The 70,052-nt window shown below is 55.0% G+C and overlaps 2 protein-coding genes across 2 annotated transcripts; both read right to left on the reverse strand.

Moving 5' to 3' along the window:
• Positions 1 to 11,618: 11,618 nt before the first annotated feature.
• On the reverse strand, positions 11,619 to 27,004 carry LOC121404594 (cytochrome c1-like). The gene is made up of 3 exons (XM_041594322.1): positions 26,862 to 27,004; positions 25,869 to 26,385; positions 11,619 to 11,774 (listed from the first exon to the last, which is right to left on the reverse strand). Exons 1-3 carry the CDS (start codon positions 27,002 to 27,004, stop codon positions 11,619 to 11,621), a joined length of 816 nt encoding a protein of 271 aa, XP_041450256.1.
• Positions 27,005 to 29,737: 2,733 nt separating this feature from the next.
• Positions 29,738 to 30,595, reverse strand: LOC121404595 (hepatoma-derived growth factor-related protein 2-like). The gene is made up of 3 exons (XM_041594323.1): positions 30,523 to 30,595; positions 30,012 to 30,428; positions 29,738 to 29,769 (listed from the first exon to the last, which is right to left on the reverse strand). The coding sequence occupies exons 1-3, from the start codon at positions 30,593 to 30,595 to the stop codon at positions 29,738 to 29,740; spliced, it is 522 nt and encodes a 173-aa protein (XP_041450257.1).
• Between the last annotated feature and the right edge of the window lie 39,457 nt (positions 30,596 to 70,052).

The raw sequence follows: 70,052 nt of genomic DNA on the forward strand, positions 1-70,052 counted from the left end.
TACCTTCCGGTCTTGCTGCGCCTCCGCCTGTTCCTGTGGCGGCTCCTTCGGTGACTCCTGCCGTCGTGGCGACGACTGTTGTGGCGGTGAATTCGGTGGTGGCGATTTTGGTGGCGGCGACTGTGGGGGCATTGGCTGTTGCGTGCTCTGTGGCTGCGACGGTGGCTCAGGATGCCGGCGTTCCCATAAGGGTGCCCTCTTCACCCTGTTGTGGCTGCTGCTGCCCCGCCGGTCTGTCAACCAGCTCCTTCGGTGACTCCTGCCGTCGTGGCGACGACTGTTGTGGCGGTGAATTCGGTGGTGGCGATTTTGGTGGCGGCGACTGTGGGGGCATTGGCTGTTGCGTGCTCTGTGGCTGCGACGGTGGCTCAGGATGCCGGCGTTCCCATAAGGGTGCCCTCTTCACCCTGTTGTGGCTGCTGCTGCCCCGCCGGTCTGTCAACCAGCTCCTTCGGTGACTCCTGCCGTCGTGGCGACGACTGTTGTGGCGGTGAATTCGGTGGTGGCGATTTTGGTGGCGGCGACTGTGGGGGCATTGGCTGTTGCGTGCTCTGTGGCTGCGACGGTGGCTCAGGATGCCGGCGTTCCCATAAGGGTGCCTCTTCACCCTGTTGTGGCTGCTGCTGCCCCGCCGGTCTGTCAACCAGGCCCTTCTTGACCTGCAACATGTGGCACAACTGTTGCCGGTGAATGCTGGTGGCATTTGTTGCAGCGACTGTGGGGCATGTGTTGCCGTGCGACGTTGCGGCTCAATGTTGCTTCGCAAAGGTTGCCTCTTCACCCTTGTGGTTTGCAGCCTGTGCGTCTGTCAATGTGCCAGCTCCTTCGGTGACTCCTGCCGTCGTGGCGACGACTGTTGTGGCGGTGAATTCGGTGGTGGCGATTTTGGTGGCGGCGACTGTGGGGGCATTGGCTGTTGCGTGCTCTGTGGCTGCGACGGTGGCTCAGGATGCCGGCGTTCCCATAAGGGTGCCCTCTTCACCCTGTTGTGGCTGCTGCTGCCCCGCCGGTCTGTCAACCAGCTCCTTCGGTGACTCCTGCCGTCGTGGCGACGACTGTTGTGGCGGTGAATTCGGTGGTGGCGATTTTGGTGGCGGCGACTGTGGGGGCATTGGCTGTTGCGTGCTCTGTGGCTGCGACGGTGGCTCAGGATGCCGGCGTTCCCATAAGGGTGCCTCTTCACCCTGTTGTGGCTGCTGCTGCCCCGCCGTTCTGTCAACCAGGACCGTCTTCACCTTCACCTGCTCCCGTGCCTCCGACGCCGTCTCCTCTGCCAGCCTTCGGTGCTGCCGTGGATCGCGCGTTGCTTCGCGGCTCCTTCTCCCATACCTTCCGGTCTTGCTGCGCCTCCGCCTGTTCCTGTGGCGGCTCCTTCGGTGACTCCTGCCGTCGTGGCGACGACTGTTGTGGCGGTGAATTCGGTGGTGGCGATTTTGGTGGCGGCGACTGTGGGGGCATTGGCTGTTGCGTGCTCTGTGGCTGCGACGGTGGCTCAGGATGCCGGCGTTCCCATAAGGGTGCCTCTTCACCCTGTTGTGGCTGCTGCTGCCCCGCCGGTCTGTCAACCAGCTCCTTCGGTGACTCCTGCCGTCGTGGCGACGACTGTTGTGGCGGTGAATTCGGTGGTGGCGATTTTGGTGGCGGCGACTGTGGGGGCATTGGCTGTTGCGTGCTCTGTGGCTGCGACGGTGGCTCAGGATGCCGGCGTTCCCATAAGGGTGCCTCTTCACCCTGTTGTGGCTGCTGCTGCCCCGCCGGTCTGTCAACCAGCTCCTTCGGTGACTCCTGCCGTCGTGGCGACGACTGTTGTGGCGGTGAATTCGGTGGTGGCGATGTTGGTGGCGGCGACTGTGGGGGCATTGGCTGTTGCGTGCTCTGTGGCTGCGACGGTGGCTCAGGATGCCGGCGTTCCCATAAGGGTGCCTCTTCACCCTGTTGTGGCTGCTGCTGCCCCGCCGTTCTGTCAACCAGGACCGTCTTCACCTTCACCTGCTCCCGTGCCTCCGACGCCGTCTCCTCTGCCAGCCTTCGGTGCTGCCGTGGATCGCGCGCGTTGCTTCGCGGCTCCTCCTCCCATACCTTCCGGTCTTGCTGCGCCTCCGCCTGTTCCTGTGGCGGCTCCTTCGGTGACTCCTGCCGTCGTGGCGACGACTGTTGTGGCGGTGAATTCGGTGGTGGCGATTTTGGTGGCGGCGACTGTGGGGGCATTGGCTGTTGCGTGCTCTGTGGCTGCGACGGTGGCTCAGGATGCCGGCGTTCCCATAAGGGTGCCTCTTCACCCTGTTGTGGCTGCTGCTGCCCCGCCGGTCTGTCAACCAGCTCCTTCGGTGACTCCTGCCGTCGTGGCGACGACTGTTGTGGCGGTGAATTCGGTGGTGGCGATTTTGGTGGCGGCGACTGTGGGGGCATTGGCTGTTGCGTGCTCTGTGGCTGCGACGGTGGCTCAGGATGCCGGCGTTCCCATAAGGGTGCCTCTTCACCCTGTTGTGGCTGCTGCTGCCCCGCCGGTCTGTCAACCGGCTCCTTCGGTGACTCCTGCCGTCGTGGCGACGACTGTTGTGGCGGTGAATTCGGTGGTGGCGATTTTGGTGGCGGCGACTGTGGGGGCATTGGCTGTTGCGTGCTCTGTGGCTGCGACGGTGGCTCAGGATGCCGGCGTTCCCATAAGGGTGCCTCTTCACCCTGTTGTGGCTGCTGCTGCCCCGCCGGTCTGTCAACCAGCTCCTTCGGTGACTCCTGCCGTCGTGGCGACGACTGTTGTGGCGGTGAATTCGGTGGTGGCGATTTTGGTGGCGGCGACTGTGGGGGCATTGGCTGTTGCGTGCTCTGTGGCTGCGACGGTGGCTCAGGATGCCGGCGTTCCCATAAGGGTGCCCTCTTCACCCTGTTGTGGCTGCTGCTGCCCCGCCGGTCTGTCAACCAGCTCCTTCGGTGACTCCTGCCGTCGTGGCGACGACTGTTGTGGCGGTGAATTCGGTGGTGGCGATTTTGGTGGCGGCGACTGTGGGGGCATTGGCTGTTGCGTGCTCTGTGGCTGCGACGGTGGCTCAGGATGCCGGCGTTCCCATAAGGGTGCCTCTTCACCCTGTTGTGGCTGCTGCTGCCCTGCCGGTCTGTCAACCAGCTCCTTCGGTGACTCCTGCCGTCGTGGCGACGACTGTTGTGGCGGTGAATTCGGTGGTGGCGATTTTGGTGGCGGCGACTGTGGGGGCATTGGCTGTTGCGTGCTCTGTGGCTGCGACGGTGGCTCAGGATGCCGGCGTTCCCATAAGGGTGCCCTCTTCACCCTGTTGTGGCTGCTGCTGCCCGCCGTGTCTGTCAACCAGCTCCTTCGGTGACTCCTGCCGTCGTGGCGACGACTGTTGTGGCGGTGAATTCGGTGGTGGCGATTTTGGTGGCGGCGACTGTGGGGGCATTGGCTGTTGCGTGCTCTGTGGCTGCGACGGTGGCTCAGGATGCCGGCGTTCCCATAAGGGTGCCTCTTCACCCTGTTGTGGCTGCTGCTGCCCCGCCGGTCTGTCAACCAGCTCCTTCGGTGACTCCTGCCGTCGTGGCGACGACTGTTGTGGCGGTGAATTCGGTGGTGGCGATTTTGGTGGCGGCGACTGTGGGGGCATTGGCTGTTGCGTGCTCTGTGGCTGCGACGGTGGCTCAGGATGCCGGCGTTCCCATAAGGGTGCCCTCTTCACCCTGTTGTGGCTGCTGCTCCCGCCGGTCTGTCAACCAGCTCCTTCGGTGACTCCTGCCGTCGTGGCGACGACTGTTGTGGCGGTGAATTCGGTGGTGGCGATGTTGGTGGCGGCGACTGTGGGGGCGTTGGCTGTTGCGTGCTCTGTGGCTGCGACGGTGGCTCAGGATGCCGGCGTTCCCATAAGGGTGCCTCTTCACCCTGTTGTGGCTGCTGCTGCCCCGCCGTTCTGTCAACCAGGACCGTCTTCACCTTCACCTGCTCCGTGCCTCCGACGCCGTCTCCTCTGCCAGCCTTCGGTGCTGCCGTGGATCGCGCGCGTTGCTTCGCGGCTCCTCCTCCCATACCTTCCGGTCTTGCTGCGCCTCCGCCTGTTCCTGTGGCGGCTCCTTCGGTGACTCCTGCCGTCGTGGCGACGACTGTTGTGGCGGTGAATTCGGTGGTGGCGATTTTGGTGGCGGCGACTGTGGGGGCATTGGCTGTTGCGTGCTCTGTGGCTGCGACGGTGGCTCAGGATGCCGGCGTTCCCATAAGGGTGCCTCTTCACCCTGTTGTGGCTGCTGCTGCCCCGCCGGTCTGTCAACCAGCTCCTTCGGTGACTCCTGCCGTCGTGGCGACGACTGTTGTGGCGGTGAATTCGGTGGTGGCGATTTTGGTGGCGGCGACTGTGGGGGCATTGGCTGTTGCGTGCTCTGTGGCTGCGACGGTGGCTCAGGATGCCGGCGTTCCCATAAGGGTGCCCTCTTCACCCTGTTGTGGCTGCTGCTGCCCCGCCGGTCTGTCAACCAGCTCCTTCGGTGACTCCTGCCGTCGTGGCGACGACTGTTGTGGCGGTGAATTCGGTGGTGGCGATGTTGGTGGCGGCGACTGTGGGGGCGTTGGCTGTTGCGTGCTCTGTGGCTGCGACGGTGGCTCAGGATGCCGGCGTTCCCATAAGGGTGCCTCTTCACCCTGTTGTGGCTGCTGCTGCCCCGCCGTTCTGTCAACCAGGACCGTCTTCACCTTCACCTGCTCCCGTGCCTCCGACGCCGTCTCCTCTGCCAGCCTTCGGTGCTGCCGTGGATCGCGCGCGTTGCTTCGCGGCTCCTCCTCCCATACCTTCCGGTCTTGCTGCGCCTCCGCCTGTTCCTGTGGCGGCTCCTTCGGTGACTCCTGCCGTCGTGGCGACGACTGTTGTGGCGGTGAATTCGGTGGTGGCGATTTTGGTGGCGGCGACTGTGGGGGCATTGGCTGTTGCGTGCTCTGTGGCTGCGACGGTGGCTCAGGATGCCGGCGTTCCCATAAGGGTGCCCTCTTCACCCTGTTGTGGCTGCTGCTGCCCCGCCGGTCTGTCAACCAGCTCCTTCGGTGACTCCTGCCGTCGTGGCGACGACTGTTGTGGCGGTGAATTCGGTGGTGGCGATTTTGGTGGCGGCGACTGTGGGGGCATTGGCTGTTGCGTGCTCTGTGGCTGCGACGGTGGCTCAGGATGCCGGCGTTCCCATAAGGGTGCCCTCTTCACCCTGTTGTGGCTGCTGCTGCCCCGCCGGTCTGTCAACCAGCTCCTTCGGTGACTCCTGCCGTCGTGGCGACGACTGTTGTGGCGGTGAATTCGGTGGTGGCGATTTTGGTGGCGGCGACTGTGGGGGCATTGGCTGTTGCGTGCTCTGTGGCTGCGACGGTGGCTCAGGATGCCGGCGTTCCCATAAGGGTGCCCTCTTCACCCTGTTGTGGCTGCTGCTGCCCCGCCGGTCTGTCAACCAGCTCCTTCGGTGACTCCTGCCGTCGTGGCGACGACTGTTGTGGCGGTGAATTCGGTGGTGGCGATGTTGGTGGCGGCGACTGTGGGGGCGTTGGCTGTTGCGTGCTCTGTGGCTGCGACGGTGGCTCAGGATGCCGGCGTTCCCATAAGGGTGCCTCTTCACCCTGTTGTGGCTGCTGCTGCCCCGCCGTTCTGTCAACCAGGACCGTCTTCACCTTCACCTGCTCCCGTGCCTCCGACGCCGTCTCCTCTGCCAGCCTTCGGTGCTGCCGTGGATCGCGCGCGTTGCTTCGCGGCTCCTCCTCCCATACCTTCCGGTCTTGCTGCGCCTCCGCCTGTTCCTGTGGCGGCTCCTTCGGTGACTCCTGCCGTCGTGGCGACGACTGTTGTGGCGGTGAATTCGGTGGTGGCGATTTTGGTGGCGGCGACTGTGGGGGCATTGGCTGTTGCGTGCTCTGTGGCTGCGACGGTGGCTCAGGATGCCGGCGTTCCCATAAGGGTGCCTCTTCACCCTGTTGTGGCTGCTGCTGCCCCGCCGGTCTGTCAACCAGCTCCTTCGGTGACTCCTGCCGTCGTGGCGACGACTGTTGTGGCGGTGAATTCGGTGGTGGCGATTTTGGTGGCGGCGACTGTGGGGGCATTGGCTGTTGCGTGCTCTGTGGCTGCGACGGTGGCTCAGGATGCCGGCGTTCCCATAAGGGTGCCCTCTTCACCCTGTTGTGGCTGCTGCTGCCCCGCCGGTCTGTCAACCAGCTCCTTCGGTGACTCCTGCCGTCGTGGCGACGACTGTTGTGGCGGTGAATTCGGTGGTGGCGATGTTGGTGGCGGCGACTGCGGGGGCGTTGGCTGTTGCGTGCTCTGTGGCTGCGACGGTGGCTCAGGATGCCGGCGTTCCCATAAGGGTGCCTCTTCACCCTGTTGTGGCTGCTGCTGCCCCGCCGTTCTGTCAACCAGGACCGTCTTCACCTTCACCTGCTCCCGTGCCTCCGACGCCGTCTCCTCTGCCAGCCTTCGGTGCTGCCGTGGATCGCGCGCGTTGCTTCGCGGCTCCTCCTCCCATACCTTCCGGTCTTGCTGCGCCTCCGCCTGTTCCTGTGGCGGCTCCTTCGGTGACTCCTGCCGTCGTGGCGACGACTGTTGTGGCGGTGAATTCGGTGGTGGCGATTTTGGTGGCGGCGACTGTGGGGGCATTGGCTGTTGCGTGCTCTGTGGCTGCGACGGTGGCTCAGGATGCCGGCGTTCCCATAAGGGTGCCTCTTCACCCTGTTGTGGCTGCTGCTGCCCGCCGGTCTGTCAACCAGCTCCTTCGGTGACTCCTGCCGTCGTGGCGACGACTGTTGTGGCGGTGAATTCGGTGGTGGCGATTTTGGTGGCGGCGACTGTGGGGGCATTGGCTGTTGCGTGCTCTGTGGCTGCGACGGTGGCTCAGGATGCCGGCATTCCCATAAGGGTGCCCTCTTCACCCTGTTGTGGCTGCTGCTGCCCCGCCGGTCTGTCAACCAGCTCCTTCGGTGACTCCTGCCGTCGTGGCGACGACTGTTGTGGCGGTGAATTCGGTGGTGGCGATGTTGGTGGCGGCGACTGCGGGGGCGTTGGCTGTTGCGTGCTCTGTGGCTGCGACGGTGGCTCAGGATGCCGGCGTTCCCATAAGGGTGCCTCTTCACCCTGTTGTGGCTGCTGCTGCCCCGCCGTTCTGTCAACCAGGACCGTCTTCACCTTCACCTGCTCCCGTGCCTCCGACGCCGTCTCCTCTGCCAGCCTTCGGTGCTGCCGTGGATCGCGCGAGTTACCACCCCAGCACTTACCCTCACCCTCGCCCCGCCGAAACCACTTAGGCTAGCATAGCAGGCCCTAACATCAACAACGTTGACGATGCAACAAAGTTGCACCGACTCAACTTACACAAACAAATATAAGACCTCAGCAACCAAACATCCGTTCCAAATGAGGAATGGGGAGTAATCAGATTCTCGGCCAGCAAAAAGAGCAAGGCCAGCATTTTGTATTTAAGTTCGAAACCAAGAAACGAAATATAGATTCAGAATAATTTTGTAACTCAAACAAACCGGGTGTCTTTAATTCCGTAAAAACCAATATCGGCAAACCAATCTCTCAAGGAAAACCTCTACAGATACACTAGTATCATAACTGGCGCAGTCGGACACTCTCGTTTAAGGACGGAAATCTGGAGGAACTAGGACCCTAGAGGACCGAGACAGCGAGAGAGAATCACGCAAGAGATGTATTGGAAAATAGCGACGCTCATAACCCTGTAAGGAAAGATATCAAGAAATATGTACGTGTGAGTAGAGTGACGTGAAATGGAGAAGAAATAAAATGTAATAAACCTTCAAAGGGAAAAAGAAAAGTGAAAATACAATGGTGAGCAGTGAAATGGGCAATCAGTAAAAGAGAGATAGTATGGCACATTGGCCAGGGCAGTGGATTCGAGCTAGTCGAACCAAAACGAACATAATAATTCAAATAAATTGTCAAAGAGGAGTGAAGAGAAAAGAGTGCAAGTTTGTCGTGGAAAAATGTTGAGCGGTGGACAGCGGCTCGAGAGGGAGCGGTTCGATCGTGCGAGGTTCGAGCGGCGGCGGATCGGGCGTTGCGGTTCGACCGGTTGCGGGTCGACCAAGTGCGGTACGATTGGCGGCGGTTCGACCGACTGCGGTTCGATCGGCGGCGGTTCGACCAAGTGCGGTTCGATCACCGGCGGTTCGACCGAGTGCGGTTCGATCGGCGGCGGTTCGACCGAGGGCGGTTCGATCGGCTGCGGGTCGACTGAGTGCGGTTCGATCGACGGCGGTTCGACAGAGTGTGGTTCGAGCAGAGGCGGTTCGACAGTGGGTCGAGTCAAACATCGAACGGTCGAAGATGATACACACACAACATAGAGTCGAGGCTGGCACGAAAAGATAAACTGTACAAAATACAAAGAATAAAACACCGAAAATGGTGAGGGGCAAGACTCCGAGAGGGAGGCGGTATAATTAAAAGAGATGAAATCTGAGTCACTCACATGCGTAGGGCAAAGTACTGTAACGCACAGTGCGGATGCCTAGTGTAGGGGTGACAAGGAGAAAAGTGAAGAGTCGATTACAAGTCCAAGTCACTCACATGCGTAGGGCAAAGTACTGTAACGCACAGTGCGGACGCCTAGTGTAGGGGTGACAAGGAGAAAAGTGAAGAGTCGATTACAAGTTCCAAGTCACTCACATGCGTAGGGCAAAGTACTGTAATGCGCAGTGCGGACGCCCAGCATAGGGGTGACGGGGGGATGGAACAAGGAAACGCTACCAGGGAGACACGACTGTCCGCATTTGGTCACAGATACTGTAACGCACAGTACTGCGACTAGCTTCAGCGTGTAGGGAAAGCCACTAAGTAGATAAAAAGACGCACATGAGGCGATCGAATAAATATAAATGAAGAATAAACCATTTCACGGCACACCATACTAGTAGAATATAATATTGGAAAAAATACTCACTTTAATCAATTACAGACTCCATTTCACGGGCACAAGGACACACAAGGACACACTAAATTTAATTTAAACGCTTAAGCACACACGCACACACATACACATATACCTACTAAGATATAAGTACACTATATATAATTACACACGCAACATCATACACACAAACACTAAGAAGACGTAGAATAAGAAAAGAGGATTCGAAATAGAATTTATGTCAAAAGAAAGCAGTAACCAAAGGGTTATTCCGGTAGACACGGAAGCTTCAGTAGCTACAGACGAGAACCAGGGACAGAGAAATGAGCCAGCCCAGACACGAACCTGCTCGAAGCGGTTCGGGTCTAGAGCTGGTGGAGATCATACCAAAGTATGAAGGAAGTGTAGAGAAGTTAGATGGGTTTATATCAGCAGTAGAACAGATATTAGGCCTTATAAAAGGAGAAGAAAGGTCATCGGTAGGAGTGATAGCACTTAGGGCTATAAGAGCAAGGTATAGGAGCGGCAGATAGGGCATTGGAGTTGAATGAGGTCGATTTGAATTGGGACAACATTAAGAAGGCATTGGTGGCCCATTTTAGGGATAAAAGATCAGAGCAGGATCTAATCATGGAACTTACACACATAAAAGAGAAAAAACTGGATCTAGAGCCATTGTATCAAAAGGTGCTAGAGTTAAGAAAGGCCCTCGTCAGCTTGGGTAAGGCGAAAGAGCCGAACTCTTTGTTAAGGAAAGAAAAGACCAAGTGGTACGAGGACATAGCACTAAACGCTTTTCTCTCGGCTATAAAAGGGCCGATAGGGCTAACAATTAGGAATATCCACGTAGACGACATTTCAAAGGCATACGAAGTAGCCTGTAGGGAGAAAAACGTCTATACTCTAGACGAGCCGGAACAAGAGGTAAAAAAGTACCCGACAACAGAGAACCAGGCTAAGGAAACTAAAGAACCTTTAGCGCAAGAGCACGACAGAAAAGAAGTTCAGACACCAGGAGTGCACCGAGAAATGCCAAGTTGGCAGCAGCACCAATGGGGAGCCAACGGTCAATCATCGTTCGGCATGCCGTTCCCAATGGGTAATGGGAGCGGATGGCCTGGTTTTGGGTTCGTCTACCCAATGGGAGGAAATCCCTTCAGGGGAGCTCCCTTTATGCAGAACGATCAAGCAGGGTACACTAGGGGTCCATATCGGAATCAGCAGAATAGGAACCCTAGATGGGGTTATGACCAACAGAACAATGGAAGGCGCTGGGGCCAGAACAATCGTCAAGAGCAATTAGCGATCCAGGCACCACAAGACGCAGGGAGAAGCGGACAATCTAGGATGTCGGGATCGACAAATAACACAGGGCAGTCATATAACTCCAATAACTCCAGACAGTCGTATGCAGCACAGCAGACACCTAGCACCTCGACTAGAGTTAGCGGACAACCTGCAGTTGGTCAGCTGCACAATATTCAGGAAGAGGAAGGAAATTTTCGCCAGGCAGCCTCGAACAAAGCACAGGATACCTAGGACGAAAGAAGAATCAGTCGACCCTGCCCTATATAATGGTTAGACTGACAGCAGATAAAAATATTAAAATGCTTATAGACACAGGATCCACATTTTCTTTCATAAGACCAGAATTAGTACCCGCAGAACACACTAGAAGATTAAAGGACCCAATAAAAATAAAAACAATCGTACAATCCCACGAAGTACAGAAGGAGACAGTCTTAGCCATGTTCAGAGAACTAGGAGGAGTAGGGGAGATGAGATTGCTACTCTTTAAATTTCATCAGTTCTTCGATGGGTTAGTAGGAATAGACATACTACAACAAATAGGAGCAGTAATTGACGTAGACAAGCGGCAGTTGCGTACAGCGACGACAGAAACACAGATATGGCAGACGCAATACAGAGCAACGGAGGTATATACAATAGAAGCGGGCACAAAAAGGGTCGTAAAGGTGCCGGTACAGCTACAGGAGGGGGAGTTCATAATTAATAAAACGAAAGTAAAACCTTATATGGAAATATCAGAAGGCCTGTATAGGGCAACAGCAGGATCAAGTCTGGTAGAGATAACCAACTATTCGGAAGAGGACCAGGAGCTGTTTCTGGAGGAACCACTAGTGGTTTCAGAACTCAAGGCCGGAGACCATGTAGAAATAAACAACATAGAAAACGTAAAGAATATAGGGAGGAAAGGAATTCCGTTTGATAAAATAAGAACAGATCATTTAAACGAAGAGGAAATTACTGAACTAAAAAGGCTATGTAAAAAATACCCATTGGCATTTTATATGGAGGGAGAGGATTTATCGTTCACAAACGTCGTCAAACATCAAGTGAGGACAACGGACGATATCCCAGTGTACTCAAGGCCATATAGATACGCATTCACAGAAAGACAAGAGGTGAAAAGACAAATAGAAAATTTATTGGATCAAAAAATCATTAGGCACAGTCACTCCCCATGGAGCGCTCCAGTGTGGCTGGTGGCCAAAAAGAAGGATGCGTCGGGACAAAGAAAATGGAGGATGGTAGTTGACTATAGGAAACTCAACGAAAAATTGATTAAGGACAGGTACCCCATGCCAATAATAAACGACGTATTGGATGGGTTAGGAAGGGCAAAATACTTTTCGACGCTAGATTTGGCGAGCGGGTATCACCAGATCGAAGTGGAAAAAAGGGATATACCAAAGACAGCATTTTCAGCGGAAGGGGGTCACTTCGAATACGTGAGGATGCCGTTTGGGCTCAGTAATGCCCCAGCGACGTTCCAGAGAGTGATGAATAACCTTTTCGGGGAGCTGTTGGGGAAATGTTGCCTCGTATACATGGACGACATCATGGTGTATTCCGCATCCCTACAAGAGCACATGAACGATTTAGACAGAGTGTTCGCAAAATTAGACAACGCTAACTTCAAGCTACAATTGGACAAGACAGAATTTTTGAGAAAAGAGGTAGAATACCTAGGTCACGTAGTAACCCTAGAAGGAGTTAAACCGAATCCCAAGAAGATAGAAACAATAAAAAGGTTTCCAATCCCAAAGACTAGGAAACAAATAAAATCATTTTTGGGACTCTTAGGATATTACAGGAAATTCGTAAAGGATTTCGCGGCTATAACAAAACCACTAACGAGACAGCTTAAAGGGAAGAAACCGGTACAAATTGACACAGAATTCATAGAAACATTCGAAACATGTAAAACACTGCTGTGTAACGACCCCATTTTGCAGTTTCCCGACTTCTCGAAACCATTTATTCTTACAACAGATGCAAGCAACTATGCCGTAGGAGCTGTCTTGTCCCAAGGACATTTGGGAGCGGACAGACCGTTGGCGTATGCTAGTAGAACATTGTCAGACACGGAAATAAACTACGCAACGATAGAAAAGGAGATGCTTGCTATTATCTGGGCAATAAAGCATTTCAGACACTATCTATTTGGACAGAGATTTAAGATAGTCACGGACCACAGACCGTTGACGTGGCTAATGAGTATAAAAGAACCAGATTCAAAGTTGGTTAGGTGGAAATTGCAATTGCTAGAATATGATTATGAAATCCTATACAAAAAGGGATCCCTCAACGTAGTGGCAGACGCTTTGAGTAGGATACAGCCGGAGATCAACATGCTAGAAAACATGTCGGGAGCAGCGACTAACGGGGAAACCATGCATTCCGCAGAAGAGGACTTACATCTCGGGTTTCCTATATCAGAGAAACCACTAAACGATTATAATATTCAAATAGTAGTAAAAAAGGGAACCCCAGCTAGAATAGAGAAGGAAGTCCCCTTTAGGAATAAGATCAGGATAACATGGACCGAAGATAATTTCGAAGAAGAGACAATAGGACGCAAGCTTAAAGAGATTCTGAAGCCCAATAGAACAGCGGCAATTTTTATACCAGAGGAACTGGTTATAACTATACAGAATGCTTATTGTAAATATTTTGCCTATAGCAAAATTTATAAGGCTATAAGATGCACATTTATATTACCAGAAATAGTGGAAAGAGATCAGCAGGAAAAGGCAGTCAAAGAACATCACGAAAGAAATAATCATAGGGGAATAGAAGAAACGTTAGTTCACATCAAAAGAAGCGTATACTTCCCACATATGAAGCCAATAGTAGCGCAGACAATTAACAATTGCGACAGATGTCAGAAGATGAAATACGATAGGAATCCCCAAAAGATAAAGTATAGTATAACGGAAACCCCGGCCAAACCGATGCAAATAGTGCACATAGATTTATATTTTGTAAACAAGAAGTACGTATTAACGATCATTGATAAATTCTCCAGGTATGCGTGGGGATACACAATTCCAGCTAGGGACAGCATAAATGTAGTCGCATCATTGAGGGACTTTATGGCTCTTTTCGGGATCCCTAGCAAAATAGTTTGCGATCAAGGAGTAGAATTTTCTTCTAATCTGTTCAAGGATTTTTGTAAGCAATATGAAATAGAATTGCACACAACGTCCTTTCAACAGTCCTCGAGTAATGCAACAGTCGAAAGATTGCATTCAACAATTACAGAAATCTATAGGATAATAGTAGAGGAGAAAAAGGAAAGGAAGTTACAGGTCAAACACGAAGATATAGTGAAGGAGGCATTTATCACATACAACAACTCGATCCATTCGGCAACAAAGTTTACGCCACACGAGTTGTTCACAGGGAGAACGCATAATTTTATGGGTAACGTGACATTCAGTAATGAGCACGATTATCTCCAAAAGATTAATGCGTTCCAGGAGGAAATATACCCAATGGTGAAAGAAAGGGTACAACAACAAAAAGTTAAGAGAATAAAGGCGGCAAATGAAGACAGACAAGACCCATTAGATGTATGCACCAATGACACGATTTTTAGAAAGGAGAATAGGCGGGATAAGCTAACACCAAGGTTCACCACACATAAGGTGGCAACCGACAACAACTTAACAATAAACACAACAAAACCACAGAAAATCCACAAGGAAAAAATTAGGAAGGTTACCAGAACTAACGATCGATCATAATTTCAGATGGGTTACAGCGATGGAGACGGAAGGAAAGTTTGAAATCAGGGAGTTTAAGGAGGATGAGCCAATTGCACAAATCACATTAGGACCAACCAGGATAGTACAGACACATAAAACCTTTATACACATAGTCCGATTAGAGGAATATGTAAAGAGTGTTGACCATTTAGACCAAACGCTTAGGACCATACAAGAGGACACCGAAACAAAAGATCTAGTTAGGGCACTTCAGAACAAGTTAAACCTAGTAAAAGGAAGAATAGATACGATATCTCCCAAGAAGAGAAGTAGGAGGGGACTGTTTAACGGATTAGGTTCTGTAGTTAAGGCAATCACAGGAAATTTAGACGCAGAAGATGCGGACAAATTAGAACAGGAGATCAGAAGAGTACAGGAAGAAGAGAGAAGGTTAAATGAAGAAATAGGTACACGCCAGAACATGGACAATAGGTTCATTATAATGTTCAGGAACTTAACACAGCATATTAACGAAGAGCAGGTTAGGGTAAACTCTTTTATCAGCAATTATAAAAATGGGATAAGCAAAACATTCGTGGAAGAGGATAAAAGAATTTATAGAATTGAGTACATCGATAGAATTTCAATCACTATAGATATGATATCAATGAACCTCAACGAGGTAACGGAAAGCCTATTATTAGCAAGGGTAGGAATAATCCCCAAGTTTATATTAAATAAAGAAGAATCCCGGAAAATTACTCAGAATTTGGAAGACCAAGGGGTGCAGATTTTATCGGAAGAACACATGTACGAATTTTTAGAGTTAAAAGCCATAATGAATGGTACTGACATTATATTTTCATTAAGCCTACCAATATTTAAGAAAGAAATGTTCACACTGAAAAGAATACTACCATTACCTATAAATAAGACAGAATTTGTAATAGCACCTAATTTTGTAGCTTATAACAAAAACGAAATGTACTATTATAAGGACAAATGTCAAAAAATAAGGGAAATTTATACATGTAAAAATGACAAGAGCGTAAAGAGAATCAATGAAGGTTGTCTGAGAAGTCTTATCAAGGGAGAAGCAACTGAATGCGAGACAAAAGATACAGGATTTCGCAGGGAAATTTTCCAACCGGAGAAAGGATACATCGCAATTTTCAATGGCGAGAAGGTGAGGATACAAACGGATTGTGGACCCGAAGACACATTCAGCGGATCAGCAATGATCATTTTCAACAAGTGCGAAGCAATAGTCAATAACATTCAATACGAGGCCGTAGAGCAACTGGAAGCGGGACACATGCAGCTCGAGATTCCACAGATAACGTTTTTGAAGAGAAACAGAACAACCCAAGAATTGGGAGTCCATGAGCTCAAGATGGACGACATCAAAACCAACCTGGAAATCGGAAGAATGCGAACCGGAATGGCAATACACGCTACAGCAACTTACGCAGCTTTCGGAGTACTACTGGTGGGCGTGATATGCACCGTCCACCTTTCAAGGAAGACAACCATTTATGCAACAACTACTTCAAACCCCGTGTCCACACCGGCGCCCACCTTCGCACCAACCATCCCTCCGTTATGGTCGGTAGCTCAGACTGAGGGGGGAGGAGTTACCACCCCAGCACTTACCCTCACCCTCGCCCCGCCGAAACCACTTAGGCTAGCATAGCAGGCCCTAACATCAACAACGTTGACGATGCAACAAAGTTGCACCGACTCAACTTACACAAACAAATATAAGACCTCAGCAACCAAACATCCGTTCCAAATGAGGAATGGGGAGTAATCAGATTCTCGGCCAGCAAAAAGAGCAAGGCCAGCATTTTGTATTTAAGTTCGAAACCAAGAAACGAAATATAGATTCAGAATAATTTTGTAACTCAAACAAACCGGCGCGTTGCTTCGCGGCTCCTCCTCCCATACCTTCCGGTCTTGCTGCGCCTCCGCCTGTTCCTGTGGCGGCTCCTTCGGTGACTCCTGCCGTCGTGGCGACGACTGTTGTGGGGGTGGAATTCGGTGGTGGCGATGTTGGTGGCGGCAACTGTGGGGGCGTTGGCTGTTGCGTGCTCTGTGGCTGCGACGGTGGCGGTGCGGGCTCACCGATGCCGGTGGCGTGGCGGTGTGGCGTCGTGCCGGCATAAGGGTGCCTCTTCACCCTGTTGTGGCTGCTGCTGCCCCGCCGGTCTGTCAACCAGCTCCTTCGGTGACTCCTGCCGTCGTGGCGACGACTGTTGTGGCGGTGAATTCGGTGGTGGCGATTTTGGTGGCGGCGACTGTGGGGGCATTGGCTGTTGCGTGCTCTGTGGCTGCGACGGTGGCTCAGGATGCCGGCGTTCCCATAAGGGTGCCCTCTTCACCCTGTTGTGGCTGCTGCTGCCCCGCCGGTCTGTCAACCAGCTCCTTCGGTGACTCCTGCCGTCGTGGCGACGACTGTTGTGGCGGTGAATTCGGTGGTGGCGATTTTGGTGGCGGCGACTGTGGGGGCATTGGCTGTTGCGTGCTCTGTGGCTGCGACGGTGGCTCAGGATGCCGGCGTTCCCATAAGGGTGCCCTCTTCACCCTGTTGTGGCTGCTGCTGCCCCGCCGGTCTGTCAACCAGCTCCTTCGGTGACTCCTGCCGTCGTGGCGACGACTGTTGTGGCGGTGAATTCGGTGGTGGCGATGTTGGTGGCGGCGACTGTGGGGGCGTTGGCTGTTGCGTGGTCTGTGGCTGCGACGGTGGCTCAGGATGCCGGCGTTCCCATAAGGGTGCCCTCTTCACCCTGTTGTGGCTGCTGCTGCCCCGCCGTTCTGTCAACCAGGACCGTCTTCACCTTCACCTGCTCCCGTGCCTCCGACCCGTCTCCTCTGCCAGCCTTCGGTGCTGCCGTGGATCGCGCGCGTTGCTTCGCGGCTCCTCCTCCCATACCTTCCGGTCTTGCTGCGCCTCCGCCTGTTCCTGTGGCGGCTCCTTCGGTGACTCCTGCCGTCGTGGCGACGACTGTTGTGGCGGTGAATTCGGTGGTGGCGATTTTGGTGGCGGCGACTGTGGGGGCATTGGCTGTTGCGTGCTCTGTGGCTGCGACGGTGGCTCAGGATGCCGGCGTTCCCATAAGGGTGCCTCTTCACCCTGTTGTGGCTGCTGCTGCCCCGCCGGTCTGTCAACCAGCTCCTTCGGTGACTCCTGCCGTCGTGGCGACGACTGTTGTGGCGGTGAATTCGGTGGTGGCGATTTTGGTGGCGGCGACTGTGGGGGCATTGGCTGTTGCGTGCTCTGTGGCTGCGACGGTGGCTCAGGATGCCGGCGTTCCCATAAGGGTGCCTCTTCACCCTGTTGTGGCTGCTGCTGCCCCGCCGGTCTGTCAACCAGCTCCTTCGGTGACTCCTGCCGTCGTGGCGACGACTGTTGTGGCGGTGAATTCGGTGGTGGCGATTTTGGTGGCGGCGACTGTGGGGGCATTGGCTGTTGCGTGCTCTGTGGCTGCGACGGTGGCTCAGGATGCCGGCGTTCCCATAAGGGTGCCCTCTTCACCCTGTTGTGGCTGCTGCTGCCCCGCCGGTCTGTCAACCAGCTCCTTCGGTGACTCCTGCCGTCGTGGCGACGACTGTTGTGGCGGTGAATTCGGTGGTGGCGATGTTGGTGGCGGCGACTGTGGGGGCGTTGGCTGTTGCGTGCTCTGTGGCTGCGACGGTGGCTCAGGATGCCGGCGTTCCCATAAGGGTGCCTCTTCACCCTGTTGTGGCTGCTGCTGCCCCGCCGTTCTGTCAACCAGGACCGTCTTCACCTTCACCTGCTCCCGTGCCTCCGACGCCGTCTCCTCTGCCAGCCTTCGGTGCTGCCGTGGATCGCGCGCGTTGCTTCGCGGCTCCTCCTCCCATACCTTCCGGTCTTGCTGCGCCTCCGCCTGTTCCTGTGGCGGCTCCTTCGGTGACTCCTGCCGTCGTGGCGACGACTGTTGTGGCGGTGAATTCGGTGGTGGCGATTTTGGTGGCGGCGACTGTGGGGGCATTGGCTGTTGCGTGCTCTGTGGCTGCGACGGTGGCTCAGGATGCCGGCGTTCCCATAAGGGTGCCCTCTTCACCCTGTTGTGGCTGCTGCTGCCCCGCCGGTCTGTCAACCAGCTCCTTCGGTGACTCCTGCCGTCGTGGCGACGACTGTTGTGGCGGTGAATTCGGTGGTGGCGATGTTGGTGGCGGCGACTGCGGGGGCGTTGGCTGTTGCGTGCTCTGTGGCTGCGACGGTGGCTCAGGATGCCGGCGTTCCCATAAGGGTGCCTCTTCACCCTGTTGTGGCTGCTGCTGCCCCGCCGGTCTGTCAACCAGCTCCTTCGGTGACTCCTGCCGTCGTGGCGACGACTGTTGTGGCGGTGAATTCGGTGGTGGCGATTTTGGTGGCGGCGACTGTGGGGGCATTGGCTGTTGCGTGCTCTGTGGCTGCGACGGTGGCTCAGGATGCCGGCGTTCCCATAAGGGTGCCCTCTTCACCCTGTTGTGGCTGCTGCTGCCCCGCCGGTCTGTCAACCAGCTCCTTCGGTGACTCCTGCCGTCGTGGCGACGACTGTTGTGGCGGTGAATTCGGTGGTGGCGATGTTGGTGGCGGCGACTGCGGGGGCGTTGGCTGTTGCGTGCTCTGTGGCTGCGACGGTGGCTCAGGATGCCGGCGTTCCCATAAGGGTGCCTCTTCACCCTGTTGTGGCTGCTGCTGCCCCGCCGTTCTGTCAACCAGGAACGTCTTCACCTTCACCTGCTCCCGTGCCTCCGACGCCGTCTCCTCTGCCAGCCTTCGGTGCTTGCTTCGCGGCTCCTCCTCCCATACCTTCCGGTCTTGCTGCGCCTCCGCCTGTTCCTGTGGCGGCTCCTTCGGTGACTCCTGCCGTCGTGGCGACGACTGTTGTGGCGGTGAATTCGGTGGTGGCGATTTTGGTGGCGGCGACTGTGGGGGCATTGGCTGTTGCGTGTCTGTGGCTGCGACGGTGGCTCAGGATGCCGGCGTTCCCATAAGGGTGCCTCTTCACCCTGTTGTGGCTGCTGCTGCCCCGCCGGTCTGTCAACCAGCTCCTTCGGTGACTCCTGCCGTCGTGGCGACGACTGTTGTGGCGGTGAATTCGGTGTTGGCGATGTTGGTGGCGGCGACTGCGGGGGCGTTGGCTGTTGCGTGCTCTGTGGCTGCGACGGTGGCTCAGGATGCCGGCGTTCCCATAAGGGTGCCTCTTCACCCTGTTGTGGCTGCTGCTGCCCTGCCGGTCTGTCAACCAGCTCCTTCGGTGACTCCTGCCGTCGTGGCGACGACTGTTGTGGCGGTGAATTCGGTGGTGGCGATTTTGGTGGCGGCGACTGTGGGGGCATTGGCTGTTGCGTGCTCTGTGGCTGCGACGGTGGCTCAGGATGCCGGCGTTCCCATAAGGGTGCCTCTTCACCCTGTTGTGGCTGCTGCTGCCCGCCGGTCTGTCAACCAGCTCCTTCGGTGACTCCTGCCGTCGTGGCGACGACTGTTGTGGCGGTGAATTCGGTGGTGGCGATGTTGGTGGCGGCGACTGCGGGGGCGTTGGCTGTTGCGTGCTCTGTGGCTGCGACGGTGGCTCAGGATGCCGGCGTTCCCATAAGGGTGCCTCTTCACCCTGTTGTGGCTGCTGCTGCCCCGCCGTTCTGTCAACCAGGACCGTCTTCACCTTCACCTGCTCCCGTGCCTCCGACGCCGTCTCCTCTGCCAGCCTTCGGTGCTGCCGTGGATCGCGCGCGTTGCTTCGCGGCTCCTCCTCCCATACCTTCCGGTCTTGCTGCGCCTCCGCCTGTTCCTGTGGCGGCTCCTTCGGTGACTCCTGCCGTCGTGGCGACGACTGTTGTGGCGGTGAATTCGGTGGTGGCGATTTTGGTGGCGGCGACTGTGGGGGCATTGGCTGTTGCGTGCTCTGTGGCTGCGACGGTGGCTCAGGATGCCGGCGTTCCCATAAGGGTGCCCTCTTCACCCTGTTGTGGCTGCTGCTGCCCCGCCGGTCTGTCAACCAGCTCCTTCGGTGACTCCTGCCGTCGTGGCGACGACTGTTGTGGCGGTGAATTCGGTGGTGGCGATTTTGGTGGCGGCGACTGTGGGGGGCATTGGCTGTTGCGTGCTCTGTGGCTGCGACGGTGGCTCAGGATGCCGGCGTTCCCATAAGGGTGCCCTCTTCACCCTGTTGTGGCTGCTGCTGCCCCGCCGGTCTGTCAACCAGCTCCTTCGGTGACTCCTGCCGTCGTGGCGACGACTGTTGTGGCGGTGAATTCGGTGGTGGCGATTTTGGTGGCGGCGACTGCGGGGGCGTTGGCTGTTGCGTGCTCTGTGGCTGCGACGGTGGCTCAGGATGCCGGCGTTCCCATAAGGGTGCCCTCTTCACCCTGTTGTGGCTGCTGCTGCCCCGCCGGTCTGTCAACCAGCTCCTTCTTGACCTTACACCTGCCGTCGTGGCGACGACTGTTGTGGCGGTGAATTCGGTGGTGGCGATTTTGGTGGCGGCGACTGTGGGGGATTGGCTGTTGCGTGCTGTGGGGTCTCGACGGTGGCTCAGGATGCCGGCATCCCACGAGGGTGCCCTTCACCCTGTTGTGGCTCCGGCCCTCTTACTTCCGTGCGAACGCTTTGCCATACAGGCCTGCCCCTTCACCCTGTGCTGGGGCTGCTGCTGCCTGTTCCTGTGGCGGCTCCTTCGGTGACTCCTGCCGTCGTGGCGACGACTGTTGTGGCGGTGAATTCGGTGGTGGCGATGTTGGTGGCGGCGACTGTGGGGGCGTTGGCTGTTGCGTGCTCTGTGGCTGCGACGGTGGCTCAGGATGCCGGCGTTCCCATAAGGGTGCCCTCTTCACCCTGTTGTGGCTGCTGCTGCCCCGCCGGTCTGTCAACCAGCTCCTTCGGTGACTCCTGCCGTCGTGGCGACGACTGTTGTGGCGGTGAATTCGGTGGTGGCGATGTTGGTGGCGGCGACTGCGGGGGCGTTGGCTGTTGCGTGCTCTGTGGCTGCGACGGTGGCTCAGGATGCCGGCGTTCCCATAAGGGTGCCCTCTTCACCCTGTTGTGGCTGCTGCTGCCCCGCCGGTCTGTCAACCAGCTCCTTCGGTGACTCCTGCCGTCGTGGCGACGACTGTTGTGGCGGTGAATTCGGTGGTGGCGATTTTGGTGGCGGCGACTGTGGGGGCATTGGCTGTTGCGTGCTCTGTGGCTGCGACGGTGGCTCAGGATGCCGGCGTTCCCATAAGGGTGCCCTCTTCACCCTGTTGTGGCTGCTGCTGCCCCGCCGGTCTGTCAACCAGCTCCTTCGGTGACTCCTGCCGTCGTGGCGACGACTGTTGTGGCGGTGAATTCGGTGGTGGCGATGTTGGTGGCGGCGACTGCGGGGGCGTTGGCTGTTGCGTGCTCTGTGGCTGCGACGGTGGCTCAGGATGCCGGCGTTCCCATAAGGGTGCCTCTTCACCCTGTTGTGGCTGCTGCTGCCCCGCCGTTCTGTCAACCAGGACCGTCTTCACCTTCACCTGCCCTCGTGGCTCCGACTGCCGTCTTCTCTGCCAGCCTTCGGTGCCTGCCGTGGGATCGCGTTGCGTTGCTTCGCGGCTCTCCGCTCCCCGGTCCCCTTCCGGTTGTGGCTGCGCCTCCGCCTGTTCCTGTGGCGGCTCCTTCGGTGACTCCTGCCGTCGTGGCGACGACTGTTGTGGCGGTGAATTCGGTGGTGGCGATTTTGGTGGCGGCGACTGCGGGGGCATTGGCTGTTGCGTGCTCTGTGGCTGCGACGGTGGCTCAGGATGCCGGCGTTCCCATAAGGGTGCCTCTTCACCCTGTTGTGGCTGCTGCTGCCCCGCCGGTCTGTCAACCAGGCCTTCGGTACTCTCCGTCGTGGCGACGACCTGTTGTGGAGGCAAATTCCTGTGGCATTTGGTGCGTTCCCTTCGTGGGCTTCGTAGGCAATTGATTTGGCTGCGATCCGGTGGCTCCAGGAGGCATTGACCAATCAGGGTTCTACAGATGGCTAGGGGCGTGGCTGTCCTGTCCGTAACCTTGGTGAAACGTTTTACTGGCAGATTACGTTTGTGGCTATCCGACGGTGCGGTTCCCGACGCCCACGTGATGTGTATCGTTTGGTGGTGCCATACCATGCCACTCCTCACTGCCGTGTGAACGCTTTGCGACACAAATTGCCCGCATACCGCGTTCTCCGGACCACCCCACTGGGGCTGCTGTGCCTGTTCCTGTGGCGGCTCCTTCGGTGACTCCTGCCGTCGTGGCGACGACTGTTGTGGCGGTGAATTCGGTGGTGGCGATTTTGGTGGCGGCGACTGCGGGGGCATTGGCTGTTGCGTGCTCTGTGGCTGCGACGGTGGCTCAGGATGCCGGCGTTCCCATAAGGGTGCCTCTTCACCCTGTTGTGGCTGCTGCTGCCCCGCCGGTCTGTCAACCAGGACCGTCTTCACCTTTAAGACCTCGGAGGAGGCAAAGCCTCCTCCTCGTTCCCTTCGTGGGCTTCGTAGGCAAATTGATTGCAAAAGATCCTGCACATTCTCCAGAAGGCATTGACACAATCAGGACGTTGTACAGATGGCTAGGAGGCGTGGCATGTCCTGATCCGATAAGAAACTTCAGAGTTAGAGTGAAACAGGGATATTTACTGGCAGATTACGTTATAGTGGCTATATCCGACGGTGCGGTTCCCGACGCCCACGTGATGTGTATCGTTTGGTGGTGCCATACCATGCCACTCCTCACTGCCGTGTGAACGCTTTGCGACACAAATTGCCCGCATACCGCGTTCTCCGGACCACCCCACTGGGGCTGCTGTGCCTGTTCCTGTGGTGGCTCCTTTGGTGATTCCTGCCGTCGTGGCGACGACTGTTGTGGCGGTGAATTCGGTGGTGGCGATGTTGGTGGCGGCGACTGCGGGGGCGTTGGCTGTTGCGTGCTCTGTGGCTGCGACGGTGGCTCAGGATGCCGGCGTTCCCATAAGGGTGCCTCTTCGCCCTGTTGTGGCTGCTGCTGCCCCGCCGGTCTGTCAACCAGCCTCCTTCGCTTTAACTCCTGCCGTCGTGGCGACGACTGTTGTGGCGGTGAATTCGGTGGTGGCGATTTTGGTGGCGGCGACTGTGGGGGCATTGGCTGTTGCGTGCTCTGTGGCTGCGACGGTGGTTCAGGATGCCGGCGTCCTTAAGGGTGCCCTCTTCACCCTGTTGTGGCTGCTGCTGCCCGCCGGTCTGTCAACCAGCTCCTTCGGTGACTCCTGCCGTCGTGGCGACGACTGTTGTGGCGGTGAATTCGGTGGTGGCGATGTTGGTGGCGGCGACTGCGGGGGCGTTGGCTGTTGCGTGCTCTGTGGCTGCGACGGTGGCTCAGGATGCCGGCGTTCCCATAAGGGTGCCTCTTCACCCTGTTGTGGCTGCTGCTGCCCCGCCGTTCTGTCAACCAGGACCGTCTTCACCTTCACCTGCTCCAGTGCCTCCGACGCCGTCTCCTCTGCCAGCCTTCGGTGCTGCCGTGGATCGCGCGCGTTGCTTCGCGGCTCCTCCTCCCATACCTTCCGGTCTTGCTGCGCCTCCGCCTGTTCCTGTGGCGGCTCCTTCGGTGACTCCTGCCGTCGTGGCGACGACTGTTGTGGCGGTGAATTCGGTGGTGGCGATTTTGGTGGCGGCGACTGTGGGGGCATTGGCTGTTGCGTGCTCTGTGGCTGCGACGGTGGCTCAGGATGCCGGCGTTCCCATAAGGGTGCCTCTTCACCCTGTTGTGGCTGCTGCTGCCCCGCCGGTCTGTCAACCAGGACCGTCTTCACCTTTAAGAACCTCGGAGGAGGCAAAGCCTCCTCCTCGTTCCCTTCGTGGGCTTCGTAGGCAAATTGATTGCAAAAGATCCTGCACATTCTCCAGAAGGCATTGACACAATCAGGACGTTGTACAGATGGCTAGGAGGCGTGGCATGTCCTGATCCGATAAGAAACTTCAGAGTTAGAGTGAAACAGGGATATTTACTGGCAGATTACGTTATAGTGGCTATATCCGACGGTGCGGTTCCCGACGCCCACGTGATGTGTATCGTTTGGTGGTGCCATACCATGCCACTCCTCACTGCCGTGTGAACGCTTTGCGACACAAATTGCCCGCATACCGCGTTCTCCGGACCACCCCACTGGGGCTGCTGTGCCTGTTCCTGTGGCGGCTCCTTCGGTGATTCCTGCCGTCGTGGCGACGACTGTTGTGGCGGTGAATTCGGTGGTGGCGATTTTGGTGGCGGCGACTGCGGGGGCATTGGCTGTTGCGTGCTCTGTGGCTGCGACGGTGGCTCAGGATGCCGGCGTTCCCATAAGGGTGCCTCTTCACCCTGTTGTGGCTGCTGCTGCCCCGCCGGTCTGTCAACCAGGCCCGTCTTCACCTTTAAGAACCTCGGAGTAGGCAAAGCCTCCTCCTCGTTCCCTTCGTGGGCTTCGTAGGCAAATTTATTGCAAAAGATCCTGCACATTCTCCAGAAGGCATTGACACAATCAGGACGTTGTACAGATGGCTAGGAGGCGTGGCATGTCCTGATCCGATAAGAAACTTCAGAGTTAGAGTGAAACAGGGATATTTACTGGCAGATTACGTTATAGTGGCTATATCCGACGGTGCGGTTCCCGACGCCCACGTGATGTGTATCGTTTGGTGGTGCCATATCATGCCACTCCTCACTGCCGTGTGAACGCTTTGCGACACAAATTGCCCGCATACCGCGTTCTCCGGACCACCCCACTGGGGCTGCTGTGCCTGTTCCTGTGGTGGCTCCTTCGGTGATTCCTGCCGTCGTGGCGACGACTGTTGTGGCGGTGAATTCGGTGGTGGCGATTTTGGTGGCGGCGACTGCGGGGGCATTGGCTGTTGCGTGCTCTGTGGCTGCGACGGTGGCTCAGGATGCCGGCGTTCCCATAAGGGTGCCTCTTCACCCTGTTGTGGCTGCTGCTGCCCCGCCGTTCTGTCAACCAGGCCCGTCTTCACCTTCACCTGCTCCCGTGCCTCCGACGCCGTCTCCTCTGCCAGCCTTCGGTGCTGCCGTGGATCGCGCGCGTTGCTTCGCGGCTCCTGGCTCCTCCTCCCATGCCTTCCGGTCTTGCTGCGCCTCCGACGGTGCGGTTCCCGACGCCCACGTGATGTGTATCGTTTGGTGGTGCCATACCATGCCACTCCTCACTGCCGTGTGAACGCTTTGCGACACAAATTGCCCGCATACCGCGTTCTCCGGACCACCCCACTGGGGCTGCTGTGCCTGTTCCTGTGGTGGCTCCTTCGGTGATTCCTGCCGTCGTGGCGACGACTGTTGTGGCGGTGAATTCGGTGGTGGCGATTTTGGTGGCGGCGACTGTGGGGGCATTGGCTGTTGCGTGCTCTGTGGCTGCGACGGTGGCTCAGGATGCCGGCGTTCCCATAAGGGTGCCTCTTCACCCTGTTGTGGCTGCTGCTGCCCCGCCGGTCTGTCAACCAGGACCGTCTTCACCTTTAAGAACCTCGGAGGAGGCAAAGCCTCCTCCTCGTTCCCTTCGTGGGCTTCGTAGGCAAATTGATTGCAAAAGATCCTGCACATTCTCCAGAAGGCATTGACACAATCAGGACGTTGTACAGATGGCTAGGAGGCGTGGCATGTCCTGATCCGATAAGAAACTTCAGAGTTAGAGTGAAACAGGGATATTTACTGGCAGATTACGTTATAGTGGCTATATCCGACGGTGCGGTTCCCGACGCCCACGTGATGTGTATCGTTTGGTGGTGCCATACCATGCCACTCCTCACTGCCGTGTGAACGCTTTGCGACACAAATTGCCCGCATACCGCCTTCTCCGGACCACCCCACTGGGGCTGCTGTGCCTGTTCCTGTGGCGGCTCCTTCGGTGACTCCTGCCGTCGTGGCGACGACTGTTGTGGCGGTGAATTCGGTGGTGGCAATTTTGGTGGCGGCGACTGCGGGGGCCACTGCAGGCCCGTCTTCACCTGTAAGAACCTCGGAGGAGGCGGAGCCTCCTTCTCGTTCCCCTCGTGGGCTTCGGCTTCACGCCGCGCAGCCTCCATCTGCCGCTGCAGGGCGTCCCGTGCCTCCCGCATTATGACCTTGTTCAGCGCCGCCTCCCTTTGCGCCTTCTCTGCTGCCTTCCTTCGGGCCTCCTCCTCGCGTCGCCGCTCCTCCCCGCGTCGCCGCTCCTCCTCGCGTCGCGCCTCTGCTGCTGCTCGCCGGCTGTGCTGCTGTTCCATATGGCTCCTCCGTATGGCCTCGGCTGGTGGCCGCGTTGCGGGCGTCGCTGTTTCCGTGTCCGCTGCCGGTTCTTTCGACGCTGTCGCTGCCGGTTCCTCCGTCGCTGCCGCTGCCGGTGTCGGTGCCTCTGTCGGCGTCTCCGTCGCTGCCGCCGGCTTCCCGGCCGCCGTCGCAGCCGGTGCCTCCGCTGCTGCGTGTGATCCCGCTGCCGCTGTCGCTGGCTCCCGTGCCTCCGGCGCCGTCTCCTCTGCATGCCTTCTTCGGTTTGCCGGGACTCCGAGTCATGAGTGGCCATGGGACGGAGATTTCGTCTCGGGGATGCCAAGGCCAAGGGAAACGTGCGAAAGGGGGGGTAGAACGGTCGAGATATTCTGTAGAGTGCCTGGGCAGTCGACGGGCGGCACCTAAGGGAAGCTACAGGGCAAGGGGAATGAGAGTTGGCGCAGAGACTCCCCAAAGATACCTGGGCAGTCGCCGGGCGGCACTTCGGGGAAGGTACAGGTCTGCGGGGGGAAGGGAAACAGCCATAGATAGCCAGAGGATGCCTGGGCAGTCGCCGGGCGGCACCCCCGGGAAACTATAGGGTAAAGCTGGCGCTAGCGCTGCTCCCGACGGAGGTTGCTGGCCTGTTTAACCAGTGCCTACAGGAGGGCACGTTCCCCGAGAGGTGGAAGAGGCAGCGGCTGCTACTTCTGGCCAAGCCGGGCAAGCCACCAGGAGAGGCCTCCTCCTACAGGCCCATCTGTCTGCTGGACACCATCGGGAAGGTCTTCGAGAAGGTGGTTGCAACGAGGCTGAGTGCAGCCATCGAAGCGGCTGGCGGTCTCTCCCCGGGCCAATACGGCTTCAGGAAGGGGAAGTCAACGCTGGACGCCATCTCAAGAGTGGTAGAAATGGCAAAGGAGGCATGCGCGGGAACCAGGTGGAGAGGTGGAAGCAAGTCCTACTGTCTGGTGGTGACGCTGGATGTAAGGAACGCCTTCAACTCTGCCGATTGGGGCCGAACGCTGGAGGCCCTCAGAAGCTTCAACATCCCGGGGTACCTGCCGAATAGCTTACAGCTATTTCAGCGCCAGGGTACTCACGATGGACACGAGTCTGGGTTCCAGAGCATACGAAGTCTCAGCCGGAGTCCCGCAGGGCTCCGTTTTGGGACCCCTGCTCTGGAACGCCATGTACGATGGAGTTTTGAGGTTGTCGATGCCAGCCAGCACAAGCTTGGTAGGCTTCGCGGACGATGTCGCGATAGTGGTGGTCGCAAAGGACCTTGCCGCCGTGGAAAACCTCGCAAACGAGGCTATCCAAGCCGTGGAATCGTGGCTAGCGGTAGCAGGCCTCGAGCTGGCGGCCCACAAGACGGAGGCTGTGCTCATATCGAGCCGCAAAGCGGTGGAGACTGCCATCGTACAAGTCGGAGGGACCACGATCACCTCCCAAAGGTCGATTAAATACCTGGGTGTCCACATAGACACGAGGCTATCCTTCAAGGAGCACCTGGAGTACATCAACAAGAAGGCCAGCGGAACCGTAGGATCGCGCTCGAGGTTGCTGCTCAACACCAGAGGCCCAAAACAGGCAACGAGGAAGCTGCTGACGAGCGTTGTAACGGCGCAAATGCTCTACGCCGCGCCGGTGTGGGCGAAGGCCGCAACGGTGAAAAGCTATATGCGGGGGCTGGAGGCCACGTATCGGCTATGCGCCATCAGGATCGCATGCGCGTTCCGGACCATCTCGGACGAGGCAGCGCTGGTCATCGCCGGGCATATTCCTCTAGGGGAGCTGATCCGGGAGCGCAGAGAAATTTACGACGCCCTGCAGGACGACGAAGCAGGAATCAGCAAGGCAGAGCTGAAGGCTGCCGCTAGAAGGAGCAGCATGGAGAAATGGCAGAGGAGGAGGGACAGCTCCCAAAAAGGGCGCTGGACGCACTCCCTCATCCCACACATCTCGTCCTGGGTCGGAAGGAAGCACGGGCAGGTAGACCACTACCTAACCCAGTCGCTGAGCGGGCATGGCTGCTTCCGAAGCTACCTCAAGCGCTTTGGGCACGATACGGAGGACTGGTGCCCGGAGTGCGGCTCTGGCATAGTGGAGGACGCTCAGCACGTCCTCTTCGAGTGCCACCGGTTCGCATACGAGCGACAGGAGCTTGAAGCCATTGCAGGGTCTGCAATATGCGTCAACAACCTGGTGCCGCTGATGCTGGCAGACCAGAGGATCTGGGAAGCTGCCGCGGTGTTCGCCGCGAGCGTTATGAAAACGCTCAGGGTCAGGGGAAAACGCACAGATCAACAGAGGATGCCGCGCTGGTAGTTATTTAAGTTCCATTTTTATTTTATCTCTTCTTCTTCCTCTTCTCCTGCCTAACACCGCTCGCCAGCCATCTTCCTCACGACGGTGAGACTTGCTCACCCCTTTCCTAGCTCGCCGTCAAAATCTGTCTTCTTCTTCGTCTTCTTGGCTGCTTCCACTGGCACGTCCGTTCAGCTCGCTGGTCTGGAATATATCTCCCGTTTTCCATGTGCTTGCGATCTTATAAACCCACCCTTGTTGTGCTGGTGGTTGAGCTTTCGCTCTCTGCTCTCCCGCTCTCTGTACAGATGTTGGTGGTTGAGGTTCGTGTCTCCGCTCTGTGCTGATGTTGGTGGTTGAGGTTCGTGTCTCAACTCTGGAGCTTTTATCAGTGCTATCAGTGATGCCCGAGCGATCACTGTGCTTTTCCCTCCCATCTAAGTCACGACCGAGCAAGTACTTAAACTAATTTTGATTAATGCCATAGCTTAACTACTAACAAATGCCGTCACTTAACCTTATAATGAAAATAAAACATAATAATAACAAAATAATAGTAAATAATAATAAGAGATCCTTCATGGTGAAAAAATTATGTGGGGGAGCGTCTGCTCCTTCACACACTCCTCACTGCCGTGTGAACGCTTTGCGACACAAATTGCCCGCATACCGCGTTCTCCGGACCACCCCACTGGGGCTGCTGTGCCTGTTCCTGTGGCGGCTCCTTCGGTGATTCCTGCCGTCGTGGCGACGACTGTTGTGGCGGTGAATTCGGTGGTGGCGATTTTGGTGGCGGCGACTGCGGGGGCATTGGCTGTTGCGTGCTCTGTGGCTGCGACGGTGGCTCAGGATGCCGGCGTTCCCATAAGGGTGCCCCTTCACCCTGTTGTGGCTGCTGCTGCCCCGCCGTTCTGTCAACCAGGCCCGTCTTCACCTTTAAGAACCTCGGAGGAGGCAAAGCCTCCTCCTCGTTCCCTTCGTGGGCTTCGTAGGCAAATTGATTGCAAAAGATCCTGCACATTCTCCAGAAGCCATTGACACAATCAGGACGTTGTACAGATGGCTAGGAGGCGTGGCATGTCCTGATCCGATAAGAAACTTCAGAGTTAGAGTGAAACAGGGATATTTACTGGCAGATTACGTTATAGTGGCTATATCCGACGGTGCGGTTCCCGACGCCCACGTGATGTGTATCGTTTGGTGGTGCCATACCATGCCACTTCTCACTGCCGTGTGAACGCTTTGCGACACAAATTGCCCGCATACCGCGTTCTCCGGACCACCCCACTGGGGCTGCTGTGCCTGTTCCTGTGGCGGCTCATTCGGTGATTCCTGCCGTCGTGGCGACGACTGTTGTGGCGGTGAATTCGGTGGTGGAGATTTTGGTGGCGGCGACTGCGGGGGCATTGGCTGTTGCGTGCTCTGTGGCTGCGACGGTGGCTCAGGATGCCGGCGTTCCCATAAGGGTGCCTCTTCACCCTGTTGTGGCTGCTGCTGCCCCGCCGGTCTGTCAACCAGGCCCGTCTTCACCTTTAAGAACCTCGGAGGAGGCAAAGCCTCCTCCTCGTTCCCCTCGTGGGCTTCGGCTTCACGCCGCGCAGCCTCCATCTGCCGCTGCAGGGCGTCCCGTGCCTCCCGCATTATGACCTTGTTCAGCGCCGCCTCCATTTGCGCCTTCTCTGCTGCCTTCCTTCGGGCCTCCTCCTCGCGTCGCCGCTCCTCCCCGCGTCGCCGCTCCTCCTCGCGTCGCGCCTCTGCTGCTGCTCGCCGGCTGTGCTGCTGTTCCATATGGCTCCTCCGTATGGCCTCGGCTGGTGGCCGCGCTGCGGGCGTCGCTGTTTCCGTGTCCGCTGCCGGTTCTTCGACGCTGTCGCTGCCGGTTCCTCCGTCGCTGCCGCTGCCGGTGTAGGTGCCTCTGTCGGCGTCTCCGTCGCTGCCGCCGGCTTCCCGGCCGCCGTCGCAGCCGGTGGCTCCGCTGCTGCGTGTGCTCCCGCTGCCGCTGTCGCTGGCTCCCGTGCCTCCGGCGCCGTCTCCTCTGCCTGCCTTCGGTGCTGCCGTGGATCGCGCGCGTTGCTTCGCGGCTCCTGGCTCCTCCTCCCATACCTTCCGGTCTTGCTGCGCCTCCGACGGTGCGGGTCCCGACGCCTACGTGATCTGTATCGTTTGGTGGTGCCATACCATGCCACTTGTAAGGATGCGATCTAGGCTGGGGTATAACTCTCAGTCAAGCCAGGGTCGAAATTACAGCCATATTTATAATTTGCCGGGACTCCGAGTCATGAGTGGCCATGGGACGGAGATTTCGTCTCGGGGATGCCAAGGCCAAGGGAAACGTGCGAAAGGGGGGGTAGAACGGTCGAGATATTCTGTAGAGTGCCTGGGCAGTCGCCGGGCGGCACCTAAGGGAAGCTACAGGGCAAGGGGAAGGAGAGTTGGCGCAGAGACTCCCCAAAGATACCTGGGCAGTCGCCGGGCGGCACTTCGGGGAAGGTACAGGTCTGCGGGGGGAAGGGAAACAGCCATAGATAGCCAGAGGATGCCTGGGCAGTCGCCGGGCGGCACCTCGGGGAAACTACAGGGCAAGGGGAAGGAGAGTAGGCGCAGAGACCCTCCCAAAGATACCTGGGCAGTCGCCGGGCGGCACTTCGGGGAAGGTACAGGTCTGTGAGGGGAAGTGAAACAGCCATAGATAGCCAGAGGATGCCTGGGCAGTCGCCGGGCGGCACCCCCGGGAAACTATAGGGTAAAGCTGGCTCTAGCGCTGCTCCCGACGGAGGTTGCTGGCCTGTTTAACCAGTGCCTACAGGAGGGCACGTTCCCCGAGAGGTGGAAGAGGCAGCGGCTGCTACTTCTGGCCAAGCCGGGCAAGCCACCAGGAGAGGCCTCCTCCTACAGGCCCATCTGTCTGCTGGACACCATCGGGAAGGTCTTCGAGAAGGTGGTTGCAACGAGGCTGAGTGCAGCCATCGAAGCGGCTGGCGGTCTCTCCCCGGGCCAATACGGCTTCAGGAAGGGGAAGTCAACGCTGGACGCCATCTCAAGAGTGGTAAGAAACGGCAAAGGAGGCATGCGCGGGAACCAGGTGGAGAGGTGGAAGCAAGTCCTACTGTCTGGTGGTGACGCTGGATGTAAGGAACGCCTTTAACTCTGCCGATTGGGGCCGAACGCTGGAGGCCCTCAGAAGCTTCAACATCCCGGGGTACCTGCCGAATATAGCTTACAGCTATTTCAGCGCCAGGGTACTCACGATGGACACGAGTCTGGGTTCCAGAGCATACGAAGTCTCAGCCGGAGTCCCGCAGGGCTCCGTTTTGGGACGCCTGCTCTGGAACGCCATGTACGATGGAGTTTTGAGGTTGTCGATGCCAGCCAGCACAAGCTAGGTAGGCTTCGCGGACGATGTCGCGATAGTGGTGGTCGCAAAGGACCTTGCCGCCGTGGAAAACCTCGCAAACGAGGCTATCCAAGCCGTGGAATCGTGGCTAGCGGTAGCAGGCCTCGAGCTGGCGGCCCACAAGACGGAGGCTGTGCTCATATCGAGCCGCAAAGCGGTGGAGACTGCCATCGTGCAAGTCGGAGGGACCACGATCACCTCCCAAAGGTCGATTAAATACCTGGGTGTCCACATAGACACGAGGCTATCCTTCAAGGAGCACCTGGAGTACATCAACAAGAAGGCCAGCGGAACCGTAGGATCGCGCTCGAGGTTGCTGCTCAACACCAGAGGCCCAAAACAGGCAACGAGGAAGCTGCTGACGAGCGTTGTAACGGCGCAAATGCTCTACGCCGCGCCGGGGGTGGGCGAAGGCCGCAACGGTGAAAAGCTATATGCGGGGGCTGGAGGCCACGTATCGGCTATGCGCCATCAGGATCGCATGCGCGTTCCGGACCATCTCGGGACGAGGCAGCGCTGGTCATCGCCGGGCATATTCCCTCTAGGGGAGCTGATCCGGGAGCGCAGAGAAATTTACGACGCCCTGCAGGACGACGAAGCAGGAATCAGCAAGGCAGAGCTGAAGGCTGCCGCTAGAAGGAGCAGCATGGAGAAATGGCAGAGGAGGAGGGACAGCTCCCAAAAAGGGCGCTGGACGCACTCCTCATCCCACACATCTCGTCCTGGGTCGGAAGGAAGCACGGGCAGGGAGACCACTACCTAACCCAGTCGCTGAGCGGGCATGGCTGCTTCCGAAGCTACCTCAAGCGCTTTGGGCACGATACGGAGGACTGGTGCCCGGAGTGCGGCTCTGGCATAGTGGAGGACGCTCAGCACGTCCTCTTCGAGTGCCACCGGTTCGCATACGAGCGACAGGAGCTTGAAGCCATTGCAGGGTCTGCAATATGCGTCAACAACCTGGTGCCGCTGATGCTGGCAGACCAGAGGATCTGGGAAGCTGCCGCGGTGTTCGCCGCGAGCGTTATGAAAACGCTCAGGGCCATGGGAGAGAAGGCGGAAGGAGCAAACGGAGTAGGTGTCTCCGCGCGGGCGAAGCAATGCCTTGCGGCAGTACCGCTAGTCGCACGACCCCTACCCCATCTGTCCCCCAACTGTTCGTATCACATTGTATTGTTCTTAGGTATAAGCACTATTGAGGAAGCCATTAAATGAATACAAAAAAAAAAGGATGCCTGGGCAATCGCCGGGCGGCACCTCTGGAAAAACTACAGGGCAAGGGGGGGGGAAACGCACAGATCAACAGAGGATGCCGCGCTGGTAGTTATTTAAGTTCCATTTTTATTTTATCTCTTCTTCTTCCTCTTCTCCTGCCTAACCGCACCGCTCGCCAGCCATCTTCCTCACGACGGTGAGACTTGCTCACCCTTTCCTAGCTCGCCGTCAAAATCTGTCTTCTTCTTCGTCTTCTTGGCTGCTTCCACTGGCACGTCCGTTCAGCTCGCTGGTCTGGAATATATCTCCCGTTTTCCATGTGCTTGCGATCTTATAAACCCACCCTTGTTGTGCTGGTGGTTGAGCTTTCGCTCTCTGCTCTCCCGCTCTCTGTACAGATGTTGGTGGTTGAGGTTCGTGTCTCCGCTCTGTGCTGATGTTGGTGGTTGAGGTTCGTGTCTCAACTCTGGAGCTTTTATCAGTGCTATCAGTGATGCCCGAGCGATCACTGTGCTTTTCCCTCCCATCTAAGTCACGACCGAGCAAGTACTTAAACTAATTTTGATTAATGCCATAGCTTAACTACTAACAAATGCCGTCACTTAACCTAATAATGAAAATAAAACATAATAATAACAAAATAATAGTAAATAATAATAAGAGATCCTTCATGGTGAAAAAATAATGTGGGGGAGCGTCTGCTCCTTCACACACTCCTCACTGCCGTGTGAACGCTTTGCGACACAAATTGCCCGCATACCGCGTTCTCCGGACCACCCCACTGGGGCTGCTGTGCCTGTTCCTGTGGTGGCTCCTTCGGTGACTCCTGCCGTCGTGGCGACGACTGTTGTGGCGGTGAATTCGGTGGTGGCGATTTTGGTGGCGGCGACTGCGGGGGCATTGGCTGTTGCGTGCTCTGTGGCTGCGACGGTGGCTCAGGATGCCGGCGTTCCCATAAGGGTGCCTCTTCACCCTGTTGTGGCTGCTGCTGCCCCGCCGGTCTGTCAACCAGGCCCGTCTTCACCTTTAAGAACCTCGGAGGAGGCAAAGCCTCCTCCTCGTTCCCTTCGTGGGCTTCGTAGGCAAATTGATTGCAAAAGATCCTGCACATTCTCCAGAAGGCATTGACACAATCAGGACGTTGTACAGATGGCTAGGAGGCGTGGCATGTCCTGATCCGATAAGAAACTTCAGAGTTAGAGTGAAACAGGGATATTTACTGGCAGATTACGTTATAGTGGCTATATCCGACGGTGCGGTTCCCGACGCCCACGTGATGTGTATCGTTTGGTGGTGCCATACCATGCCACTTCTCACTGCCGTGTGAACGCTTTGCGACACAAATTGCCCGCATACCGCGTTCTCCGGACCACCCCACTGGTGCTGCTGTGCCTGTTCCTGTGGCGGCTCCTTCGGTGATTCCTGCCGTCGTGGCGACGACTGTTGTGGCGGTGAATTCGGTGGTGGCGATTTTGGTGGCGGCGACTGCGGGGGCATTGGCTGTTGCGTGCTCTGTGGCTGCGACGGTGGCTCAGGATGCCGGCGTTCCCATAAGGGTGCCTCTTCACCCTGTTGTGGCTGCTGCTGCCCCGCCGGTCTGTCAACCAGGCCCGTCTTCACCTTTAAGAACCTCGGAGGAGGCAAAGCCTCCTCCTCGTTCCCTTCGTGGGCTTCGTAGGCAAATTGATTGCAAAAGATCCTGCACATTCTCCAGAAGGCATTGACACAATCAGGACGTTGTACAGATGGCTAGGAGGCGTGGCATGTCCTGATCCGATAAGAAACTTCAGAGTTAGAGTGAAACAGGGATATTTACTGGCAGATTACGATATAGTGGCTATATCCGACGGTGCGGTTCCCGACGCCCACGTGATGTGTATCGTTTGGTGGTGCCATACCATGCCACTCCTCACTGCCGTGTGAACGCTTTGCGACACAAATTGCCCGCATACCGCCTTCTCCGGACCACCCCACTGGGGCTGCTGTGCCTGTTCCTGTGGCGGCTCCTTCGGTGACTCCTGCCGTCGTGGCGACGACTGTTGTGGCGGTGAATTCGGTGGTGGCGATTTTGGTGGCGGCGACTGCGGGGGCCACTGCAGGCCCGTCTACACCTGTAAGAACCTGGGAGGAGGCGGAGCCTCCTTCTCGTTCCCCTCGTGGGCTTCGGCTTCACGCCGCGCAGCCTCCATCTGCCGCTGCAGGGCGTCCCGTGCCTCCCGCATTATGACCTTGTTCAGCGCCGCCTCCCTTTGCGCCTTCTCTGCTGCCTTCCTTCGGGCCTCCTCCTCGCGTCGCCGCTCCTCCCCGCGTCGCCGCTCCTCCTCGCGTCGCGCCTCTGCTGCTGCTCGCCGGCTGTGCTGCTGTTCCATATGGCTCCTCCGTATGGCCTCGGCTGGTGGCCGCGCTGCGGGCGTCGCTGTTTCCGTGTCCGCTGCCGGTTCTTTCGACGCTGTCGCTGCCGGTTCCTCCGTCGCTGCCGCTGCCGGTGTAGGTGCCTCTGTCGGCGTCTCCGTCGCTGCCGCCGGCTTCCCGGCCGCCGTCGCAGCCGGTGCCTCCGCTCCTGCGTGTGTTCCCGCTGCCGCTGTCGCTGGCTCCCGTGCCTCCGGCGCCGTCTCCTCTGCCTGCCTTCGGTGCTGCCGTGGATCGCGCGCGTTGCTTCGCGGCTCCTGGCTCCTCCTCCCATACCTTCCGGTCTTGCTGCGCCTTCGACGGTGCGGGTCCCGACGCCTACGTGATGTGTATCGTTTGGTGGTGCCATACCATGCCACTTGTAAGGATGCGATCTAGGCTGGGGTATAACTCTCAGTCAAGCCAGGGTCGAAATTACAGCCATATTTATAATTTGCCGGGACTCCGAGTCATGAGTGGCCATGGGACGGAGATTTCGTCTCGGGGATGCCAAGGCCAAGGGAAACGTGCGAAAGGGGGGGTAGAACGGTCGAGAATTCTGTAGAGTGCCTGGGCAGTCGCGGGGCGGCACCTAAGGGAAGCTACAGGGCAAGGGGAAGGAGAGTTGGCGCAGAGCCCCAAAATACCTGGGCAGTCGCCGGGGCGGCACTTCGGGGAAGGTACAGGTCTGCGGGGGGAAGGGAAACAGCCATAGATAGCCAGAGGATGCCTGGGCAGTCGCGGGGCGGCACCTCGGGGAAACTACAGGGCAAGGGGAAGGAGAGGAGGGGGCAAGGGACCCTCCCAAGATACCTGGGCAGTCGCTGGGGCACTTGGGGAAGGTACAGGTCTGCGGGGGGAAGGGAAACAGCCATAGATAGCCAGAGGATGCCTGGGCAGTGCCGGGCGGGGCACCTCGGGGAAACTACAGGGCAGGGGGAAGGAGAGAGGTGCAGAGACCCTCCCAAAGATACCTGGGCAGTCGCCGGGCGGCACTTCGGGAAGGAGGTACAGGTCTGCGGGGGGAAGTGAAACAGCCATAGATAGCCAGAGGATGCCTGGGCAGTCGCTGGGCGGCACCCCCGGGAAACTATAGGGTAAGGGGAAGGAAAACATGCAGCACAGGACAGAGGATGCCTGGGCAATCGCCGGGTGGCACCTCTGGAAAACTACATGGCAAGGGGGGGGAACACGCACAGATCAACAGAGGATGCCGCGCTGGTAGTTATTTAAGTTCCATTTTTATTTTATCTCTTCTTCTTCCTCTTCTCCTGCCTAACCGCACCGCTCGCCAGCCATCTTCCTCACGACGGTGAGACTTGCTCACCCTTTCCTAGCTCGCCGTCAAAATCTGTCTTCTTCTTCGTCTTCTTGGCTGCTTCCACTGGCACGTCCGTTCAGCTCGCTGGTCTGGAATATCTCCCGTTTTCCATGTGCTTGCGATCTTATAAACCCACCCTTGTTGTGCTGGTGGTTGAGCTTTCGCTCTCTGCTCTCCCGCTCTCTGTGCTGATGCTGGTGGTAGAGCTTTCGCTCTCTGCTCTCCCGCTCTCTGTACAGATGTTGGTGGTTGAGGTTCGTGTCTCCGCTCTGTGCTGATGTTGGTGGTTGAGGTTCGTGTCTCAACTCTGTGCTGATGTTGGTGGTTGAGGTTCGTGTCTCAACTCTGTGCTGATGTTGGTGGTTGAGGTTCGTGTCTCAACTCTGTGCTGATGTTGGTGGTTGAGGTCTGTACTGGCTGTGTTGGTGGTTGAGGTTCGTGTCCCGGTGTGTTGGTGGTGGTGTGGTTGGTGGTTGGGTTTGTCAACTCTGTGCTGATGTTGGTGGTTGAGGTTCGTGTCTCCACTCTGTGCTGATGTTGGTGGTGGGTTTGTGTCTTGCTGTGTTGGTGGTTGAGGTTCGTGTCTCCACTCTGGAGCTTTTAACAGTGTTATCAGTGATGCCCGAGCGATCACTGTGCTTTTCCCTCCCATCTAAGTCACGACCGAGCAAGTACTTAAACTAATTTTGATTAATGCCATAGCTTAACTACTAACAAATGCCGTCACTTAACCTAATAATGAAAATAAAACATAATAATAACAAAATAATAGTAAATAATAATAAGAGATCCTTCATGGTGAAAAAATAATGTGGGGGAGCGTCTGCTCCGGCGACGACTGTTGTGGCGGTGAATTCGGTGGTGGCGATTTTGGTGGCGGCGACTGCGGGGGCTTTGGCTGTTGCGTGCTCTGTGGCTGCGAAGGTGGCTCAGGATGCCGTCGTTCCCATAAGGGTGCCTCTTCACCCTGTTGTGGCTGCTGCTGCCCCGCCGGTCTGTCAACCAGGACCGTCTTCACCTTTAAGAACCTCGGAGGAGGCAAAGCCTCCTCCTCGTTCCCTTCGTGGGCTTCGTAGGCAAATTGATCGCAAAAGATCCTGCACATTCTCCAGAAGGCATTGACACAATCAGGACGTTGTACAGATGGCTAGGAGGCGTGGCATGTCCTGATCCGATAAGAAACTTCAGAGTAAGAGTGAAACAGGGATATTTACTGGCAGATTACGTTATAGTGGCTATATCCGACGGTGCGGTTCCCGACGCCCACGTGATGTGTATCGTTTGGTGGTCCCATACCATGCCACTCCTCACTGCCGTGTGAACGCTTTGCGACACAAATTGCCCGCATACCGCGTTCTCCGGACCATCCCACTGGGGCTGCTGTGCCTGTTCCTGTGGCGGCTCCTTCGGTGACTCCTGCCGTCGTGGCGACGACTGTTGTGGCGGTGAATTCGGTGGTGGCGATTTTGGTGGCGGCGACTGCGGGGGCATTGGCTGTTGCGTGCTCTGTGGCTGCGACGGTGGCTCAGGATGCCGGCGTTCCCATAAGGGTGCCTCTTCACCCTGTGGTGGCTGCTGCTGCCCCGCGGTCTGTCAACCAGGACCGTCTTCACCTTTAAGAACCTCGGAGGAGGCAAAGCCTCCTCCTCGTTCCCTTCGTGGGCTTCGTAGGCAAATTGATTGCAAGAGATCCTGCACATTCTCCAGAAGGCATTGACACAATCAGGGACGTTGTACAGATGGCTAGATGGCGTGGCATGTCCTGATCCAATAAGAAACTTCAGAGTTAGAGTGATACAGGGATATTTACTGGCAGATTACGTTATAGTGGCTATATCCGACGGTGCGGTTCCCGACGCCCACGTGATGTGTATCGTTTGGTGGTGCCATACCATGCCACTCCTCACTGCCGTGTGAACGCTTTGCGACACAAATTGCCCGCATACCGCGTTCTCCGGACCACCCCACTGGGGCTGCTGTGCCTGTTCCTGTGGCGGCTCATTCGGTGATTCCTGCCGTCGTGGCGACGACTGTTGTGGCGGTGAATTCGGTGGTGGAGATTTTGGTGGCGGCGACTGCGGGGGCATTGGCTGTTGCGTGCTCTGTGGCTGCGACGGTGGCTCAGGATGCCGGCGTTCCCATAAGGGTGCCTCTTCACCCTGTTGTGGCTGCTGCTGCCCCGCCGGTCTGTCAACCAGGACCGTCTTCACCTTTAAGAAAAAACGCACAGATCAACAGAGGATGCCGCGCTGGTAGTTATTTAAGTTCCATTTTTATTTTATTCTTCTTCTTCTTCTTCTCCTGCCTAACCGCACCGCTCGCCAGACATCTTCCTCACGACGGTGAGACTTGCTCACCCTTTCCTAGCTCGCCGTCAAAATCTGTCTTCTTCTTCGTCTTCTTGGCTGCTTCCACTGGCACGTCCGTTCAGCTCGCTGGTCTGGAATATATCTCCCGTTTTCCATGTGCTTGCGATCTTATAAACCCACCCTTGTTGTGCTGGTGGTTGAGCTTTCGCTCTCTGCTCTCCCGCTCTCTGTGCTGATGCTGGTGGTAGAGCTTTCGCTTTCTGCTCTCCCGCTCTCTGTACAGATGTTGGTGGTTGAGGTTCGTGTCTCCGCTCTGTGCTGATGTTGGTGGTTGAGGTTCGTGTCTCAACTCTGTGCTGATGTTGGTGGTTGAGGTTCGTGTCTCAACTCTGTGCTGATGTTGGTGGTTGAGGTTCGTGTCTCCGCTCAGTGCTGATGTTGGTGGTTGAGGTTCGTGTCTCCGCTCAGTGCTGATGTTGGTGGTTGAGGTTCGTGTCTCAACTCTGTGCTGATGTTGGTGGTTGAGGTTCGTGTCTCCGCTCAGTGCTGATGTTGGTGGTTGAGGTTCGTGTCTCAACTCTGTGCTGATGTTGGTGGTTGAGGTTCGTGTCTCCGCTCTGTGCTGATGTTGGTGGTTGAGGTTCGTGTCTCCGCTCAGTGCTGATGTTGGTGGTTGAGGTTCGTGTCTCAACTCTGTGCTGATGTTGGTGGTTGAGGTTCGTGTCTCAACTCTGTGCTGATGTTGGTGGTTGAGGTTCGTGTCTCCGCTCTGTGCTGATGTTGGTGGTTGAGGTTCGTGTCTCAAATCTGGAGCTTTTATCAGTGCTATCAGTGATGCCCGAGCGATCACTGTGCTTTTCCCTCCCATCTAAGTCACGACCGAGCAAGTACTTAAACTAATTTTGATTAATGCCATAGCTTAACTACTAACAAATGCCGTCACTTAACCTAATAATGAAAATAAAACATAATAATAACAAAATAATAGTAAATAATAATAAGAGATCCTTCATGGTGAAAAAATAATGTGGGGGAGCGTCTGCTCCTTCACACACTCCTCACTGCCGTGTGAACGCTTTGCGACACAAATTGCCCGCATACCGCGTTCTCCGGACCACCCCACTGGGGCTGCTGTGCCTGTTCCTGTGGCGGCTCCTTCGGTGATTCCTGCCGTCGTGGCGACGACTGTTGTGGCGGTGAATTCGGTGGTGGCGATTTTGGTGGCGGCGACTGCGGGAGCATTGGCTGTTGCGTGCTCTGTGGCTGCGACGGTGGCTCAGGATGCCGGCGTTCCCATAAGGGTGCCTCTTCACCCTGTTGTGGCTGCTGCTGCCCCGCCGGTCTGTCAACCAGGACCGTCTTCACCTTTAAGAACCTCGGAGGAGGCAAAGCCTCCTCCTCGTTCCCTTCGTGGGCTTTAGGCAAATTGATCGCAAAAGATCCTGCACATTCTCCAGAAGGCATTGACACAATCAGGACGTTGTACAGATGGCTAGGAGGCGTGGCATGTCCTGATCCGATAAGAAACTTCAGAGTAAGAGTGAAACAGGGATATTTACTGGCAGATTACGTTATAGTGGCTATATCCGACGGTGCGGTTCCCGACGCCCACGTGATGTGTATCGTTTGGTGGTCCCATACCATGCCACTCCTCACTGCCGTGTGAACGCTTTGCGACACAAATTGCCCGCATACCGCGTTCTCCGGACCATCCCACTGGGGCTGCTGTGCCTGTTCCTGTGGCGGCTCCTTCGGTGACTCCAGCCGTCGTGGCGACGACTGTTGTGGCGGTGAATTCGGTGATGGCGATTTTGGTGGCGGCGACTGCGGGGGCATTGGCTGTTGCATGCTCTGTGGCTGCGACGGTGGCTCAGGATGCCGGCGTTCCCATAAGGGTGCCTCTTCACCCTGTGGTGGCTGCTGCTGCCCCGCCGGTCTGTCAACCAGGACCGTCTTCACCTTTAAGAACCTCGGAGGAGGCAAAGCCTCCTCCTCGTTCCCTTCGTGGGCTTCGTAGGCAAATTGATTGCAAAAGATCCTGCACATTCTCCAGAAGGCATTGACACAATCAGGACGTTGTACAGATGGCTAGATGGCGTGGCATGTCCTGATCCGATAAGAAACTTCAGAGTTAGAGTGATACAGGGATATTTACTGGCAGATTACGTTATAGTGGCTATATCCGACGGTGCGGTTCCCGACGCCCACGTGATGTGTATCGTTTGGTGGTGCCATACCATGCCACTCCTCACTGCCGTGTGAACGCTTTGCGACACAAATTGCCCGCATACCGCGTTCTCCGGACCACCCCACTGGGGCTGCTGTGCCTGTTCCTGTGGCGGCTCATTCGGTGATTCCTGCCGTCGTGGCGACGACTGTTGTGGCGGTGAATTCGGTGGTGGAGATTTTGGTGGCGGCGACTGCGGGGGCATTGGCTGTTGCGTGCTCTGTGGCTGCGACGGTGGCTCAGGATGCCGGCGTTCCCATAAGGGTGCCTCTTCACCCTGTTGTGGCTGCTGCTGCCCCGCCGGTCTGTCAACCAGGACCGTCTTCACCTTTAAGAAAAAACGCACAGATCAACAGAGGATGCCGCGCTGGTAGTTATTTAAGTTCCATTTTTATTTTATCTCTTCTTCTTCCTCTTCTCCTGCCTAACCGCACCGCTCGCCAGCCATCTTCCTCACGACGGTGAGACTTGCTCACCCTTTCCTAGCTCGCCGTCAAAATCTGTCTTCTTCTTCGTCTTCTTGGCTGCTTCCACTGGCACGTCCGTTCAGCTCGCTGGTCTGGAATATATCTCCCGTTTTCCATGTGCTTGCGATCTTATAAACCCACCCTTGTTGTGCTGGTGGTTGAGCTTTCGCTCTCTGCTCTCCCGCTCTCTGTGCTGATGCTGGTGGTAGAGCTTTCGCTCTCTGCTCTCCCGCTCTCTGTACAGATGTTGGTGGTTGAGGTTCGTGTCTCCGCTCTGTGCTGATGTTGCTGGTTTAGGTTCGTGTCTCCGCTCTGTGCTGATGTTGGTGGTTGAGGTTCGTGTCTCAACTCTGTGATGATGTTGGTGGTTGAGGTTCGTGTCTCAACTCTGTGCTGATGTTGGTGGTTGAGGTTCGTGTCTCAACTCTGTGCTGATGTTGGTGGTTGAGGTTCGTGTCTCAACTCTGTGCTATGTTGGTGGTTGAGGTTCGTGTCTCCGCTCGGTGCTGATGTTGGTGGTTGAGGTTCGTGTCTCAACTCTGGAGCTTTTATCAGTGATGCCCGAGCGATCACTGTGCTTTTCCCTCCCATCTAAGTCACGACCGAGCAAGTACTTAAACTAATTTTGATTAATGCTATAGCTTAACTACTAACAAATGCCGTCACTTAACCTAATAATGAAAATAAAACATAATAATAACAAAATAATAGTAAATAATAATAAGAGATCCTTCATGGTAAAAAAAATAATGTGGGGGAGCGTCTGCTCCTTCACACACTCCTCACTGCCGTGTGAACGCTTTGCGACACAAATTGCCCGCATACCGCGTTCTCCGGACCACCCCACTGGGGCTGCTGTGCCTGTTCCTGTGGCGGCTCCTTCGGTGACTCCTGCCGTCGTGGCGACGACTGTTGTGGCGGTGAATTCGGTGGTGGCGATTTTGGTGGCGGCGACTGCGGGGGCATTGGATGTTGCGTGCTCTGTGGCTGCGACGGTGGCTCAGGATGCCGGCGTTCCCATAAGGGTGCCTCTTCACCCTGTGGTGGCTGCTGCTGCCCCGCCGGTCTGTCAACCAGGCCCGTCTTCACCTTTAAGAACCTCGGAGGAGGCAAAGCCTCCTCCTCGTTCCCTTCGTGGGCTTCGTAGGCAAATTGATTGCAAAAGATCCTGCACATTCTCCAGAAGGCATTGACACAATCAGGACGTTGTACAGATGGCTAGATGGCGTGGCATGTCCTGATCCAATAAGAAACTTCAGAGTTAGAGTGAAACAGGGATATTTACTGGCAGATTACGTTATAGTGGCTATATCCAACGGTGCGGTTCCCGTCGCCCACGTGATGTGTATCGTTTGGTGGTGCCATACCATGCCACTCCTCACTGCCGTGTGAACGCTTTGCGACACAAATTGCCCGAATACCGCGTTCTCCGGACCACCCCACTGGGGCTGCTGTGCCTGTTCCTGTGGCGGCTCATTCGGTGATTCCTGCCGTCGTGGCGACGACTGTTGTGGCGGTGAATTCGGTGGTGGCGATTTTGGTGGCGGCGACTGCGGGGCATTGGCTGTTGCGTGCTCTGTGGCTGCGACGGTGGCTCAGGATGCCGGCGTTCCCATAAGGGTGCCTCTTCACCCTGTTGTGGCTGCTGCTGCCCCGCCGGTCTGTCAACCAGGACCGTCTTCACCTTTAAGAAAAAACGCACAGATCAACAGAGGATGCCGCGCTGGTAGTTATTTAAGTTCCATTTTTATTTTATCTCTTCTTCTTCCTCTTCTCCTGCCTAACCGCACCGCTCGCCAGCCATCTTCCTCACGACGGTGAGACTTGCTCACCCTTTCCTAGCTCGCCGTCAAAATCTGTCTTCTTCTTCGTCTTCTTGGCTGCTTCCACTGGCACGTCCGTTCAGCTCGCTGGTCTGGAATATATCTCTCGTTTTCCATGTGCTTGCGATCTTATAAACCCACCCTTGTTGTGCTGGTGGTTGAGCTTTCGCTCTCTGCTCTCCCGCTCTCTGTGCTGATGCTGGTGGTAGAGCTTTCGCTCTCTGCTCTCCCGCTCTCTGTACAGATGTTGGTGGTTGAGGTTCGTGTCTCCGCTCTGTGCTGATGTTGGTGGTTGAGGTTCGTGTTCCGCTCTGTGCTGATGTTGGTGGTTGAGGTTCGTGTCTCAACTCTGTGCTGATGTTGGTGGTTGAGGTTCGTGTTTTCAACTCTGTGCTGATGTTGGTGGTTGAGGTTCGTGTCTCCGCTCTGTGCTGATGTTGGTGGTTGAGGTTCGTGTCTCAACTCTGGAGCTTTTATCAGTGATGCCCGAGCGATCACTGTGCTTTTCCCTCCCATCTAAGTCACGACCGAGCAAGTACTTAAACTAATTTTGATTAATGCTATAGCTTAACTACTAACAAATGCCGTCACTTAACCTAATAATGAAAATAAAACATAATAATAACAAAATAATAGTAAATAATAATAAGAGATCCTTCATTGTGAAAAAATAATGTGGGGGAGCGTCTGCTCCTTCACACACTCCTCACTGCCGTGTGAACGCTTTGCGACACAAATTGCCCGCATACCGCGTTCTCCGGACCACCCCACTGGGGCTGCTGTGCCTGTTCCTGTGGTGGCTCCTTCGGTGACTCCTGCCGTCGTGGCGACGACTGTTGTGGCGGTGAATTCGGTGGTGGCGATTTTGGTGGCGGCGACTGCGGGGGCATTGGCTGTTGCGTGCTCTGTGGCTGCGACGGTGGCTCAGGATGCCGGCGTTCCCATAAGGGTGCCTCTTCACCCTGTTGTGGCTGCTGCTGCCCCGCCGGTCTGTCAACCAGGACCGTCTTCACCTTTAAGAAAAAACGCACAGATCAACAGAGGATGCCGCGCTGGTAGTTATTTAAGTTCCATTTTTATTTTATCTCTTCTTCTTCCTCTTCTCCTGCCTAACCGCACCGCTCGCCAGCCATCTTCCTCACGACGGTGAGACTTGCTCACCCTTTCCTAGCTCGCCGTCAAAATCTGTCTTCTTCTTCGTCTTCTTGGCTGCTTCCACTGGCACGTCCGTTCAGCTCGCTGGTCTGGAATATATCTCCCGTTTTCCATGTGCTTGCGATCTTATAAACCCACCCTTGTTGTGCTGGTGGTTGAGCTTTCGCTCTCTGCTCTCCCGCTCTCTGTGCTGATGCTGGTGGTAGAGCTTTCGCTCTCTGCTCTCCCGCTCTCTGTACAGATGTTGGTGGTTGAGGTTCGTGTCTCCGCTCTGTGCTGATGTTGCTGGTTTAGGTTCGTGTCTCCGCTCTGTGCTGATGTTGGTGGTTGAGGTTCGTGTCTCAACTCTGTGATGATGTTGGTGGTTGAGGTTCGTGTCTCAACTCTGTGCTGATGTTGGTGGTTGAGGTTCGTGTCTCAACTCTGTGCTGATGTTGGTGGTTGAGGTTCGTGTCTCAACTCTGTGCTGATGTTGGTGGTTGAGGTTCGTGTCTCCGCTCGGTGCTGATGTTGGTGGTTGAGGTTCGTGTCTCAACTCTGGAGCTTTTATCAGTGATGCCCGAGCGATCACTGTGCTTTTCCCTCCCACTAAGTCACGACCGAGCAAGTACTTAAACTAATTTTGATTAATGCTATAGCTTAACTACTAACAAATGCCGTCACTTAACCTAATAATGAAAATAAAACATAATAATAACAAAATAATAGTAAATAATAATAAGAGATCCTTCATGGTAAAAAAATAATGTGGGGGAGCGTCTGCTCCTTCACACACTCCTCACTGCCGTGTGAACGCTTTGCGACACAAATTGCCCGCATACCGCGTTCTCCGGACCACCCCACTGGGGCTGCTGTGCCTGTTCCTGTGGCGGCTCCTTCGGTGACTCCTGCCGTCGTGGCGACGACTGTTGTGGCGGTGAATTCGGTGGTGGCGATTTTGGTAGCGGCGACTGGGGGGGCATTGGCTGTTGCGTGCTCTGTGGCTGCGACGGTGGCTCAGGATGCCGGCGTTCCCATAAGGGTGCCTCTTCACCCTGTGGTGGCTGCTGCTGCCCCGCCGGTCTGTCAACCAGGCCCGTCTTCACCTTTAAGAACCTCGGAGGAGGCAAAGCCTCCTCCTCGTTCCCTTCGTGGGCTTCGTAGGCAAATTGATTGCAAAAGATCCTGCACATTCTCCAGAAGGCATTGACACAATCAGGACGTTGTACAGATGGCTAGATGGCGTGGCATGTCCTGATCCAATAAGAAACTTCAGAGTTAGAGTGAAACAGGGATATTTACTGGCAGATTACGTTATAGTGGCTATATCCAACGGTGCGGTTCCCGTCGCCCACGTGATGTGTATCGTTTGGTGGTGCCATACCATGCCACTCCTCACTGCCGTGTGAACGCTTTGCGACACAAATTGCCCGAATACCGCGTTCTCCGGACCACCCCACTGGGGCTGCTGTGCCTGTTCCTGTGGCGGCTCATTCGGTGATTCCTGCCGTCGTGGCGACGACTGTTGTGGCGGTGAATTCGGTGGTGGCGATTTTGGTGGCGGCGACTGCGGGGGCATTGGCTGTTGCGTGCTCTGTGGCTGCGACGGTGGCTCAGGATGCCGGCGTTCCCATAAGGGTGCCTCTTCACCCTGTTGTGGCTGCTGCTGCCCCGCCGGTCTGTCAACCAGGACCGTCTTCACCTTTAAGAAAAAACGCACAGATCAACAGAGGATGCCGCGCTGGTAGTTATTTAAGTTCCATTTTTATTTTATCTCTTCTTCTTCCTCTTCTCCTGCCTAACCGCACCGCTCGCCAGCCATCTTCCTCACGACGGTGAGACTTGCTCACCCTTTCCTAGCTCGCCGTCAAAATCTGTCTTCTTCTTCGTCTTCTTGGCTGCTTCCACTGGCACGTCCGTTCAGCTCGCTGGTCTGGAATATATCTCTCGTTTTCCATGTGCTTGCGATCTTATAAACCCACCCTTGTTGTGCTGGTGGTTGAGCTTTCGCTCTCTGCTCTCCCGCTCTCTGTGCTGATGCTGGTGGTAGAGCTTTCGCTCTCTGCTCTCCCGCTCTCTGTACAGATGTTGGTGGTTGAGGTTCGTGTCTCCGCTCTGTGCTGATGTTGGTGGTTGAGGTTCGTGTCTCCGCTCTGTGCTGATGTTGGTGGTTGAGGTTCGTGTCTCCGCTCTGTGCTGATGTTGGTGGTTGAGGTTCGTGTCTCAACTCTGTGATGATGTTGGTGGTTGAGGTTCGTGTCTCCGCTCTGTGCTGATGTTGGTGGTTGAGGTTCGTGTCTCCGCTCTGTGCTGATGTTGGTGGTTGAGGTTCGTGTCTCAACTCTGTGCTGATGTTGGTGGTTGAGGTTCGTGTCTCAACTCTGTGCTGATGTTGGTGGTTGAGGTTCGTGTCTCCGCTCTGTGCTGATGTTGTTGGTTGAGGTTCGTGTCTCAACTCTGGAGCTTTTATCAGTGATGCCCGAGCGATCACTGTGCTTTTCCCTCCCATCTAAGTCACGACCGAGCAAGTACTTAAACTAATTTTGATTAATGCTATAGCTTAACTACTAACAAATGCCGTCACTTAACCTAATAATGAAAATAAAACATAATAATAACAAAATAATAGTAAATAATAATAAGATATCCTTCATGGTGAAAAAATATGGGGGAGCGTCTGTTCCGCGGCCGACGACTGTTGTGGCGGTGAATTCGGTGGTGGCGATTTTGGTGGCGGCGACTGCGGGGGCATTGGCTGTTGCGTGCTCTGTGGCTGCGACGGTGGCTCAGGATGCCGGCGTTCCCATAAGGGTGCCTCTTCACCCTGTTGTGGCTGCTGCTGCCCCGCCGGTCTGTGAACCAGGACCGTCTTCACCTTTAAGAAAAAACGCACAGATCAACAGAGGATGCCGCGCTGGTAGTTATTTAAGTTCCATTTTTATTTTATCTCTTCTTCTTCCTCTTCTCCTGCCTAACCGCACCGCTCGCCAGCCATCTTCCTCACGACGGTGAGACTTGCTCACCCTTTCCTAGCTCGCCGTCAAAATCTGTCTTCTTCTTCGTCTTCTTGGCTGCTTCCACTGGCACGTCCGTTTAGCTCGCTGGTCTGGAATATCTCCCGTTTTCCATGTGCTTGCGATCTTATAAACCCACCCTTGTTGTGCTGGTGGTTGAGCTTTCGCTCTCTGCTCTCCCGCTCTCTGTGCTGATGCTGGTGGTAGAGCTTTCGCTCTCTGCTCTCCCGCTCTCTGTGCTGATGCTGGTGGTAGAGCTTTCGCTCTCTGCTCTCCCGCTCTCTGTACAGATGTTGGTGGTTGAGGTTCGTGTCTCCGCTCTGTGCTGATTTTGGTGGTTGAGGTTCGTGTCTCAACTCTGTGCTGATGTTGGTGGTTGAGGTTCGTGTCTCCGCTCTGTGCTGATGTTGGTGGTTGAGGTTCGTGTCTCCGCTCAGTGCTGATGTTGGTGGTTGAGGTTCGTGTCTCAACTCTGTGCTGATGTTGGTGGTTGAGGTTCGTGTCTCCGCTCAGTGCTGATGTTGGTGGTTGAGGTTCGTGTCTCAAATCTGGAGCTTTTATCAGTGCTATCAGTGATGCCCGAGCGATCACTGTGCTTTTCCCTCCCATCTAAGTCACGACCGAGCAAGTACTTAAACTAATTTTGATTAATGCCATAGCTTAACTACTAACAAATGCCGTCACTTAACCTAATAATGAAAATAAAACATAATAATAACAAAATAATAGTAAATAATAATAAGATATCCTTCATGGTGAAAAAATAATGTGGGGGAGCGTCTGCTCCGGCGACGACTGTTGTGGCGGTGAATTCGGTGGTGGCGATTTTGGTGGCGGCGACTGCGGGGGCATTGGCTGTTGCGTGCTCTGTGGCTGCGACGGTGGCTCAGGATGCCGGCGTTCCCATAAGGGTGCCTCTTCACCCTGTTGTGGCTGCTGCTGCCCCGCCGGTCTGTCAACCAGCTCCTTCGGTGACTCTTGCCGTCGTGGCGACGACTGTTGTGGCGGTGAATTCGGTGGTGGCGATTTTGGTGGCGGCGACTGTGGGGGCATTGGCTGTTGCGTGCTCTGTGGCTGCGACGGTGGCTCAGGATGCCGGCGTTCCCATAAGGGTGCCTCTTCACCCTGTTGTGGCTGCTGCTGCCCCGCCGGTCTGTCAACCAGCTCCTTCGGTGACTCTTGCCGTCGTGGCGACGACTGTTGTGGCGGTGAATTCGGTGGTGGCGATTTTGGTGGCGGCGACTGTGGGGGCATTGGCTGTTGCGTGCTCTGTGGCTGCGACGGTGGCTCAGGATGCCGGCGTTCCCATAAGGGTGCCCTCTTCACCCTGTTGTGGCTGCTGCTGCCCCGCCGGTCTGTCAACCAGGACCGTCTTCACCTTTAAGAACCTCGGAGGAGGCAAAGCCTCCTCCTCGTTCCCTTCGTGGGCTTCGTAGGCAAATTGATTGCAAAAGATCCTGCACATTCTCCAGAAGGCATTGACACAATCAGGACGTTGTACAGATGGCTAGATGGCGTGGCATGTCCTGATCCAATAAGAAACTTCAGAGTTAGAGTGATACAGGGATATTTACTGGCAGATTACGTTATAGTGGCTATATCCGACGGTGCGGTTCCCGACGCCCACGTGATGTGTATCGTTTGGTGGTGCCATACCATGCCACTCCTCACTGCCGTGTGAACGCTTTGCGACACAAATTGCCCGCATACCGCGTTCTCCGGACCACCCCACTGGGGCTGCTGTGCCTGTTCCTGTGGCGGCTCATTCGGTGATTCCTGCCGTCGTGGCGACGACTGTTGTGGCGGTGAATTCGGTGGTGGAGATTTTGGTGGCGGCGACTGCGGGGGCATTGGCTGTTGCGTGCTCTGTGGCTGCGACGGTGGCTCAGGATGCCGGCGTTCCCATAAGGGTGCCTCTTCACCCTGTTGTGGCTGCTGCTGCCCCGCCGGTCTGTCAACCAGGACCGTCTTCACCTTTAAGAAAAAACGCACAGATCAACAGAGGATGCCGCGCTGGTAGTTATTTAAGTTCCATTTTTATTTTATCTCTTCTTCTTCCTCTTCTCCTGCCTAACCGCACCGCTCGCCAGCCATCTTCCTCACGACGGTGAGACTTGCTCACCCTTTCCTAGCTCGCCGTCAAAATCTGTCTTCTTCTTCGTCTTCTTGGCTGCTTCCACTGGCACGTCCGTTCAGCTCGCTGGTCTGGAATATATCTCCCGTTTTCCATGTGCTTGCGATCTTATAAACCCACCCTTGTTGTGCTGGTGGTTGAGCTTTCGCGCTCTGCTCTCCCGCTCTCTGTGCTGATGCTGGTGGTAGAGCTTTCGCTCTCTGCTCTCCCGCTCTCTGTACAGATGTTGGTGGTTGAGGTTCGTGTCTCCGCTCTGTGCTGATGTTGGTGATTGAGGTTCGTGTCTCAACTCTGTGCTGATGTTGGTGGTTGAGGTTCGTGTCTCAACTCTGTGCTGATGTTGGTGGTTGAGGTTCGTGTCTCCGCTCTGTGCTGATGTTGGTGGTTGAGGTTCGTGTCTCCGCTCAGTGCTGATGTTGGTGGTTGAGGTTCGTCTCTCAACTCTGTGCTGATGTTGGTGGTTGAGGTTCGTGTCTCCGCTCAGTGCTGATGTTGGTGGTTGAGGTTCGTGTCTCAACTCTGTGCTGATGTTGGTGGTTGAGGTTCGTGTCTCCGCTCTGTGCTGATGTTGGTGGTTGAGGTTCGTGTCTCCGCTCAGTGCTGATGTTGGTGGTTGAGGTTCGTGTCTCAACTCTGTGCTGATGTTGGTGGTTGAGGTTCGTGTCTCCGCTCTGTGCTGATGTTGGTGGTTGAGGTTCGTGTCTCAAATCTGGAGCTTTTATCAGTGCTATCAGTGATGCCCGAGCGATCACTGTGCTTTTCCCTCCCATCTAAGTCACGACCGAGCAAGTACTTAAACTAATTTTGATTAATGCTATAGCTTAACTACTAACAAATGCCGTCACTTAACCTAATAATGAAAATAAAACATAATAATAACAAAATAATAGTAAATAATAATAAGAGATCCTTCATGGTGAAAAAATAATGTGGGGGAGCGTCTGCTCCTCACACAACTCCTCACTGCCGTGTGAACGCTTTGCGACACAAATTGCCCGCATACCGCGTTCTCCGGACCACCCCACTGGGGCTGCTGTGCCTGTTCCTGTGGCGGCTCCTTCGGTGACTCCTGCCGTCGTGGCGACGACTGTTGTGGCGGTGAATTCGGTGGTGGCGATTTTGGTGGCGGCGACTGCGGGGGCATTGGCTGTTGCGTGCTCTGTGGCTGCGACGGTGGCTCAGGATGCCGGCGTTCCCATAAGGGTGCCTCTTCACCCTGTGGTGGCTGCTGCTGCCCCGCCGGTCTGTCAACCAGGACCGTCTTCACCTTTAAGAACCTCGGAGGAGGCAAAGCCTCCTCCTCGTTCCCTTCGTGGGCTTCGTAGGCAAATTGATCGCAAAAGATCCTGCACATTCTCCAGAAGGCATTGACACAATCAGGACGTTGTACAGATGGCTAGGAGGCGTGGCATGTCCTGATCCGATAAGAAACTTCAGAGTAAGAGTGAAACAGGGATATTTACTGGCAGATTACGTTATAGTGGCTATATCCGACGGTGCGGTTCCCGACGCCCACGTGATGTGTATCGTTTGGTGGTCCCATACCATGCCACTCCTCACTGCCGTGTGAACGCTTTGCGACACAAATTGCCCGCATACCGCGTTCTCCGGACCATCCCACTGGGGCTGCTGTGCCTGTTCCTGTGGCGGCTCCTTCGGTGACTCCTGCCGTCGTGGCGACGACTGTTGTGGCGGTGAATTCGGTGGTGGCGATTTTGGTGGCGTCGACTGCGGGGGCATTGGCTGTTGCGTGCTCTGTGGCTGCGACGGTGGCTCAGGATGCCGGCGTTCCCATAAGGGTGCCTCTTCACCCTGTGGTGGCTGCTGCTGCCCCGCCGGTCTGTCAACCAGGACCGTCTTCACCTTTAAGAACCTCGGAGGAGGCAAAGCCTCCTCCTCGTTCCCTTCGTGGGCTTCGTAGGCAAATTGATTGCAAAAGATCCTGCACATTCTCCAGAAGGCATTGACACAATCAGGACGTTGTACAGATGGCTAGATGGCGTGGCATGTCCTGATCCGATAAGAAACTTCAGAGTTAGAGTGATACAGGGATATTTACTGGCAGATTACGTTATAGTGGCTATATCCGACGGTGCGGTTCCCGACGCCCACGTGATGTGTATCGTTTGGTGGTGCCATACCATGCCACTCCTCACTGCCGTGTGAACGCTTTGCGACACAAATTGCCCGCATACCGCGTTCTCCGGACCACCCCACTGGGGCTGCTGTGCCTGTTCCTGTGGCGGCTCATTCGGTGATTCCTGCCGTCGTGGCGACGACTGTTGTGGCGGTGAATTCGGTGGTGGAGATTTTGGTGGCGGCGACTGCGGGGGCATTGGCTGTTGCGTGCTCTGTGGCTGCGACGGTGGCTCAGGATGCCGGCGTTCCCATAAGGGTGCCTCTTCACCCTGTTGTGGCTGCTGCTGCCCCGCCGGTCTGTCAACCAGGACCGTCTTCACCTTTAAGAACCTCGGAGGAGGCAAAGCCTCCTCCTCGTTCCCTTCGTGGGCTTCGTAGGCAAATTGATTGCAAAAGATCCTGCACATTCTCCAGAAGGCATTGACACAATCAGGACGTTGTACAGATGGCTAGATGGCGTGGCATGTCCTGATCCAATAAGAAACTTCAGAGTTAGAGTGATACAGGGATATTTACTGGCAGATTACGTTATAGTGGCTATATCCGACGGTGCGGTTCCCGACGCCCACGTGATGTGTATCGTTTGGTGGTGCCATACCATGCCACTCCTCACTGCCGTGTGAACGCTTTGCGACACAAATTGCCCGCATACCGCGTTCTCCGGACCACCCCACTGGGGCTGCTGTGCCTGTTCCTGTGGCGGCTCATTCGGTGATTCCTGCCGTCGTGGCGACGACTGTTGTGGCGGTGAATTCGGTGGTGGCGATTTTGGTGGCGGCGACTGCGGGGGCATTGGCTGTTGCGTGCTCTGTGGCTGCGACGGTGGCTCAGGATGCCGGCGTTCCCATAAGGGTGCCTCTTCACCCTGTGGTGGCTGCTGCTGCCCCGCCGGTCTGTCAACCAGGACCGTCTTCACCTTTAAGAACCTCGGAGGAGGCAAAGCCTCCTCCTCGTTCCCTTCGTGGGCTTCGTAGGCAAATTGATCGCAAAAGATCCTGCACATTCTCCAGAAGGCATTGACACAATCAGGACGTTGTACAGATGGCTAGGAGGCGTGGCATGTCCTGATCCGATAAGAAACTTCAGAGTAAGAGTGAAACAGGGATATTTACTGGCAGATTACGTTATAGTGGCTATATCCGACGGTGCGGTTCCCGACGCCCACGTGATGTGTATCGTTTGGTGGTCCCATACCATGCCACTCCTCACTGCCGTGTGAACGCTTTGCGACACAAATTGCCCGCATACCGCGTTCTCCGGACCATCCCACTGGGGCTGCTGTGCCTGTTCCTGTGGCGGCTCCTTCGGTGACTCCTGCCGTCGTGGCGACGACTGTTGTGGCGGTGAATTCGGTGGTGGCGATTTTGGTGGCGGCGACTGCGGGGGCATTGGCTGTTGCGTGCTCTGTGGCTGCGACGGTGGCTCAGGATGCCGGCGTTCCCATAAGGGTGCCTCTTCACCCTGTGGTGGCTGCTGCTGCCCCGCCGGTCTGTCAACCAGGACCGTCTTCACCTTTAAGAACCTCGGAGGAGGCAAAGCCTCCTCCTCGTTCCCTTCGTGGGCTTCGTAGGCAAATTGATTGCAAAAGATCCTGCACATTCTCCAGAAGGCATTGACACAATCAGGACGTTGTACAGATGGCTAGATGGCGTGGCATGTCCTGATCCGATAAGAAACTTCAGAGTTAGAGTGATACAGGGATATTTACTGGCAGATTACGTTATAGTGGCTATATCCGACGGTGCGGTTCCCGACGCCCACGTGATGTGTATCGTTTGGTGGTGCCATACCATGCCACTCCTCACTGCCGTGTGAACGCTTTGCGACACAAATTGCCCGCATACCGCGTTCTCCGGACCACCCCACTGGGGCTGCTGTGCCTGTTCCTGTGGCGGCTCATTCGGTGATTCCTGCCGTCGTGGCGACGACTGTTGTGGCGGTGAATTCGGTGGTGGAGATTTTGGTGGCGGCGACTGCGGGGGGCATTGGCTGTTGCGTGCTCTGTGGCTGCGACGGTGGCTCAGGATGCCGGCGTTCCCATAAGGGTGCCTCTTCACCCTGTTGTGGCTGCTGCTGCCCCGCCGGTCTGTCAACCAGGACCGTCTTCACCTTTAAGAAAAAAACGCACAGATCAACAGAGGATGCCGCGCTGGTAGTTATTTAAGTTCCATTTTTATTTTATCTCTTCTTCTTCCTCTTCTCCTGCCTAACCGCACCGCTCGCCAGCCATCTTCCTCACGACGGTGAGACTTGCTCACCCTTTCCTAGCGCTGCCGTCAAAATCTGTCTTCTTCTTCGTCTTCTTGGCTGCTTCCACTGGCACGTCCGTTCAGCTCGCTGGTCTGGAATATATCTCCCGTTTTCCATGTGCTTGCGATCTTATAAACCCACCCTTGTTGTGCTGGTGGTTGAGCTTTCGCTCTCTGCTCTCCCGCTCTCTGTGCTGATGCTGGTGGTAGAGCTTTCGCTCTCTGCTCTCCCGCTCTCTGTACAGATGTTGGTGGTTGAGGTTCGTGTCTCCGCTCTGTGCTGATGTTGCTGGTTTAGGTTCGTGTCTCCGCTCTGTGCTGATGTTGGTGGTGGTGGTTCGTGTCTCAACTCTGTGATGATGTTGGTGGTTGAGGTTCGTGTCTCCGCTCTGTGCTGATGTTGGTGGTTGAGGTTCGTGTCTCCGCTCTGTGCTGATGTTGGTGGTTGAGGTTTGTTCTCAACTCTGTGCTGATGTTGGTGGTTGAGGTTCGTGTCTCAACTCTGTGCTGATGTTGGTGGTTGAGGTTCGTGTCTCCGCTCGGTGCTGATGTTGGTGGTTGGGGTTCGTCTCACTCTGGAGCTTTTATCAGTGATGCCGAGCGATCACTGTGCTTTTCCCTCCCCATCTAAGTCACGACCGAGCAGTACTTAAACTAATTTTGATTAATGCTATAGCTTAACTACTAACAAATGCCGTCACTTAACCTAATAATGAAAATAAAACATAATAATAACAAAATAATAGTAAATAATAATAAGAGATCCTTCATGGTGAAAAAATAATGTGGGGGAGCGTCTGCTCCTTCACACACTCCTCACTGCCGTGTGAACGCTTTGCGACACAAATTGCCCGCATACCGCGTTCTCCGGACCACCCCACTGGGGCTGCTGTGCCTGTTCCTGTGGCGGCTCCTTCGGTGACTCCTGCCGTCGTGGCGACGACTGTTGTGGCGGTGAATTCGGTGGTGGCGATTTTGGTGGCGGCGACTGCGGGGGCATTGGCTGTTGCGTGCTCTGTGGCTGCGACGGTGGCTCAGGATGCCGGCGTTCCCATAAGGGTGCCTCTTCACCCTGTGGTGGCTGCTGCTGCCCCGCCGGTCTGTCAACCAGGACCGTCTTCACCTTTAAGAACCTCGGAGGAGGCAAAGCCTCCTCCCTCGTTCCCTTCGTGGGCTTCGTAGGCAAATTGATCGCAAAAGATCCTGCACATTCTCCAGAAGGCATTGACACAATCAGGACGTTGTACAGATGGCTAGGAGGCGTGGCATGTCCTGATCCGATAAGAAACTTCAGAGTAAGAGTGAAACAGGGATATTTACTGGCAGATTACGTTATAGTGGCTATATCCGACGGTGCGGTTCCCGACGCCCACGTGATGTGTATCGTTTGGTGGTGCCATACCATGCCACTCCTCACTGCCGTGTGAACGCTTTGCGACACAAATTGCCCGCATACCGCGTTCTCCGGACCATCCCACTGGGGCTGCTGTGCCTGTTCCTGTGGCGGCTCCTTCGGTGACTCCTGCCGTCGTGGCGACGACTGTTGTGGCGGTGAATTCGGTGGTGGCGATTTTGGTGGCGGCGACTGCGGGGGCATTGGCTGTTGCGTGCTCTGTGGCTGCGACGGTGGCTCAGGATGCCGGCGTTCCCATAAGGGTGCCTCTTCACCCTGTGGTGGCTGCTGCTGCCCCGCCGGTCTGTCAACCAGGACCGTCTTCACCTTTAAGAACCTCGGAGGAGGCAAAGCCTCCTCCTCGTTCCCTTCGTGGGCTTCGTAGGCAAATTGATTGCAAAAGATCCTGCACATTCTCCAGAAGGCATTGACACAATCAGGACGTTGTACAGATGGCTAGATGGCGTGGCATGTCCTGATCCGATAAGAAACTTCAGAGTTAGAGTGATACAGGGATATTTACTGGCAGATTACGTTATAGTGGCTATATCCGACGGTGCGGTTCCCGACGCCCACGTGATGTGTATCGTTTGGTGGTGCCATACCATGCCACTCCTCACTGCCGTGTGAACGCTTTGCGACACAAATTGCCCGCATACCGCGTTCTCCGGACCACCCCACTGGGGCTGCTGTGCCTGTTCCTGTGGCGGCTCATTCGGTGATTCCTGCCGTCGTGGCGACGACTGTTGTGGCGGTGAATTCGGTGGTGGAGATTTTGGTGGCGGCGACTGCGGGGGCATTGGCTGTTGCGTGCTCTGTGGCTGCGACGGTGGCTCAGGATGCCGGCGTTCCCATAAGGGTGCCTCTTCACCCTGTTGTGGCTGCTGCTGCCCCGCCGGTCTGTCAACCAGGACCGTCTTCACCTTTAAGAAAAAACGCACAGATCAACAGAGGATGCCGCGCTGGTAGTTATTTAAGTTCCATTTTTATTTTATCTCTTCTTCTTCCTCTTCTCCTGCCTAACCGCACCGCTCGCCAGCCATCTTCCTCACGACGGTGAGACTTGCTCACCCTTTCCTAGCTCGCCGTCAAAATCTGTCTTCTTCTTCGTCTTCTTGGCTGCTTCCACTGGCACGTCCGTTCAGCTCGCTGGTCTGGAATATATCTCCCGTTTTCCATGTGCTTGCGATCTTATAAACCCACCCTTGTTGTGCTGGTGGTTGAGCTTTCGCTCTCTGCTCTCCCGCTCTCTGTGCTGATGCTGGTGGTAGAGCTTTCGCTCTCTGCTCTCCCGCTCTCTGTACAGATGTTGGTGGTTGAGGTTCGTGTCTCCGCTCTGTGCTGATGTTGCTGGTTTAGGTTCGTGTCTCCGCTCTGTGCTGATGTTGGTGGTTGTGGTTCGTGTCTCAACTCTGTGATGATGTTGGTGGTTGAGGTTCGTGTCTCCGCTCTGTGCTGATGTTGGTGGTTGAGGTTCGTGTCTCCGCTCTGTGCTGATGTTGGTGGTTGAGGTTCGTGTCTCAACTCTGTGCTGATGTTGGTGGTTGAGGTTCGTGTCTCAACTCTGTGCTGATGTTGGTGGTTGAGGTTCGTGTCTCCGCTCGGTGCTGATGTTGGTGGTTGAGGTTCGTGTCTCAACTCTGGAGCTTTTATCAGTGATGCCCGAGCGATCACTGTGCTTTTCCCTCCCATCTAAGTCACGACCGAGCAAGTACTTAAACTAATTTTGATTAATGCTATAGCTTAACTACTAACAAATGCCGTCACTTAACCTAATAATGAAAATAAAACATAATAATAACAAAATAATAGTAAATAATAATAAGAGATCCTTCATGGTGAAAAAATAATGGGGGGGAGCGTCTGCTCCTTCACACACTCCTCACTGCCGTGTGAACGCTTTGCGACACAAATTGCCCGCATACCGCGTTCTCCGGACCACCCCACTGGGGCTGCTGTGCCTGTTCCTGTGGCGGCTCCTTCGGTGACTCCTGCCGTCGTGGCGACGACTGTTGTGGCGGTGAATTCGGTGGTGGCGATTTTGGTGGCGGCGACTGCGGGGGCATTGGCTGTTGCGTGTCTGTGGCTGCGACGGTGGCTCAGGATGCCGGCGTTCCCATAAGGGTGCCTCTTCACCCTGTGGTGGCTGCTGCTGCCCCGCCGGTCTGTCAACCAGGACCGTCTTCACCTTTAAGAACCTCGGAGGAGGCAAAGCCTCCTCCTCGTTCCCTTCGTGGGCTTCGTAGGCAAATTGATTGCAAAAGATCCTGCACATTCTCCAGAAGGCATTGACACAATCAGGACGTTGTACAGATGGCTAGATGGCGTGGCATGTCCTGATCCAATAAGAAACTTCAGAGTTAGAGTGAAACAGGGATATTTACTGGCAGATTACGTTATAGTGGCTATATCCAACGGTGCGGTTCCCGACGCCCACGTGATGTGTATCGTTTGGTGGTGCCATACCATGCCACTCCTCACTGCCGTGTGAACGCTTTGCGACACAAATTGCCCGAATACCGCGTTCTCCGGACCACCCCACTGGGGCTGCTGTGCCTGTTCCTGTGGCGGCTCATTCGGTGATTCCTGCCGTCGTGGCGACGACTGTTGTGGCGGTGAATTCGGTGGTGGCGATTTTGGTGGCGGCGACTGCGGGGGCATTGGCTGTTGCGTGCTCTGTGGCTGCGACGGTGGCTCAGGATGCCGGCGTTCCCATAAGGGTGCCTCTTCACCCTGTTGTGGCTGCTGCTGCCCCGCCGGTCTGTCAACCAGGACCGTCTTCACCTTTAAGAAAAAACGCACAGATCAACAGAGGATGCCGCGCTGGTAGTTATTTAAGTTCCATTTTTTTTTTCTCCTTCTTCTTCCTCTTCTCCTGCCTAACCGCACCGCTCGCCAGCCATCTTCCTCACGACGGTGAGACTTGCTCACCCTTTCCTAGCTCGCCGTCAAAATCTGTCTTCTTCTTCGTCTTCTTGGCTGCTTCCACTGGCACGTCCGTTCAGCTCGCTGGTCTGGAATATATCTCCCGTTTTCCATGTGCTTGCGATCTTATAAACCCACCCTTGTTGTGCTGGTGGTTGAGCTTTCGCTCTCTGCTCTCCCGCTCTCTGTGCTGATGCTGGTGGTAGAGCTTTCGCTCTCTGCTCTCCCGCTCTCTGTACAGATGTTGGTGGTTGAGGTTCGTGTCTCCGCTCTGTGCTGATGTTGGTGGTTGAGGTTCGTGTCTCCGCTCTGTGCTGATGTTGGTGGTTGAGGTTCGTGTCTCCGCTCTGTGCTGATGTTGGTGGTTGAGGTTCGTGTCTCAACTCTGTGATGATGTTGGTGGTTGAGGTTCGTGTCTCCGCTCTGTGCTGATGTTGGTGGTTGAGGTTCGTGTCTCCGCTCTGTGCTGATGTTGGTGGTTGAGGTTCGTGTCTCAACTCTGTGCTGATGTTGGTGGTTGAGGTTCGTGTCTCAACTCTGTGCTGATGTTGGTGGTTGAGGTTCGTGTCTCCGCTCTGTGCTGATGTTGGTGGTTGAGGTTCGTGTCTCAACTCTGGAGCTTTTATCAGTGATGCCCGAGCGATCACTGTGCTTTTCCCTCCCATCTAAGTCACGACCGAGCAAGTACTTAAACTAATTTTGATTAATGCTATAGCTTAACTACTAACAAATGCCGTCACTTAACCTAATAATGAAAATAAAACATAATAATAACAAAATAATAGTAAATAATAATAAGAGATCCTTCATGGTGAAAAAATAATGTGGGGGAGCGTCTGCTCCTTCACACACTCCTCACTGCCGTGTGAACGCTTTGCGACACAAATTGCCCGCATACCGCGTTCTCCGGACCACCCCACTGGGGCTGCTGTGCCTGTTCCTGTGGCGGCTCCTTCGGTGACTCCTGCCGTCGTGGCGACGACTGTTGTGGCGGTGAATTCGGTGGTGGCGATTTTGGTGGCGGCGACTGCGGGGGCATTGGCTGTTGCGTGCTCTGTGGCTGCGACGGTGGCTCAGGATGCCGGCGTTCCCATAAGGGTGCCTCTTCACCCTGTGGTGGCTGCTGCTGCCCCGCCGGTCTGTCAACCAGGACCGTCTTCACCTTTAAGAACCTCGGAGGAGGCAAAGCCTCCTCCTCGTTCCCTTCGTGGGCTTCGTAGGCAAATTGATTGCAAAAGATCCTGCACATTCTCCAGAAGGCATTGACACAATCAGGACGTTGTACAGATGGCTAGATGGCGTGGCATGTCCTGATCCAATAAGAAACTTCAGAGTTAGAGTGAAACAGGGATATTTACTGGCAGATTACGTTATAGTGGCTATATCCAACGGTGCGGTTCCCGACGCCCACGTGATGTGTATCGTTTGGTGGTGCCATACCATGCCACTCCTCACTGCCGTGTGAACGCTTTGCGACACAAATTGCCCGAATACCGCGTTCTCCGGACCACCCCACTGGGGCTGCTGTGCCTGTTCCTGTGGCGGCTCATTCGGTGATTCCTGCCGTCGTGGCGACGACTGTTGTGGCGGTGAATTCGGTGGTGGCGATTTTGGTGGCGGCGACTGCGGGGGCATTGGCTGTTGCGTGCTCTGTGGCTGCGACGGTGGCTCAGGATGCCGGCGTTCCCATAAGGGTGCCTCTTCACCCTGTTGTGGCTGCTGCTGCCCCGCCGGTCTGTCAACCAGGACCGTCTTCACCTTTAAGAAAAAACGCACAGATCAACAGAGGATGCCGCGCTGGTAGTTATTTAAGTTCCATTTTTATTTTATCTCTTCTTCTTCCTCTTCTCCTGCCTAACCGCACCGCTCGCCAGCCATCTTCCTCACGACGGTGAGACTTGCTCACCCTTTCCTAGCTCGCCGTCAAAATCTGTCTTCTTCTTCGTCTTCTTGGCTGCTTCCACTGGCACGTCCGTTCAGCTCGCTGGTCTGGAATATATCTCCCGTTTTCCATGTGCTTGCGATCTTATAAACCCACCCTTGTTGTGCTGGTGGTTGAGCTTTCGCTCTCTGCTCTCCCGCTCTCTGTGCTGATGCTGGTGGTAGAGCTTTCGCTCTCTGCTCTCCCGCTCTCTGTACAGATGTTGGTGGTTGAGGTTCGTGTCTCCGCTCTGTGCTGATGTTGGTGGTTGAGGTTCGTGTCTCCGCTCTGTGCTGATGTTGGTGGTTGAGGTTCGTGTCTCCGCTCTGTGCTGATGTTGGTGGTTGAGGTTCGTGTCTCAACTCTGTGATGATGTTGGTGGTTGAGGTTCGTGTCTCCGCTCTGTGCTGATGTTGGTGGTTGAGGTTCGTGTCTCCGCTCTGTGCTGATGTTGGTGGTTGAGGTTCGTGTCTCAACTCTGTGCTGATGTTGGTGGTTGAGGTTCGTGTCTCAACTCTGTGCTGATGTTGGTGGTTGAGGTTCGTGTCTCCGCTCTGTGCTGATGTTGGTGGTTGAGGTTCGTGTCTCAACTCTGGAGCTTTTATCAGTGATGCCCGAGCGATCACTGTGCTTTTCCCTCCCATCTAAGTCACGACCGAGCAAGTACTTAAACTAATTTTGATTAATGCTATAGCTTAACTACTAACAAATGCCGTCACTTAACCTAATAATGAAAATAAAACATAATAATAACAAAATAATAGTAAATAATAATAAGAGATCCTTCATGGTGAAAAAATAATGTGGGGGAGCGTCTGCTCCTTCACACACTCCTCACTGCCGTGTGAACGCTTTGCGACACAAATTGCCCGCATACCGCGTTCTCCGGACCACCCCACTGGGGCTGCTGTGCCTGTTCCTGTGGCGGCTCCTTCGGTGACTCCTGCCGTCGTGGCGACGACTGTTGTGGCGGTGAATTCGGTGGTGGCGATTTTGGTGGCGGCGACTGCGGGGGCATTGGCTGTTGCGTGCTCTGTGGCTGCGACGGTGGCTCAGGATGCCGGCGTTCCCATAAGGGTGCCTCTTCACCCTGTGGTGGCTGCTGCTGCCCCGCCGGTCTGTCAACCAGGACCGTCTTCACCTTTAAGAACCTCGGAGGAGGCAAAGCCTCCTCCTCGTTCCCTTCGTGGGCTTCGTAGGCAAATTGATTGCAAAAGATCCTGCACATTCTCCAGAAGGCATTGACACAATCAGGACGTTGTACAGATGGCTAGATGGCGTGGCATGTCCTGATCCAATAAGAAACTTCAGAGTTAGAGTGAAACAGGGATATTTACTGGCAGATTACGTTATAGTGGCTATATCCGACGGTGCGGTTCCCGACGCCCACGTGATGTGTATCGTTTGGTGGTGCCATACCATGCCACTCCTCACTGCCGTGTGAACGCTTTGCGACACAAATTGCCCGCATACCGCGTTCTCCGGACCACCCCACTGGGGCTGCTGTGCCTGTTCCTGTGGCGGCTCATTCGGTGATTCCTGCCGTCGTGGCGACGACTGTTGTGGCGGTGAATTCGGTGGTGGCGATTTTGGTGGCGGCGACTGCGGGGGCATTGGCTGTTGCGTGCTCTGTGGCTGCGACGGTGGCTCAGGATGCCGGCGTTCCCATAAGGGTGCCTCTTCACCCTGTTGTGGCTGCTGCTGCCCCGCCGGTCTGTCAACCAGGACCGTCTTCACCTTTAAGAAAAAACGCACAGATCAACAGAGGATGCCGCGCTGGTAGTTATTTAAGTTCCATTTTTATTTTATCTCTTCTTCTTCCTCTTCTCCTGCCTAACCGCACCGCTCGCCAGCCATCTTCCTCACGACGGTGAGACTTGCTCACCCTTTCCTAGCTCGCCGTCAAAATCTGTCTTCTTCTTCGTCTTCTTGGCTGCTTCCACTGGCACGTCCGTTTAGCTCGCTGGTCTGGAATATCTCCCGTTTTCCATGTGCTTGCGATCTTATAAACCCACCCTTGTTGTGCTGGTGGTTGAGCTTTCGCTCTCTGCTCTCCCGCTCTCTGTGCTGATGCTGGTGGTAGAGCTTTCGCTCTCTGCTCTCCCGCTCTCTGTACAGATGTTGGTGGTTGAGGTTTGTGTCTCCGCTCTGTGCTGATGTTGGTGGTTGAGGTTCGTGTCTCAACTCTGTGCTGATGTTGGTGGTTGAGGTTCGTGTCTCCGCTCTGTGCTGATGTTGGTGGTTGAGGTTCGTGTCTCCGCTCAGTGCTGATGTTGGTGGTTAGGATCGTGTCTCAACTCTGTGCTGATGTTGGTGGTTGAGGTTCGTGTCTCCGCTCAGTGCTGATGTTGGTGGTTGAGGTTCGTGTCTCAAATCTGGAGCTTGTATCAGTGCTATCAGTGATGCCCGAGCGATCACTGTGCTTTTCCCTCCCATCTAAGTCACGACCGAGCAAGTACTTAAACTAATTTTGATTAATGCCATAGCTTAACTACTAACAAATGCCGTCACTTAACCTAATAATGAAAATAAAACATAATAATAACAAAATAATAGTAAATAATAATAAGATATCCTTCATGGTGAAAAAATAATGTGGGGGAGCGTCTGCTCCTTCACACACTCCTCACTGCCGTGTGAACGCTTTGCGACACAAATTGCCCGCATACCGCGTTCTCCGGACCACCCCACTGGGGCTGCTGTGCCTGTTCCTGTGGCGGCTCCTTCGGTGATTCCTGCCGTCGTGGCGACGACTGTTGTGGCGGTGAATTCGGTGGTGGCGATTTTGGTGGCGGCGACTGCGGGGGCATTGGCTGTTGCGTGCTCTGTGGCTGCGACGGTGGCTCAGGATGCCGGCGTTCCCATAAGGGTGCCTCTTCACCCTGTGGTGGCTGCTGCTGCCCCGCCGGTCTGTCAACCAGGACCGTCTTCACCTTTAAGAACCTCGGAGGAGGCAAAGCCTCCTCCTCGTTCCCTTCGTGGGCTTCGTAGGCAAATTGATTGCAAAAGATCCTGCACATTCTCCAGAAGGCATTGACACAATCAGGACGTTGTACAGATGGCTAGGAGGCGTGGCATGTCCTGATCCGATAAGAAACTTCAGAGTTAGAGTGAAACAGGGATATTTACTGGCAGATTACGTTATAGTGGCTATATCCGACGGTGCGGTTCCCGACGCCCACGTGATGTGTATCGTTTGGTGGTGCCATACCATGCCACTTCTCACTGCCGTGTGAACGCTTTGCGACACAAATTGCCCGCATACCGCGTTCTCCGGACCACCCCACTGGTGCAGCTGTGCCTGTTCCTGTGGCGGCTCCTTCGGTGACTCCTGCCGTCGTGGCGACGACTGTTGTGGCGGTGAATTCGGTGGTGGCGATGTTGGTGGCGGCGACTGCGGGGGCGTTGGCTGTTGCGTGCTCTGTGGCTGCGACGGTGGCTCAGGATGCCGGCGTTCCCATAAGGGTGCCTCTTCACCCTGTTGTGGCTGCTGCTGCCCCGCCGTTCTGTCAACCAGGCCCGTCTTCACCTTCACCTGCTCCCGTGCCTCCGACGCCGTCTCCTCTGCCAGCCTTCTGTGCTGCCGTGGATCGCGCGCGTTGCTTCGCGGCTCCTGGCTCCTCCTCCCATACCTTCCGGTCTTGCTGCGCCTCCGCCTGTTCCTGTGGCGGCTCCTTCGGTGACTCCTGCCGTCGTGGCGACGACTGTTGTGGCGGTGAATTCGGTGGTGGCGATGTTGGTGGCGGCGACTGCGGGGGCGTTGGCTGTTGCGTGCTCTGTGGCTGCGACGGTGGCTCAGGATGCCGGCGTTCCCATAAGGGTGCCTCTTCACCCTGTTGTGGCTGCTGCTGCCCCGCCGGTCTGTCAACCAGGACCGTCTTCACCTTTAAGAACCTCGGAGGAGGCAAAGCCTCCTCCTCGTTCCCTTCGTGGGCTTCGTAGGCAAATTGATTGCAAAAGATCCTGCACATTCTCCAGAAGGCATTGACACAATCAGGACGTTGTACAGATGGCTAGGAGGCGTGGCATGTCCTGATCCGATAAGAAACTGCATAGTTAGAGTGAAACAGGGATATTTACTGGCAGATTACGTTATAGTGGCTATATCCTTTATGTCCTGCAATCCAAATTGATTGCAAAAGATCCTGCACATTCTCCAGAAGGCATTGACACATTCAGGACGTTATACAGATGGCTAGGAGGCGTGGCATGTCCTGATCCGATAAGAAACTGCAGTGTTAGAGTGAAACAGGGATATTTACTGGCAGATTACGTTATAGTGGCAATATCCTTTATGTCCTGCAATCCAAATTGATTGCAAAAGATCCTGCACATTCTCCAGAAGGCATTGACACATTCAGGACGTTGTACAGATGGCTAGGAGGCGTGGCATGTCCTGATCCGATAAGAAACTGCAGAGTAAGAGTGAAACAGGGATATTTACTGGCAGATGACGCTATAGTGGCTATATCCTTTATGTCCTGCAATCCAAACTGATTGTAATAGATCCTGCACATTCTCCAGAAGGCATTGACACAATCAGGACGTTGTACAGATGGCTAGGAGGCGTGGAATGTCCTGATCCGATAAGAAACTTCAGAGTTAGAGTGAAACAGGGATATTTACTGGCAGATTACGTTATAGTGGCTATATCCTTTATGTCCTGCAATCCAAATTGATTGCAAAAGATCCTGCACAGTCTCCAGAAGGAATTGACACATTCAGGACGTTGTACAGATGGCTAGGAGGCGTTGCATGTCCTGATCCGATAAGAAACTGCAGAGTTAGAGTGAAACAAGGATATTTACTGGCAGATTACGTTATAGTGGCTATATCCTTTATGTCCTGCAATCCAAATTGATTGCAAAAGATCCTGCACATTCTCCAGAAGGCATTGACACATTCAGGACGTTGTACAGATGGCTAGGAGGCGTGGCATGTCCTGATCCGATAAGAAACTGCAGTGTTAGAGTGAAACAGGGATATTTACTGGAAGATTACGTTATAGTGGCAATATCCTTTATGTCCTGCAATCCAAATTGATTGCAAAAGATCCTGCACATTCTTCAGAAGGCATTGACACATTCAGGACGTTGTACAGATGGCTAGGAGGCGTTGCATGTCCTGATCCGATAAGAAACTGCAGAGTTAGAGTGAAACAGGGATATTTACTGGCAGATTACGTTATAGTGGCTATATCCTTTATGTCCTGCAATCCAAATTGATTGCAAAAGATCCTGCACATTCTCCAGAAGGCATTGACACATTCAGGATGTTGTACAGATGGCTAGGAGGCGTGGCATGTCCTGATCCGATAAGAAACTGCAGAGTTAGAGTGAAACAGGGATATTTACTGGCAGATTACGCTATAGTGGCTATATCCTTTATGTCCTGCAATCCAAATTGATTGCAAAAGATCCTGCACATTCTCCAGAAGGCATTGACACAATCAGGACGTTGTACAGATGGCTAGGAGGCGTGGAATGTCCTGATCCGATAAGAAACTTTAGAGTTAGAGTGAAACAGGGATATTTACTGGCAGATTACGTTATAGTGGCTATATCCTTTATGTCCTGCAATCCAAATTGATTGCAAAAGATCCTGCACATTCTCCAGAAGGCATTGACACATTCAGGACGTTGTACAGATGGCTAGGAGGCGTGGCATGTCCTGATCCGATAAGAAACTGCAGTGTTAGAGTGAAACAGGGATATTTACTGGAAGATTACGTTATAGTGGCAATATCCTTTATGTCCTGCAATCCAAATTGATTGCAAAAGATCCTGCACATTCTTCAGAAGGCATTGACACATTCAGGACGTTGTACAGATGGCTAGGAGGCGTGGCATGTCCTGATCCGATAAGAAACTGCAGAGTTAGAGTGAAACAGTGATATTTACTGGCAGATTACGCTATAGTGGCTATATCCTTTATGTCCTGCAATCCAAATTGATTGCAAAAGATCCTGCACATTCTCCAGAAGGCATTGACACATTCAGGATGTTGTACAGATGGCTAGGAGGCGTGGCATGTCCTGATCCGATAAGAAACTGCAGAGTTAGAGTGAAACAGGGATATTTACTGGCAGATTACGCTATAGTGGCTATATCCTTTATGTCCTGCAATCCAAATTGATTGCAAAAGATCCTGCACATTCTCCAGAAGGCATTGACACATTCAGGACGTTGTACAGATGGCTAGGAGGCGTGGCATGTCCTGATCCGATAAGAAACTGCAGAGTTAGAGTGAAACAGGGATATTTACTGGCAGATTACGCTATAGTGGCTATATCCTTTATGTCCTGCAATCCAAATTGATTGCAAAAGATCCTGCACATTCTCCAGAAGGCATTGACACATTCAGGACGTTGTACAGATGGCTAGGAGGCGTGGAATGTCCTGATCCGATAAGAAACTTCAGAGTTAGAGTGAAACAGGGATATTTACTGGCAGATTACGTTATAGTGGCAATATCCTTTATGTCCTGCCATCCAAATTGATTGCAAAAGATCCTGCACATTCTCCAGAAGGCATTGACATATTCAGGACGTTGTACAGATGGCTAGGAGGCGTGGCATGTCCTGATCCGATAAGAAACTGCAGAGTTAGAGTGAAACAGGGATATTTACTGGCAGATTACGTTATAGTGGCAATATCCTTTATGTCCTGCCATCCAAATTGATTGCAAAAGATCCTGCACATTCTCCAGAAGGCATTGACACATTCAGGACGTTGTACAGATGGCTAGGAGGCGTGGCATGTCCTGATCCGATAAGAAACTGCATAGTTAGAGTGAAACAGGGATATTTACTGGCAGATTACGTTATAGTGGCTATATCCTTTATGTCCTGCAATCCAAATTGATTGCAAAAGATCCTGCACATTCTCCAGAAGGCATTGACACATTCAGGACGTTGTACAGATGGCTAGGAGGCGTGGCATGTCCTGATCCGATAAGAAACTGCAGAGTTAGAGTGAAACAGGGATATTTACTGGCAGATTACGTTATAGTGGCTATATCCTTTATGTCCTCCAATCCAAATTGATTGCAAAAGATCCTGCACATTCTCCAGAAGGCATTGACACATTCAGGACGTTGTACAGATGGCTAGGAGGCGTGGCATGTCCTGATCCGATAAGAAACTGCAGAGTTAGAGTGAAACAGGGATATTTACTGGCAGATTACGTTATAGTGGCTATATCCTTTATGTCCTGCAATCCAAATTGATTGCAAAAGATCCTGCACATTCTCCAGAAGGCATTGACACATTCAGGACGTTGTACAGATGGCTAGGAGGCGTGGCATGTCCTGATCCGATAAGAAACTGCAGTGTTAGAGTGAAACAGGGATATTTACTGGAAGATTACGTTATAGTGGCAATATCCTTTATGTCCTGCAATCCAAATTGATTGCAAAAGATCCTGCACATTCTCCAGAAGGAATTGACACATTCAGGACGTTGTACAGATGGCTAGGAGGCGTGGCATGTCCTGATCCGATAAGAAACTGCAGAGTTAGAGTGAAACAGGGATATTTACTGGCAGATTACGTTATAGTGGCTATATCCTTTATGTCCTGCAATCCAAATTGATTGCAAAAGATCCTGCACATTCTCCAGAAGGCATTGACACATTCAGGACGTTGTACAGATGGCTAGGAGGCGTGGCATGTCCTGATCCGATAAGAAACTGCAGTGTTAGAGTGAAACAGGGATATTTACTGGAAGATTACGTTATAGTGGCAATATCCTTTATGTCCTGCAATCCAAATTGATTGCAAAAGATCCTGCACATTCTACAGAAGGCATTTACACAATCTGGACGTTGTACAGATGGCTAGGAGGCGTGGCATGTCCTGATCCGATAAGAAACTTCAGAGTTAGAGTGAAACAGGGATAATTACTGGCAGATTACGTTATAGTGGCTATATCCTTTATGTCCTGCAATCCAAATTGATTGCAAAAGATCCTGCACATTCTCCAGAAGGCATTTACACAATCTGGACGTTGTACAGATGGCTAGGAGGCGTGGCATGTCCTGATCCGATAAGAAACTGCAGAGTAAGAGTGAAACAGGGATATTTACTGGCAGATTACGCTATAGTGGCTATATCCTTTATGTCCTGCAATCCAAACTGATTGCAAAAGATCCTGCACATTCTCCAGAAGGCATTGACACAATCAGGACGTTGTACAGATGGCTAGGAGGCGTGGAATGTCCTGATCCGATAAGAAACTTCAGAGTTAGAGTGAAACAGGGATATTTACTGGCAGATTACGTTATAGTGGCTATATCCTTTATGTCCTGCAATCCAAATTGATTGCAAAAGATCCTGCACATTCTCCAGAAGGCATTGACACATTCAGGACGTTATACAGATGGCTAGGAGGCGTGGCATGTCCTGATCCGATAAGAAACTGCAGTGTTAGAGTGAAACAGGGATATTTACTGGAAGATTACGTTATAGTGGCAATATCCTTTATGTCCTGCAATCCAAATTGATTGCAAAAGATCCTGCACATTCTACAGAAGGCATTGACATATTCAGTACGTTGTTCAGATGGCTAGGAGGCGTGGCATGTCCTGATCCGATAAGAAACTTCAGAGTTAGAGTGAAACAGGGATATTTACTGGCAGATTACGTTATAGTGGCTATATCCGACGGTGCGGTTCCCGACGCCCACGTGATGTGTATCGTTTGGTGGTGCCATACCATGCCACTCCTCACTGCCGTGTGAACGCTTTGCGGCACAAATGGCCCGCATACCGCGTTCTCCGGACCACCCCACTGGGGCTGCTGTGCATGTGGCGGCTCCTTCGGTGACTCCTGCCGTCGTGGCGACGACTGTTGTGGCGGTGAATTCGGTGGTGGCGATGTTGGTGGCGGCGACTGCGGGGGCGTTGGCTGTTGCGTGCTCTGTGGCTGCGACGGTGGCTCAGGATGCCGGCGTTCCCATAAGGGTGCCTCTTCACCCTGTTGTGGCTGCTGCTGCCCCGCCGTTCTGTCAACCAGGCCCGTCTTCACCTTCACCTGCTCCCGTGCCTCCGACGCCGTCTCCTCTGCCAGCCTTCGGTGCTGCCGTGGATCGCGCGCGATCGCCCCGCCGGTCTGTCAACCAGGCCCGTCTTCACCTTTAAGAACCTCGGAGGAGGCAAAGCCTCCTCCTCGTTCCCTTCGTGGGCTTCGTAGGCAAATTGATTGCAAAAGATCCTGCACATTCTCCAGAAGGCATTGACACAATCAGGACGTTGTACAGATGGCTAGGAGGCGTGGCATGTCCTGATCCGATTAGAAATTTCAGAGGTAGAGTGAAACAGGGATATTAACTGGCAGATTACGTTATAGTGGCTATATCCTTTATGTCCTGCAATCCAAATTTATTGCAAAAGATCCTGCACATTCTCCAGAAGGAATTGACACATTCAGGACATTCTAAAGATGGCTAGGAGGCGTGGCATGTCCTGATCCGATAAGAAAGTGCAGAGTTAGAGTGAAACAGGGATATTTACTGGCCGGATACGTTATAAGGGCTATATCCTTTATGTCCTGCCATCCAAATTGATTGCAAAAGATCCTGCACAGT

This window comes from Drosophila obscura, unplaced genomic scaffold, assembly GCF_018151105.1.
Source record: "Drosophila obscura isolate BZ-5 IFL unplaced genomic scaffold, ASM1815110v1 contig_25, whole genome shotgun sequence".
Classification (NCBI taxonomy): Eukaryota; Metazoa; Arthropoda; class Insecta; order Diptera; family Drosophilidae; genus Drosophila; species Drosophila obscura.

Coding starts and splice junctions, on each gene's coding strand:
- LOC121404594 (XM_041594322.1), bottom strand. CDS start 27,004: ATGGCGTCCAGCGTTGACTTCCCCTTCCTGAAGCCGTATTGGCCCGGG. Junction 26,386..26,861: donor TCCAGCAGACAGATGGGCCT/GTAGGAGGAGGC, acceptor GGCAAACCGAAG/AAGGCATGCAGAGGAGACGG. Junction 11,775..25,868: donor CTCCTCCGAGGTTCTTACAG/GTGAAGACGGGC, acceptor GTGCTCTTGTAG/GGATGCGGAATACACCATGA.
- LOC121404595 (XM_041594323.1), bottom strand. CDS start 30,595: ATGGCACCACCAAACGATACAGATCACGTAGGCGTCGGGACCCGCACC. Junction 30,429..30,522: donor AGGCGCAGCAAGACCGGAAG/GTATGGGAGGAG, acceptor GAGGCACGGGAG/CCAGCGACAGCGGCAGCGGG. Junction 29,770..30,011: donor GCAGATGGAGGCTGCGCGGC/GTGAAGCCGAAG, acceptor CCGCCACAACAG/TCGTCGCCACGACGGCAGGA.